Consider the following 72,089-nt stretch of genomic DNA (forward strand, 5'->3'; position numbering starts at 1 on the left):
ATCGGCTGATCACCCTGTCCCCCAGGGCCAGGGTATCTCTTCTGTGGTGGCTGCAGAGTGCTCACCTCCTCGAGGGCCGCAGGTTCGGCATACAGGACTGGGTCCTGGTGACCACGGATGCAAGCCTCCGAGGGTGGGGGGCAGTCAGTCAGGGAAGAAACTTCCAAGGGCTGTGGTCAAGTCAGGAGACTAAGGGCCATATACAACTAGAGATGTGCACCGGAAATTTTTCGGGTTTTGTGTTTTGGTTTTGGGTTCGGTTCCGTGGCCGTGTTTTGGGTACGAACGCTTTTTGGCAAAACCTCACCGAATTTTTTTTGTCGGATTCGGGTGTGTTTTGGATTCGGGTGTTTTTTTCAAAAAACCCTAAAAAACAGCTTAAATCATAGAATTTGGGGGTCATTTTGATCCCAAAGTATTATTAACCTCAATAACTATAATTACCACTCATTTTCAGTCTATTCTGAACACCTCACACCTCACAATATTATTTTTAGTCCTAAAATTTGCACCGAGGTCGCTGGATGACTAAGCTCAGCGACCCAAGTGGCCGACACAAACACCTGGCCCATCTAGGAGTGGCACTGCAGTGTCACGCAGGATGGCCCTTCCAAAAAACACTCCCCAAACAGCACATGACGCAAAGAAAAAAAGAGGCGCAATGAGGTAGCTGTGTGACTAAGCTCAGCGACCCAAGTGGCCGACACAAACACCTGGCCCATCTAGGAGTGGCACTGCAGTGTCACGCAGGATGGCCCTTCCAAAAAACACTCCCCAAACAGCACATGACGCAAAGAAAAAAAGAGGCGCAATGAGGTAGCTGTGTGAGTAAGCTAAGCGACCCTAGTGGCCGACACAAACACCTGGCCCATCTAGGAGTGGCACTGCAGTGTCAGGCCGGATGGCCCTTCCAAAAAACACTCCCAAAACAGCACATGATGCAAAGAGGTAGCTACAGCCGTGGACTACCGTACTGCGTCTGCTAGTATAGAGATGATAATGATATAAAAAATATATATATCACTACTGCAGGTATATATAAAATAATGACGGACCTGCTGGACACTGTCAGCAGACTCCTAAACTACTAGTATGAAGAAGATAGAAAAAAAAAACCCACCACAGGTAGGTATACAATTATGGACGAGCACTGACGACACAGAGGTAGCTACAGCCGTGGACTACCGTACTGCGTCTGCTAGTATAGAGATGATAATGATATAAAAAATATATATATATCACTACTGCAGGTATATATAATATAATGACGGACCTGCTGGACACTGTCAGCAGACTCCTAAACTACTAGTATGAAGAAGATAGAAAAAAAACCCCCACCACAGGTAGGTATACAATTATGGACGAGCACTGACGACACAGAGGTAGCTACAGCCGTGGACTACCATACTGCGTCTGCTAGTATAGAGATGATAATGATATAATATATATATATATATCACTACTGCAGGTATATATAATATATAGACGGACCTGCTGGACACTGTCAGCAGACTCCTAAACTACTAGTATGAAGAAGATAGAAAAAAAACCCCCACCACAGGTAGGTATACAATTATGGACGAGCACTGACGACACAGAGGTAGCTACAGCCGTGGACTACCATACTGCGTCTGCTAGTATAGAGATGATAATGATATAAAAACTATATATATATCACTACTGCAGGTATATATAATATAATGACGGACCTGCTGGACACTGTCAGCAGACTCCTAAACTACTAGTATGAAGAAGATAGAAAAAAAAACCCCACCACAGGTAGGTATACAATTATGGACGAGCACTGACGACACAGAGGTAGCTACAGCCGTGGACTACCGTACTGCGTCTGCTAGTATAGAGATGATAATGATATAAAAAAATATATATATATCACTACTGCAGGTATATATAATATAATGACGGACCTGCTGGACACTGTCAGCAGACTCTTAAACTACTAGTATAAAGAAGATAGAAAAAAAAACCCCACCACAGGTAGGTATACAATTATGGACGAGCACTGACGACACAGAGGTAGCCACAGCCGTGGACTACCGTACTGTGTCTGCTAATATAGAGATGATAAAGATGATAGAGATGAACAAAAAAAATATAACACTACTGCAGGTAAATATTTATATAATATAATGAATGACGGACCTGCTGGACACTGTCAGCAGAATGCGTTTATAGAATAAAAGAAAAAAACACCACAGGAGTGTTTAACTTTTTCAGGCAGACAATATACTGGTGGTCACTGGTCAGTCACACTGGCAGCAAAAGTGTGCACTGTACTCCTGCTATAACTGCACCCCAGTCTCCCCCACAATTCAGCTGTGTGAGCAGTGAGCACTCAGCACAGTCAGATATACATAGATATATCATGCAGCACACTGAGGCTGAGCACAGATATGGTATGGAGCGTTTTTTTCAGGCAGAGAACGGATTAAAAAAAACTAGCAAAACTCTGCACTGACTGTACTCCTCCTAACAGCTCTCCCCAATCCTCCCCACAATAAGCTAAGCAGCAATCAGATCAACTAACTACTAACAGTAACTATAAACGGAGAGGACGCCAGCCACGTCCTCTCCCTATCAATCTCAATGCACGTGTGAAAATGGCGGCGACGCGCGGCTCCTTATATAGAATCCGAGTCTCGCGATAGAATTCGAGCCTCGCGAGAATCCGACAGCGGGATGATGACGTTCGGGCGCGCTCGGGTTAGCCGAGCAAGGCGGGAAGGTTCGAACCTGCCTCGGACCCGTGTAAAAAGGCTGAAGTTCGGGGGGGGGGTTCGGATTCCGAGGAACCGAACCCGCTCATCTCTATATACAGCGCCCTGAGTCAAGCGGAGCCTCTGCTTCGAGACCAACCAGTGCTGATTCAGTCAGACAACATCACTGCAGTCGCCCATGTAAACCGCCAGGGCGGCACAAGAAGCAGGGTGGCAATGGCGAAAGCCACCAGGATTCTTCGTTGGGCGGAGAATCACGTGCAAGCACTGTCAGCAGTGTTCATTCCGGGAGTGGACAACTGGGAAGCAGACTTCCTCAGCAGACACGACCTCCACCCGTGAGAGTGGGGACTTCATCAAGAAGTCTTCACGCAGATTGCAAATCGATGAGAACTGCCTCAGGTGGACATGATGGCATCCCGCCTAAACACAAAAGCTAAAAAGGTATTGCGCCAGGTCAAGGGACCCTCAGGCGATAGCTGTGGACGCACTGGTAACACCGTGGGTGTTCCAGTCGGTCTATGTGTTTCCTCCTCTTCCTCTCATACCCAAGGTGCTGAGAATCGTAAGAAAAAGAGGAGTGAGAACAATACTCGTGGTTCCAGATTGGCCAAGAAGGACTTGGTACCCGGAACTGCAAGAAATGCTCACAGAGGACCCATGGCCTCTGCCTCTCAGACGGGACCTGTTGCAACAGGGGCCCTGTCTGTTCCAAGACTTACCGCGGCTGAGTTTGACGGCATAGCGGTTGAACGCCGGATCCTAGCAGAAAAGGGCATTCCGGATGAAGTTATTCCTACCCTGATAAAGGCTAGGAAGGACGTGACAGCAAAGCATTATCACCGTATATGGCGAAAATATGTTGCTTGGTGTGAGGCCAGGAAGGCCCCTACAGAGGAATTCCAGCTGGGTCGATTCCTGCACTTCCTACAGTCAGGGGTGACTATGGGCCTAAAATTGGGGTCCATAAAGGTCCAGATTTCGGCCCTATCCATTTTCTTTCAAAAAGAACTGGCTTCACTGCCTGAGGGTCAGACGTTCGTTAAGGGAGTGCTGCATATTCAGCCCCCTTTTGTGCCACCAGTGGCACCTTGGGATCTTAACGTGGTGTTGGATTTCCTGAAATCCCACTGGTTTGAGCCACTTAAGACCGTGGAGTTAAAGTATCTCACGTGGAAAGTGGTCATGCTGTTGGCCTTAGCTTCGGCTAGGCGTGTGTCAGAATTGGCGGCTTTGTCATGTAAAAGCCCCTATCTGGTGTTTCATATGGACAGGGCAGAATTGCGGACTCGTCCGCAATTTCTGCCAAAGGTGGTGTCATCTTTTCATTTGAACCAACCTATTGTGGTGCCTGCGGCTACTCGTGACTTGGAGGACTCCAAGTTGCTGGACGTAGTCCGGGCTTTGAAGATTTATGTATCCAGAACAGCTGGAGTCAGGAAAACTGACTCGCTGTTTATCCTGTATGCATCCATCAAGCTGGGTGCTCCGGCTTCAAAGCAAACTATTGCTCGCTGGATCTGTAACACGATTCAGCAGGCTCATTCTGCGGCTGGATTGCCGCATCCAAAATCAGTGAAAGCCCATTCCACAAGGAAGGTGGGCTCTTCTTGGGCAGCTGCCCGAGGGGTCTCGGCATTACAGAAGGTCCTTGTGTTTGCCCATTCGGTGCTGCAGAGTCATCCGCACTCTCCCGCCCATTTGGGAGCTTTGGTATAATCCCCATGGTCCTTACGGAGTCCCCAGCATCCACTAGGACGTTAGAGAAAATAAGAATTTACTCACCGGTGATTCTGTTTCTCGTAGTCCGTAGTGGATGCTGGGCGCCCGTCCCAAGTGCGGACTTTCTGCAATACGTGTATATAGTTATTGCTTAATAAAGGGTTATTGTTATGAGGCATCCGTTGAGTGCTGCTCAGTTGTTGTTCATACTGTTAACTGGGTAAGGTTATCACAAGTTGTACGGTGTGATTGGTGTGGCTGGTATGAGTCTTACCCTGGATTCCAAAATCCTTTCCTTGTAATGTCAGCTCTTCCGGGCACAGTTTCCTTTACTGAGGTCTGGAGGAGAGGCATAGAGGGAGGAGCCAGTGCACACCAGGTAGTACTAAATCTTTCTTTGGAGTGCCCAGTCTCCTGCGGAGCCCGTCTATTCCCCATGGTCCTTACCGGTGAGTAAATTCTTATTTTCCTCGTACTGTCCGTCTCCTCTGGGCACAGTTTCTCTAACTGAGGTCTGGAGGAGGGGCATAGAGGGAGGAGCCAGTGCACACCCAGATCCAAAGTCTTTCTTAAAGTGCCCATGTCTCCTGCGGAGCCCGACTATCCCCATGGTCCTCACGGAGTCCCCAGCATCCTCTCCGGACTACGAGAAAAAGATTTACCGGTAGGTTTAAAATCTTATTTTTTTCATACTTTACCATCCACAGCCACGCAAGGGGACGCGGTTCACTAATTGAGGTCATGTTACGGAAAAAAATGACACCAAAAACAGTTACAAAATCCATATCGACCTTTTCATGTGTCGACTTGTCCTGTCTTGACCATTTTCGTGAGTCGAATATTAGTTCGTCTGTGGGTGCCTCCGGCAACAGCAGGCCCGTCACCCCGTCTCCGCAACAGCAGACTGTCCCTCCTCAGCACTCAGTGGCAGGTGGAAGTTAAGGGAGTGTGACGCTGGCATCGCGGTCACACTCCCGGCAGCAGCAGTAACGCCGCCGAGCACCACAGTTTTCTTGCTCGGCAGCGTACAGGTGCGCTGGCAGTGGCGGCTGCTGCGGGCAACGGCTGCAGGTGGTCAGGCGGTGGCGGCTGTGGGTGCGTGGGCGGGAGCAATGCCCTGGACGGCGGTGCGGGCGCCCCCCTTAGCTGTGCCCGTCACGGCGCCCAGGGCACGTGCCCTGCTCGCCCTACCCAAGTTACGCCTCTGCCCAGCCCCCTAGACATACAGTGTTTTTAGGACACCGCACATCCCCAACTTAAGTTGATCAGACACATACAGTAGTATCAACAGCCACCTATCAGCATGTGGTATAATGGAAGTACAGTATATGGAAGTCCCTGATATCCAGCAGATAATAGACAAGATTTGGCACTCTTATATCATGGACTACACGACTAGCATTCTAGGTGACTCCTACAGAAGTTTATTTTCTTTCTTAAGTGTGAGCCTTGGACTTCCCATTTCAATATTCCTCCTGTGTTCTTTTGGCGTCCTCAGACCTTAGGTTAAGTAGACATTTTTGTGGCCGGTCCACTGATAGACATAACATATTGTCCTCTTTTTCAGTTTGATCTTCTTTACCTCTATGGCTTAAATAATTATATGTTACATACATTTACTGATATTTCATGTCAGATAACTCTGAAAGTGAAGGAGTTGACAATGTTGTTCATGAAGTTCTAGAAATCAGTGATTACCCAGGAAGAGAAGGTTCCGGTATGAAGGATAGATAGTGTCTAGTTAGACAGTCAATAGATAGACACCATATGTTAGACAGACATTAAATTGACAGGGTCAAAAGGTCGACACGAAAAAGGTCGACAGGGTCAAAAGGTCGACATGAAAAAGGTCGACATCATGTTTTTTGCATTTTTGTGGTTTGTGTGGATAGTTTTGTCATTTGGGACCCCCAATTGTAGAAAGGCATTCGCTCACCATACTTTGGGCATGGTGGCTCGCTGCGCTCGCCACAAGGTTTATAACCAACTCTATGCCGACATGGATAGAGAAAGTATGAAATAGTCCAAAAACATGTTACATAAAAAAAATTGTCTATTTTTTTTATGTCGACCATTTTCATGTCGACCTTTTGACAATGTCGACCTTCTGACCTGTTGACCTTTTGTACTGTCTACCTTTTTCATGTCGACCTTTTGACCCTGTCGACCTTTTGACCCTGTCGACCTAATGTCTGTCTAACATATGGTGTCTATCTATTGACTGTCTAACTAGACACTGTCTATCTATCAAACGGATACCGAAGGGAACTAGGCTTCACTGAGATAGAGACGTGATATTACAGATTTTCTAGAATCCCACCCTGAGTCACTATCTGATAAAGATCTCATAAACTTGGAAAACACTTGAGGATAAGGAAGATGAAGGAAACCACCAGTGCAGATAAAGGCATTTACAACAGTAAACAATAAGGAGATTATCAAACTTCAGGATGCATTAATTGATAGCATGATAAGACATGACTCTAATTTGGAATGTAGCTCTAAGGTTGTCCGTGACATTGAGCAAGATCTTAATGGCTACACATTGATTCTAGAGGAGATAAAGAATACGACAAAACAAAGCAAGCTTGAATATTTTATTATTAGGTCTCCTGAAAAATCTCCTGCTCCCATTGACCACACAACCGTGCATTATACAGAAGCAGCTTGAGCCAGAGCCAGTTTGTATGTGCTTACAGACGCTGATAACCAGTTGTATGAAAGCAGCACCACCATTACGGTAGCCTCAAGTGGATGAAGCAGCAGCAGATGATGTTCTACCAAATAGTTGCAGTATATAGGGCCTTTTTCAGAGTTGGCCACTAATGCATGCTAACGTCTTGCAAGCAATAATATGCTAATGCCGAAGGATGCGTCTTGTGTAAATAGATGCCTCCTGCTGGCTTCTGTGATCCGCTGCTGCATCCAGAAACGCAGCACTGGGTCCATCTGCATGAACCAGATCTGGTCTGAATCAGCCCCTTTATCTCTCTTCAAGGCTTGATAATGATACATATCCCCTAAGTCTAAGTAAGTCTAAGCCTATTTAGTTAACACTAAGCCATCTGCTATCGTGAACTGTCCGGAAAATTGTACTTGGAGGAGAGCGACATCACCCAACTTTAGCTGATGCATCCACTCCCATGATCCATGAGTAAGAATGCAGAGAGGAGCACACTGACAGAACACCGCCTCCTCAGGAATCTTGTTCCCTCCTTTTACACTCCCCATCTGCCTCTCAGATCCCTGTACTTCTCACGCAACTCATTCCCTCCTGCTATTACTAACCTTTTCACCGCATGTCTCCCCCAGCACCCCCCACTCCACACAACCCCTGTAATTCTGTAGCATCCCCAACAGCTCCGTCTCACACCCAGCGTCTTCCCCCACTCCACCGCTTCTGTATAATCTGTTTTTATTGAAGAAAGGTTGAAAAGTACATTCAAATGCACAACAAAATGGCATATGTCATAAGACAGTTATATGCTAGACACAGTAGGTAGAAAAACAAGCAATCTTGTTGAGTTTACTATGGAGCAATGGAATGTTTCAAATATAATACATAATTGAAATGTGGCAACGTCTTTTGACTATTTTCAAAACACAGAATGTAATATTAACAATATAGGGGAAAAAAGACAGGAAAGTGAAGGAAGGAGCAAGGTGTTAGAAAGAAGAAAAAGTGGGTGTTAGAAAGAAGAAAAAGTGGGTGTTAGAAAGAAGAAAAAGTGAGAGAAGAATTTAGTTTGACCAAGTCCTAGAGATTTACATGCAGGAGATGGGGAATTAGTGTTTAAAAAGATCCCTTCTCATTTATTCGCGGACATATAGTCTTTGTACGATTTTGATGATTTATATTCTATCCAAGAAAACCAAGTAGGTGTGAATTCGGATAGTCTGCCCCTTGAGGCTAGGAAAATGTTATCCATATTCATATAGTAATCGATTCTAGTGTACCAAATTTTTCGTGTGGGTGGGGTAGAAGATCTTCATAATGTAGGAATAACAGCCTTTGCTACATTAGACAAGTGGCGGAGCTAAGATGTTTTATATTGAGCCAGTGACGTAGAGGAGTGGGATAACAGCCAGAAGGTCGGGTCAGAGGGGACGGTAATGTTAAGTATATCTTGGGAAACAGAAATGATGTCGTCCCAGTATGGCTTGATTAATGAGCAGCTCCACCAGATATTTATCAGGGAGCCAACTGTATGAAGACATCTCCAACATTTATCTGTCACCTTGGGGTACATGGCATGGAGAAGAGAAGGGTGTCTGTACCATCTTAACAGAAGTTTATATTGAGTTTCTTGCACTTGTACACAGATAGAGCTGTTAAGAGCTTTGAGAATATATCCTCCCATTTCGTTTCTGAAAATTTGACCCCGAGGTCACTCCACCGCTTCTTCTATTCACTCCCATACTTTTCTCCCTATCCTCTTTGTACTTCCCCTGCCTCTCTCCACTCACCCTTAGCTTCCCTCCACCAGCAGCATACCCCGCTCACTGCCACTGCTCTATCCATCACAGTCAGCTGATACCACCATGCATCGGGTCTCACTCCCTCTTGTCCTAACCTCTGCAGCCATACACACCACATTAAACATCCTCCCACCATATCTCAACCCACCCTCTCTATCCACCCCCCTAACATTCACTTCTAGTTTATTAGTATTTCTTTGTGCACAATCCTAACCATTCATCACCACAATGTTATAATATTTGTATAATTTCATCATCATTTTTACATTAAAACTTTGCTATAGATGAGGCATGTCAAACTCATGGTTATCCAGCTGTTGTGAAACTACAAGTCCCAGCAAGCTTTACCAGCTGATCAGTGTAAGGTATGCTGTCAAAGCATGCTGGGACTTGTAATTTCACAACAGCTGGAGGGCCAAGAGTTTGACATTCCTGCTATTGGCCCTCATTCCGAGTTGTTCGCTCGCAAGCTGCTTTTAGCAGCTTTGCACACGCTAAGCCGCCGCCTACTGGGAGTGAATCTTAGCTTCTTAAAATTGCGAACGAAAGATTCGCAATATTGCGAAAAGACTTCTCTGTGCAGTTTCTGAGTAGCTCGAGACTTACTCTGCTAGTGCGATCAGTTCAGTCAGTTTCGTTCCTGGTTTGACGTCACAAACACACCCAGCGTTCGCCCAGACACTCCTCCGTTTCTCCAGCCACTCCCGCGTTTTTCCCAGAAACGGTAGCGTTTTTTCACACACACCCATAAAACGGCCAGTTTCCGCCCAGAAACACCCACTTCCTGTCAATCACATTACGATCACCAGAACGAAGAAAAAACCTTGTAATGCCGTGAGTAATATTCCTAACTGCATAGCAAATTTACTTGGCGCAGTCGCAGTGCGAACATTGCGCATGCGCAATAAGCGGAAAATCACTGCGATGCGAAGAAAATTACCGAGCAAACAACTCGGAATGACCACCATAGAGTATATAATTTGTTGAACCCCTTGCCTTTATTTCATTGTAATCCTCTATTTTATTAATTTATAATTTTATTATTTAATTACCTTTTATTTATATATAGACACTGAATCTTCACTCACTAGACTCATAATTGCACCATAAAGTTATCACACACATCATTAACGCAGCCACTAAGCCTTTATAAACCAATGTTTACGAAGCAGCTGCTAATATCACACACACAAGTGCCCCCTGATTACAACTGTGGACCGTAATAAAAAAAACTTCTTAATTAACCCCAATAAAATAATTTATCCCATCATCTTAATTAACTATTTTAAATCATTAACTCCTTCACCCTCACAATAAAACCCACTTAAAACATATTCCCTTATACTTATTAACTACCCTAAACTATACCCATCAAACCCCCCCGCCACTGCCACCAGCTGGCTCCCCACCACCACCACCACTTACCTATTGCTTATATATCTCTTTATATGGCTCGATGCCCGCACCACCTGAAGAGGAGACATGGGCAGTGCACTGCAGCAATAGGCATCATCTGAATGGTGGCCAGCCACAGTCCGCCGACCCACCTGCCAATCCACCCAAACGTCATTGGTTCCTTCAGTCTCTGACACCCAGCAAAAGAAAAACATGTTAGGCAGCCTCCCGGCAGCTCTGCACTGTTTGGCGCTCAGATTGGCACCGTTTTCAAGACTTCTGCAGTAGGGGAGCATTCACTCGCTCTGCACCACCACCACCTTCACCACTACCCCCTATTACATATGCACTCAGTATTAGACTGTGATACTATGGCAGATCACATATTTTGGTATGTACACATTATTTGGCATGGATTGATTTAATTTATGTGACACCAGTAGGCGCCCTTTCCTCCATATTGTTTCCAGATTTCAGACATTTTAGTTGTATACCTCTATGAGGTTCGTGCCTTTCATTACTTTTGCATTTAAATATATGTATTTATTACATGGATTTGGCACCAACATTGGACTTAACTGGGGGCCTGATTCCGATGTGGATGCTGTTAGCATTGCTGCTGTGTCCTTGCAAGCAGCAGCCATGCCAACATGCAATGCAGCAGGAGGTGTCTGGTGTACATAGACAGGGGTGTGGATCATAGGGTCGGCAGTAACTAGGTTGACAGTCATTAGGTCGACCACTATTGGTCAACAGTGACTAGGTCGACACCTGAAATAGGTCGACAAGTTCATTAGGTCGACATGGAAAAAGGTCGACATGAGTTTTTACATCTTTGTGGTAGTAGTTTTCTTCATAAAGTGACCGGGAACCCTAATTAGTGCACGGTATCCCCTCACATGGCTCGCTTTGCTCGCCATGCTTCGGGCAAGGTTACTATACCCAATCATAGCCCGCGTGGATCATAAACTATGAAAAAGTTCAAAAAAATGGGAAAAAATGTGGAAAACTCATGTCGACATTTTCATGTGTCGACATTTGCCACGTCGACCTATTGACACAATGCATGTCGACCAATAGTGGTCGACCTAAGTGCTGTCGACCTAAAGACCGGATCCCCATAGACAGCTGCTGCATGCATTCGAAGACGCAGCATCGGATCACTCTGTGGGACCATCGGCTGCCTGAGTCACCTTCAGGTTACGCAGACTCACCATCGCAGCTCTGTTAAAGAGGCCAGGAAATCTATGTCAGCAGACGCAGACTCAGGCCTCAGCACTCCCAAAAATGGAGGCAACATGCCCCCATTTTCAGGAACACGAGCAACACCACCTCCTCACCGCCCCAAACAGCGGCAGCCTGATGGGCACTGTGAGTGTCATTGCAGGACCCATTCTGCACATGTGCAGATCACCCACCATCGGATTAGCACGTAAACCATCGGAATTACATACTAATCTGAATCAGGCCCTGCGTCCCCGGTGACATACAGATAAACTTTCATTTATTTGCTGTAAGGACATTACAGTATATCATGTTTTGCGTTTTTCCATTAAACGGACTTGCAGGACACTATATACTCCTGTGCCAGTTATCTGTCCTCTAATGAGGAATGTATATTGCCCACGTGGGCGATACTTGGATAACCCAGAGGGACACATTGCTTTGAGCTATAAAGATAACATGCTATTGAGGTATCTGAAATGAGTTTATTGCAGGAAATTCTGACACCAATAACTTATTACTCTGTTTTGCACTTTATTTTCCTTCTTTCTGGGACATTTACCTAACGAAGAAGCATTTCCACTTACGGGTTGGTATCACGTGACCGCCGGTCAGCATACCGACGCCGGTATCCCAGCACTGAGATGCCTGGCGGGGGGAGGAAGGGTACGGCGAGCGCAACAAATCCCCTTTCGGGCTCGCCGTGCTCGCCACAGGTTCTGTTCCCGCTGTATGAGTGTCGTGGACACCCACAAGTGGGAATAGTCCATGTTAGTCGGCATGAACTGTCGGATTGTGAGGGGGTGGGATGTAGGTGCGGATATTGTGATCGGTAGTCTCCTGACCGCCGGCCACATAACTACATCCCTCCACTTACCCCTCTATATGAATATGTGGCATTTCTGGAAGATCATAGAGCAGAACCTGCTTCACGCTTCACTAAAGGTGTATAGGAGCATATTTTCACAGGCCACATTTTTAATGCTGATGTGATAAACATTTTTCACATAAATTCGTAAAGTTTAAATTAATATTTGCGAAGTTTCGCTTGCTAGGAGACAGGCTCCAATAAGAGCCAGTCCTGGCAAAAACCTGGAAGCAGTGTGATATGGTTTGGATGCCTGGTGCATACCGCCATGCAGCCGTCACTGGGGGGATGCCGGTGAGGGAGCCGGAGACTTCCTCCAAACAAATAAGGCTACTATAGGGCAATGCCATCTGAAGATGGAAAGATAGAGAATATATGGGGAGAGGCGAGAATATTCAGAGGAGAAAGAAAGAAAGATTATACAGAGAAGAGAGAGTAGAAAGAGGGAGAGATAATGGTGGTCATTCCGAGTTGATCGCAGCCAGCAACTTTTTGCTGCTGCTGCGATCAACTAGCGCACGCCTATGGGGGAGTGTATTTTAGCTTAGCAGGGCTGCGATCGCTTGTGCAGCCCTGCTAAGCTAAAAAAATTTCACACAAAACAAGACCAGCCCTATACCTACTTACCCTGTGCGATGATCCCTGCGATGCTGAAGCTGAAGCTGCCTCTGACATCAGACATCCGCCCTCCGTTGTTCTGGACATGCCTGCGTTTTCCAATCCACTCCCAAAAATGGCTGCAAACGCTGTGGAGACGCCCAGGTCCGTCTTCTTCCTGCCATCTTTTTTGCGGTCCGCTCTGCATCCGCTTTCTTAAGACGCAACGTAACCCGGTGACCCCTGTCACTGGGCAACGTCGAGCACGTGCACTGCAGCTGCCGCGCATGTGCATTCTGCACCCGTTCTCACCACAGCGATAAACCGCTGCGTGCAAATGGGTCGGAATGACCCCCAATATTCTGTGGAGAGTGAAAATGAGAATACACAGAGGGCAGATATAATGAGAATATACTGGTGAGAGAGAATATACTGAGGAGAAAGAATATGGGGAGGAGGGGGATATACAGAGAAGAATAGAGGGGAATAGATTATATACTGGGGATAAACTGAGTGGAGAAAGAATATACTGGGGGGGGAGGGGAAAGATACTAGGGGTACAGAGAGAATATGGGGAGTGGGAGAGAGAGAGAATATAGAGAGAGAGAATATATGGGGAGTGAGGAAAAGAAGAGAATACGAGGCAAGAGAGAATATAGCAAGAGAACGAATTGGGGAGACAGACAGAAGGAATAAGTGGAGACAGGGGAAATGTAGTGAAGAATGCGGGGGAGAAAAAAGCAGGAAAAATGCAGCCCTGGACACAATAACTAGAGACCCAGCAAATGACGGGTCCAAAATACTAGTACATACTGCGTGCACATGGCAGTTGCTGACTCAACAAACGACAACATAACTTGCCCAATAGACAGTAAAAATGCCCCCAAAGCACACTTTGTTTACTCATACTAGGTCTAAACGTGTTGTAGAAGAACAAGAACAAAGTACTTTCATTCACGACAAGTAAATCTATTAAATGACTGTCTCTATTAGAGCACATCACAGGTGGCCTGTAGAGTAGATCAGTGAGGATTACATCTATTTCCATTTACAATTGTTTTATCAGCTATGGAAGCAATTGAATAAGTGGTTAATAGGGGAAAACGCTTCTGTTTAGAGTCTTGTAATTTCTTATAGTGTAATAGCTGCTGTGCCTGGGTCATTTATGAGTGCCCTCCAACTGTGTACCCTTCCTGCAGTTGCAGTCACAGTGTGCATTAAGTGTAATAATAGGATTTTAATTACCTACCAGTAAATCCTTTTCTCGTAGTCCGTAGAGGATGCTGGGGTCCATATTAGTACCATGGGGTATAGACGAGTCCCTTAGGAGCCATGGGCACTTTAAGAGTTTAATAATGTGGGCTGGCTCCTCCCTCTATGCCCCTCCCACCAGACTCAGTTTAGAAACTGTGCCCGAGGAGACGGACCTACCTCGAGAGAAGGAAATACACAGATGGTGGTGAGATTCACACCAGCTCACACATAAGAAGGCAAACCAAGCTAACCAGCTTGAACTAGTCAGCAACCGCTGAACAACAGTACTTACCCAAATAACAATGCAGTACTTAACCAAGGAACAAGGTAGTACCGAACCAAGTAACAACTGAAGGAGTACGAAGCGCTGGGTGGGCGCCCAGCATCCTCTACAGACTACGAGAAAAGGATTTACTGGTAGGTAATTAAAATCCTATTTTCTCTTACGTCCTAGAGGATGCTGGGGTCCAATTTAGTACCATGGGGATGTACCAAAGCTCCCAGTACGGGAGGGAGAGCGCGGAGGCTATTGCAGAACCGATTGACCAAACTGTAGATCTTCAGAGGTCAAAGTATCGAACTTGTAGAACTTAGCAAACGTGTTCGACCCTGACCAAGTTGCTGCTCGGTAAAGCTGTGAAGCCGAGACACCCCGGGCAGGAAGAACCCACTTTACGAGTAGAGTGGGCCTTAACGGATTTAAGACACAGCAATCCTGCCGAAGAATAAGCATGCTGTATAGTAAACCTGATCCAGTGAGAAATCGTCTGCTTAGAAGCAGGCCACCCAACCTTGTTGGGATCATAAAGGACAAACAGAGCTCCGACTTTCTGTGAAGAGAAGTTCTCTTCACATAAATCTTCAAAGCCCTCACAACATCCAAAGACTTTGAAGTAATTGAGAAGTCAGTAGCCACTGGCACCACAATAGGTTAGTTGATATGAAAAGCCGACACAACCTTCAGAAGAAATTGCTGACGTGTCCTGAGCTCAGCTCTATCTTCATGAAAAATCAAGTAGGGGCTCTTTTAGGACAATGCCCCCAATTCCAACACACATCTAGTAGATGCCAATGCCAACAGTGTGACAGTTTTCCAAGTAAGAAACTTGACCTCAAACTCCTGCAAAGGCTCAAACCAATCCGATTGCAGGAACTGCAGTAACACGTTAAGGTCCGAAGGTGCCGTTGGAGGCACAAAGGGAGGTTGGATGTGCAACACCCCTTTCCAGAAAGTCTGAACCTCAGGGAGGGCAGCCGATTGTTTCAAGGCCGAAATCTGGACTTTTATGGAGCCCAGCTCCAGCTTGCAGGAAGAGGAGAAACAGTCCAAGTTGAAACTCCACCGTAGGAAACTTCTTGGATTCGCACCAAGACACATACTTTTTCCAAATCCGATGGTAATGTTTTGACGTTACTCCCTTTCTAGCCTGTATCAGGGTAGGAATAACTTTGTTCGGAATGCCCTTCCGAGCTAAGATCTGGCGTTCAACCTCCTTGCCGTCAAACGTAGCCACGGTAAGTCTTGATAAGCGAATGGCCCCTGTTGCAGAAGGTCCTCTCGAAGAGGAAGAGGCCACGGATCGTCCAGCAGTAACTCTAAAAGATCCACATACCAAGCTCTTCTTGGCCAGTCTGGAGCATTGAGGATCGCCTGAACACTTGTTCTCTTTATTAGTTTGAGAATCCTTGGGATGAGTGGAAGTGGAGGGAACACATTGTCGAAGTCGAAAATATTATAGTACACACATCACGTACAAACACCACACAGATGGCCTCCGTGCGCATACTTGTTCTGCTGTGCGTGCGCATATTCGCAAGTTGCATATGACCGCTCACGTTGTAGTGCGTATTAGCGCGTGGTATGAGTAATTACGGTAGCATATGTATTTGCATGGAAAAGCCACAAAGACACATTTCATATTTAATTCACATAGTGCACGATTTACACATAGCCTACATGCACCACACCAGCGAGTTACACTTGCTTAAAAGGTACAATAACAAAGGAATTCATCTTTACAGGATATGAGGGGACAGAATTAGGTTAGGAGGTGGTGTTTGGTATCCAGCTGTACAGTATTTTTTTTTCTTTTTCAAATATATTTATTGGGTTTTTCCCGAGAAGACAGTGGGGTAAATTTACTAAGATTCGTATTGTTACCGATTTGGAGAGAGAATCATCACGAATGACATCGAAAGTGTAAAACTGCAACTTTTTGAATTGATTACGACTAATTTACTAAGCTGTCGTAATTGTATTTTTAGTGTTGTCCGATGTCGATGTTATTCGTGTTTTTTTGATGTGTAATGCGGCCGATTTTGTTGTTTTGCGGCCGTGTTCTTAGTTTTTTTTTACGACTGCATCACATGTCTGTTACGGCAGTGTTTTTCCGTTTCCGGCCGCGTTTTTTTACTAAGTTTCGTTTTTGTCACTCGTCCGTGATTGGTTGTATTCGTGATGGAGGAGTGTCTGTGCACATTACTATAAAAACGCCCCAAACCGTCCGCACCTCGTGGGTTTAGCTAGTGGAGAGGAGAGAGGAAGGTGTATTAGGAGTTGGTGAGTTTGGAGGAGTTTTTGGTGGATTTGGAGCGGAGTTTTGCGATTGTTGAGTGCTGTACTGTGTGTGTAAGTAGTCTTGTCATACTTGTTGTGTAGTTTTTTCGAAGTTTGTCTACTTTTTTGTCATTGTTTTTTTTTTTCAAGTCTATTGTCATTGTTTGTGAGTGAGTGAGTGTGTGTGTGTTGTGTGTAGTGGTAGTGGAGGAGTGTGTTTTCTGTTTTTTTTCTCAGTGTTTTGTGTAGTTTGTGGGGATTATGTCTCAGTCAGAGGTCAGTGTGGTGGAGGAGGTTAGTGAGAGGGAGGTGGTGAGTGAGGTGGAGGAGGTTAGTGAGGTGGAGGAGGTTAGTGAGAGGGAGGAGGTGAGTGAGGTGGAGGAGGTTAGTGAGAGGGAGGAGGTTAGTGAGGAGGAGGAGGAGGGGGTGCCTGTTGTAGCGTTCTCCAGTGATAGTGATGGTGCTGTGGCTCCGCAGCCACGCACCACTACCAAGACTGGGCGCAATGTGAAGTTCAGCTATGCTGAAAACATGGCTTTGGTGTGGGAGCTGATGAGGCATCATCGCCAATTGTTTGGGCAGGATGCTGCCAAGGTGTCCTCACGTAGGAAGTCGGTCCTGTGGGGAAAAGTTATTGCTGCAGTCAATAGTGAGGGTGTGGTGAGGCGGACTGAGGACACGTGTAGAAAAAGGTTTTATGACATCAAGCGCCGTGTCAAGGCCAAGATGGCCAAGGAGGCCAAATCAGCCCGCCAAACGGGGGGTGGACACCCTTTCCGTGCCACTTTTCGTGATTGGGAGGAGCCTGTGCGGTCACTTATTCCTGCAGAAGTGGTGTCAGCGACTCATGTCCGGGATTCGGACCGTCCAAGGCAGGATGGTGAGTTGTATTTTAAATTTTTTTGGCTCTTGTTATTTTTAAAATGATAATGCTGCTAATTGTTACTGTGTTTGTAAATATGCAAACATTGTGTTGGTAATGTCGTGCAGGCCTGTGCAACCTGTAGCTGTAAATGTGTTTCAAAACTACAAGGCCCATCATGCATTGCCAGAGTTTTGCTATTAGTGAATGTGAAATCTGTTGCAGTGCATGCTGGTATGTGTAGTTATAATACATAATCATAGATTTTGCTTGTCCCTAACTGTTTTTTCAAATGGCCTTTTTTTTTTTAAACTTTTTAAATAAATTGTTGCATTTTTTATTATGGTTTTTATGTTGTTTGTGAGAAATTTTATATTAAAATTATCTGCAATATATTGTGTCGAATTAAGCTATGTTTCTGGATTATTTAGTGCAACATCATCTTAATTTAAGAATACACACCCAATTAATTAATCCAGAATAGCTTAAACATAAAATAGTTAACTTAACATTAGGTGCGAGATGTTTACATTACAATAATGTTTTTCAGATAACAATGAGTTTTAAAAGTATGGTCATAATGTTTTTTGCAATTTTTCAACAGTACGCCAGAGACGCGCCACAGACAGGCCACAGCCAACTGATGAAGCTGCAGGGAATGCAGGTAAGAAATCAGTGTAGTCACATATTCTGCAAACACATAGAACCACAAAATATTAATGTTGCTATTTTCACAGAGGTTCTTCTTCTGCAAGCCGCCCTCCTCTAAGGCGGCCATCACAGGGCTCTGTGACTTTAACTAGGAGGTCCACTAAGACGCGGCGTGTGGAGTCGGAATCTGCGCCTCCTTCTTCACCACCCAGGCGGCGCATATCGGCAGTCTTGCCCCAGCCACCACAGGCAATTTTGGCTAGTCCCCAAAGTGATGAGCCACGATCACCTCAGCTGTCTGGTGAGTTAAAACTTAGAAGAAATACATTCAAACATTTCGACACAGTACATTTACTATGATGTGAGCTCAATGTGAGATGGCATGTTTCCCGTAGCAACCAATCAGATTCCAGGTATTATCTTCTTGAAGGTGCCAAATAAATGTGAATTAAAGTCTTATTGGTTGCTATGGGCCACATCACATTTTAAATAGAACACCCACCTTACTAAATTGAGCCCACAGACGTGCACAGAAAATGAATAGCGGGTTTCTCACCGGACTTAACCCACCCCCCCCTTCCACAGCATTATAGTCTTCTCACACCTCCCCTGTCCGGGATGTAGACGGCTTACCTGATGCGCTCCTCTGGTCCGTCCAGGTGAGAAGTCTATATCCAGGACAGGGGAGGTGAGAGAACACTATAATGCTGTGGAGGGGGGGAAGTTCGGTGCGGAACCCGCCAGTCAGTCTCTGCGCACGCCTGTTATGGCACATATGTGTTTGTAAAGGAAAGATCCCTAGTTTTAAAAAAAACACATCAAATTTAAAATTAAAATAAAAAAAAATAAGTATGGAATGTTTAGGACAAGCAAAGATATTTAATTATAACTAAACAGTGCCTGTTGGCCACCCCATACAGAACCAACCTTCATGGGAGACGATGACCAGCAGGAACCAGACCAACAGGCAACCTATACACTGCAACTTACGCCCGTTGATCCTACCCAGCCAACCCAGCCGCAGGATATGCCCCAAGCCTCCTTAAGTCCACAATTGATACCAACTCCACCCCAGCAACAAATGTCCGCTGACTTTTGGTCCAGTTGGGCAACACAACAGGCCCAAAACACTGCCTGCCTGAACACACACACACAACACCTTGCCAGTCTGCCCCATCATCTTCCGCGCATTAGTCGGAACTCGGGCAGACTGATTGTTCAGGTAGGCAGAATTGCGACATCGATGGAGCAAATCAGGGCGGACAACACGCAAATGCTGGCAAATTTGACGCGCATCATCGATGAGCAACAGCGGCATCAACAAGCCCTGATACAAGTGATCCAACACAATCAGGTAGTAAATGAGACTTTGTCTAGGATTGTGGCCAGCCATACTGCCAGTAATAATCAACTGAATGCCAGTATCCATAACTTGAGCCAAAGCATCACTCTGATGTCAGCACAACATCTCAGCTCCAGCTCAGGAACGACTACCCCTAGCCAGACCCCAGTTACCTCCCCTGTTCGACGATCATCCAGAACACGGGCCAGCGACCCTGCTCAAACCTCGGCACCCAGCACACAAAAGAAAAAAAAATGAATCTGACATGACATTTGTGTAACACAATAAAAATTAAAATATTGTCTTCACCAAAAATCCTGTGTCCGTGTCAAACATTGTAAAACACGCTATGTGTGTATGGTTTAATGGGGTAATGAGTGTCAATGTTTTAATACAAAATTAAAATACAAAATTACACAACAGTATAAAGAACAAACAATACTGTGTTCTAAGACCTACCAGACGCAACACTTAGACATAGACGTGTATGTATTTTTCAACACACCTGTTTCAAAAATATAGAAAAGGTTGGCTGGGAAATAACAATGACGTCGCCTGTCACAGCCTGCAAGCTGCCAGTAGCCATAAAGTGATACACAGCCAGGAGTTTTTGCAAGCCTGAGACAGAGCGTGAGCGTGCTGTCTCAGGATATAGTCCCAGTTTGACAAGGTCATACAGACGGCAAATGTTGGATGTTTTTAGGGGAAACATCTGTATGACCCTATCATCAGACAATGCGTTTAAGTTTAAACGTCCCCTAAACAAACGTGGCTGGCGCAGCCTCCGCGGAACCTGTTCAACCTGCTGACCATGTACACTTACCTGGCCCAGATTTCTTGAAGAGTCATGGAGCACTCTCAGGTATCCCCCAGCAAACAAAAAATCTGTTGCACACACCACAGCAGCCATTTCAGAGTGAGAGATATTCAAAATGTGCCTGGGACCCTTTTATAGGGCCAAACATTCAGGTGTGAGTAATGGATAATTGACTACACATGTAAACACGCTTCTCAAAAGCAGGTCTGATTTTTTTTAGGACTTTTTTACGAAATGTATTTTTTCACGGCCGCAAATGCATTTTCACGGTAGACATTACAAATACGAATGGTTAGTAAATGACCGAGATTCATATCTAAACAGCCGCGTTTTGACCGATGGTGTATTCATTCATATTTTTAAACTTGAACTTCCAAAAAAATACGAATGCACTCATCACTGCCGTGATTTTTGCTTAGTAAATTACCGAGATGACACTTTGAAGAAAAAACGGCATCTCGGTCAAAATCGGGACCTTAGTAAATATACCCCATTGAGACAGGTATCACAAAATGTACATAGGTAAACAATACAGCAGCTCGTAAAAGAGGCAAAAGAGGAATTTTGAATCCATCAAGGTAGCATACCATAAACCGTAGCTTGTAATATATACTATTCGTATATCCCAGTAGGTATATTGATCCTCATGTAACAAACGTACATTATCTAACAAAAACCATGTTCGTCTCATATCACTCTGGTTATTTTCTAATAGGAACAATAACCATACAAATATAAAAGTAATTAACAAGAATATGAAAGAAAAGGAAGAGAAGGGGGGGTGATTATGTACATATAGCAACCATTCGATCTGGTGGTGCATGAACAATATAGTTCACCTAGTAGAGGTGGAATAAATTTTAGCACCTTAATTAGAACAACTTAGGGTAACTATACAAAGGAAAATCTTCACAAATTCGACCCATTCAGTTTCCAGAGACATAAAGTATCCGACCCTCTATCGATACACCGATATGCCCACCAATTTGTTTTGTCAAATAGTTTAAACATCCGTGTTTGGGTAGCTTCATCTAGGGTGTCAATATATGAACCCCATTTTCTGTAAAATGAAATAGCCCCTTTTTCTAGGTCAGGTAAAGCTGTTTGTCTATCCGTATATATAGTTTTCTCTGACGTCCTAGTGGATGCTGGGTACTCCATAAGGACCATGGGGAATAGACGGGCTCCGCAGGAGACTGGGCACTCTTAAAAGAAAGATTAGGTACTATATCTGGTGTGCACTGGCTCCTCCCTCTATGCCTCTCCTCCAGACCTCAGTTAGAATTTGTGCCCGGCCAGAGCTGGATGCACCCTAGGGGCTCTCCTGAGCTTCCTAAAAAAGAAAGTATTTGTTAGGTTTTTTTATTTTCAGTGAGATCTGCTGGCAACAGACTCACTGCTACGTGGGACTGAGGGGAGAGAAGCAAACCTACCTGCTTGCAGCTAGCTTGTGCTTCTAAGGCTACTGGACACCATTAGCTCCAGAGGGATCGAACACAGGGCCCGACCTCGATCGTCCGTTCCCGGAGCCGCGCCGTTGTCCCCCTCGCAGAGCCAGAAGACTGAAGAGAAAGTTGAAAACCGGCGGCTGAAGACTCCTGTCTTCATTAAGGTAGCGCACAGCACTGCAGCTGTGCGCCATTGCTCCCTTAGCACACCACACACTCCGGTCACTGATGGGTGCAGGGTGCTGGGGGGGGGGGGGGGGGCGCCCTGGGTAGCAATTACATTACCTTATTGGCAAAAAGGCACATAATACAGTCTAATAAACTGTATATGTGCAATAACCCCCGCCATTAACTATTTAAAAACGCGGGAGTATCCCGCCACTGAAGGGGCGGGGCTATCTTCCTCAGCACACCAGCGCCATTTTCTCTTCACAGCTCCGCTGGAAGGACGCTCCCCGGATTCTCCCCTGCAGTTTCCAGACTTTAAGTGTAAAAAAGAGAGGGGGGGGCACATAAATTTAGGCGCAAACTGTGTTAATAAGCAGCTATAGGGGAAAAATCACTCAGTATAGTGTACATCCCTGTATTACATAGCGCTGTGGTGTGTGCTGGCATACTCTCTCTCTGTCTCCCCAAAGGACTTTGTGGGGTCCTGTCCTCAGTCAGAGCATTCCCTGTGTGTGTGTGCGGTGTGTCGGTACGGCTGTGTCGACATGTTTGATGAGGAGGCTTACGTGGAGGCGGAGCAGGAGCCGATAAGTGTGATGTCGCCCCCTGCGGGGCCGACACCAGAGTGGATGGATATGTGGAAGGTATTAACCGACAGTGTCAACTCCTTGCATAAAAGGTTCGATAACGTAACAGCTTTGGGACAGCCGGCATCTCAGCCCGCGCCTGCCCAGGCGTCTCAGAGGCCATCAGGGGCTCAAAAACGCCGCTACTTCAGATGGCAGACACAGATGTCGACATGGAGTCTGACTCCAGTGTAGACGAGGATGAGACAAATGTACAGTCCACAAGGGCCATCCGATGCATGATTACGGCAATGAAAAATGTGTTGCACATTTCTGACATTAACCCGGTTACCACTAAAAAGGGTATTATGTTTGGGGAGAAAAAGCAGCCAGTGACTTTTCCCCCATCTGATGAGTTAAATGAATTATGTGAAGAAGCGTGGTGTTCCCCAGATAACAAATTAGTGATTTCTAAGAGGTTACTGATGGCGTACCCTTTCCCGCCAACGGACAGGTTACGTTGGGAAACATCCCCTAGGGTGGACAGAGCGCTCACACGTTTATCAAAAAAGTTAGCACTGCCATCTCCCCTCGCCGTTACCTCAAATCAGCCTTGCCAGCTGCTCCCAGAGAAAGGGAGGTAGTACTGGCGGCAATTCACAAGCTGTACCTCCAGCAGGTGATAATCAAAGTTCCCCTCCTTCAACAGGGACGGGGTTACTATTCCACAATGTTTGTGGTACCGAAACCAGACGGTTCGGTGAGACCCATTCTAAATTTGAAATCCTTGAACACTTATATAAGGAAGTTCAAGTTCAAAATGGAATCGCTCAGGGCGGTTATTGCAAGCCTGGAAGAGGGGGATTTTATGGTGTCGCTGGACATCAAGGATGCTTACCTACATGTCCCCATTTACCCACCTCACCAGGAGTACCTCAGGTTTGTGGTACAGGACTGTCATTACCAATTCCAGACATTGCCGTTTGGTCTGTCCACGGCACCGAGGGTATTTACCAAGGTAATGGCCGAAATGATGATACTCCTTTGAAAGAAGGGAGTTATAATTATCCCGTACTTGGATGATCTCCTTATAAAGGCGAGGTCCAAGGAGCAGTTGTTAGTCAGCGTAGCACTATCTCGGGAAGTGCTACAACAGCACGGCTGGATTCTGAATATCCCAAAGTCGCAGCTGATTCCTACAACGCGTCTGCTGTTCTTGGGCATGATTCTGGACACAGAACAGAAGAAGGTGTTTCTCCCGGAGGAGAAGGCCCAGGAATTATCATCTCTGGTCAGGGACCTCCTGAAACCAAAACAGGTGTCGGTGCATCACTGCACGCGAGTCCTGGGAAAGATGGTAGCTTCTTACGAAGCAATTCCCTTCGGCAGGTTCCATGCAAGGATCTTTCAGTGGGATCTGTTAGACAAGTGGTCCGGATCGCATCTTCAGATGCATCGGCTGATCACCCTGTCCCCGAGGGCCAGGGTGTCTCTGCTGTGGTGGCTGCAGAGTGCTCATCTTCTCGAGGGCCGCAGATTCGGCATACAGGACTGGGTCCTGGTGACCACGGATGCAAGCCTCCGAGGTTGGGGGGCAGTCACTCAGGGAAGAAACTTCCAAGGACAATGGTCGAGTCAGGAGACTTCCCTACACATAAATATTCTGGAACTAAGGGCCATTTACAATGCCCTGAGTCAAGCAGAACCCCTGCTTCAAAACCAACCGGTGCTGATTCAGTCAGACAACATCACGGTGGTCGCCCATGTAAACCGACGGGGCGGCACAAGAAGCAGGATGGCAATGGCAGAAGCCACAAGGACTCTTCGATGGACGGAGAATCACGTGCTAGCACTGTCAGCAGTGTTCATTCCGGGAGTGGACAATTGGGAAGCAGACTTCCTCAGCAGGCACGACCTCCACCCGGGAGAGTGGGGACTTCATCCAGAAGTCTTCAAGCTGATTGTGAATCGTTGGGAAAGGCCACAGGTGGACATGATGGCGTCCCACCTCAACAAAAAGCTAAAAAGATATTGTGCCAGGTCAAGGGACCCTGAGGCGATAGCTGTGGACGCTCTATTGACACCGTGGGTGTACCAGTCGGTTTATGTGTTCCCTCCTCTTCCTCTCATACCCAAGGTACTGAGGATAATAAGAAAGAGAGGAGTAAGAACTATACTCATAGTTCCGGACTGGCCAAGAAGAACTTGGTACCCAGAACTACAAGAAATGATCTCAGAGGACCCATGGCCTCTGCCGCTCCGACAGGACCTGTTCCAAGACTTACCGCGGCTGCGTTTGACGGCATGGCGGTTGAACACCGGATCCTAATGGAAAAGGGCATTCCTGATGAAGTCATTCCTACGCTGATAAAGGCTAGGAAGGATGTGACAGCAAAACATTATCACCGCATATGGCGAAAATATGTTGCTTGGTGTGAGGCCAGGAAGGCCCCAACAGAGGAATTTCAGCTGGGTCGATTTCTGCACTTCCTACAATCAGGAGTGACTATGGGCCTAAAATTAGGATCCATTAAAGTCCAGATTTCTCTAACGTCCTAAGTGGATGCTGGGGACTCCGTCAGGACCATGGGGTTTAGCGGCTCCGCAGGAGACAGGGCACAATAATAAAAGCTTTAGGATCAGGTGGTGTGCACTGGCTCCTCCCCCTATGACCCTCCTCCAAGCCTCAGTTAGATTTTTGTGCCCGGCCGAGAAGGGTGCAATCTAGGTGGCTCTCCTGAGCTGCTTAGAATAAAAGTTTAAGTTAGGTTTTTTATTTTCAGTGAGTCCTGCTGGCAACAGGCTCACTGCTACGAGGGACTTAGGGGAGAGAAGTAAACTCACCTGCGTGCAGGATGGATTTGCTTCTTAGGCTACTGGACACCATTAGCTCCAGAGGGAGTCGGAACACAGGTCTCACCCTGGGGTTCGTCCCGGAGCCGTGCCGCCGACCCCCCTTGCAGATGCCGAAGTTGAAGAGGTCCAGAGGTCCAGAAACAGGCAGCAGAAGACTTTCAGTCTTCATAAGGTAGCGCACAGCACTGCAGCTGTGCGCCATTGTTGTCAGCACACTTCATACCAGCGGTCACTGAGGGTGCAGGGCGCTGGGGGGGGCGCCCTGGGCAGCAATGTATTATACCTTTTTTATGGCTAAAATACATCACATATAGCCCTTGAGGCTATATGGATGTATTTAACCCCTGCCAGATCTCACAAACTCCGGGAGAAGAGCCCGCCGTTTTAGGGGGCGGGACCTATTCTCCTCAGCACACGGCGCCATTTTCCTGCTCAGCTCTGCTGTGAGGAAGGCTCCCAGGCTCTCCCCTGCACTGCACTACAGAAACAGGGTTAAAACAGAGAGGGGGGGCACTTATTTGGCGATATGATTACATATGTGAAAATGCTATAAGGGAAAACACTTGTATAAGGGGTTGTCCCTGTATAATTATAGCGTTTTTGGTGTGTGCTGGCAAACTCTCCCTCTGTCTCCCCAAAGGGCTAGTGGGGTCCTGTCCTCTATCAGAGCATTCCCTGTGTGTGTGCTGTGTGTCGGTACGTGTGTGTCGACATGTAGGAGGACGATGTTGGTGAGGAGGCGGAGCAAATTGCCTGTATTGGTGATGTCACTCTCTAGGGAGTCGACACCGGAATGGATGGCTTATTTAGGAATTACGTGATAATGTCAACACGATGCAAGGTCGGTTGACGACATGAGACGGCCGGCAAACAAATTAGTACCTGTCCAGGCGTCTCAGACACCGTCAGGGGCTTGTAAAAACGCCCATTTACCTCAGTTGGTCGACACAGACACAGACACGGACACTGACTTCAGTGTCGACGGTGAAGAAACAAACGTATTTTCCTTTAGGGCCACACGTTACATGTTAAGGGCAATGAAGGAGGTGTTACATATTTCTGATACTACAAGTACCACAAATAAGGGTATTATGTAGGGTGGGAATAATCTACTTGTAGTTTTTCCTGAATCAGATAAATTAAAGTGTGTGATGATACGTGGGTTTCCTCCGATAGAAAATTATTGGAGGTATACCCTTTCCCGCCAGAAGTGAGGGCGAGTTGGGAAACACACCTTAGGGTGGATAAGGCGCTCACACGCTTATAAAAACAAGTGGCGTTACCGTCTCCAGATACGGCCGCCCTCAAAGAGCCAGCTGATAGGAAGCTGAAAAATATCCTAAAAAGTATATACACACATACTGGTGTTATACTACGACCAGCAATCGCCTCAGCCTGGATGTGCAGCGCTGGGGGGGCTCGGTCGGATTTCCTGACTGAAAATATTGATACCCTTGACAGGAACAATATTTTATTGACTATAGAGCATTTTAAGGATGCATTTCTATATATGCGAGATGCGCAGAGGGATATTTGCATTCTGGCATCAAGAGTAGATGTGATGTCCATATCTGCCAGACGATGTTTATAGACACGACAGTGGTCAGGTGATGCAGATTCCAGACGGCACATGGAAGTATTGCCGTATAAAGGGGCGGTCCATCGGACCTGGTGGCCATGGCAACAGCTGGAAAATCCACTTTTGTTACCCCAAGTCACATCTCAGCAGAAAAGGACACAGTCTTTTCAGTCTCAGTCCTTTCGTACCCATAAAGGCAGGCGGGCAAAAGGCCAGTCATATCTGCCCAGGGTTAGAGGAAAGGGAAGAAGACTGCAGCAGGCAGCCCATTCCCAGGAACAGAAGTCCTCCACAGCTTCTGCCAAGTCCGCAGCATGACGCTGGGGCCATACAAGCGGACTCAGGTGCGGTGGGGGGTCATCTCAAGAGTTTCAGCACGCAGTGGGCTCACTCGCAAGTGGACTCCTGGATCCTACACGTAGTATCCCAGGTGTACATTGGAAATTCGAGACGTCTTCCCCTCACAAGTTCCTGAAGTCTGCTTTACCAACGTCTCCCTCCGACAGGGAGGCAGTATTGGAAAAAAATTCACAGGCTGTATTCCCAGCAGGTGATAATCAAAGTACCCCTCCTACAACAAGGGAAGGGGTATTATTCCACACTATATTGTGGTACTGAAGCCAAACGGCTCGGTGAGATCTAAAAGATTTGAACAATTACATACAAGGGTTCAAATCAAGATGGAGTCACTCAGAGCAGTGATAGCGAACCAGGACGATATGGTGTCACTGGATATCAGGGACGCTTACCTACATGTCCAAATTTTGCCCTTCTCACCAAGGGTATCTCAGGTTCGTGGTACAGAACTGTCACTATCAGTTCAGACGCTGCCGTTTGGATTGTCCACGGCACCCCGGGTCTTTACCATGGTAATGGCCGAAATGATGATTCTTCCTAAAAGAAATATGGACGCTTTCCTGATAAGGCAAGGTCCAGAGAACAGTTGGCGGTCGGAGTAGCACTATCTCAAGTAGTTCTACGACAGCACGAGTGGATTCTAAATATTCCAAAATCGCAGCTTTTTCCGACGACACGTCTAATGTTCCTAGGAATGATTCTGGACACAGTCCAGAAAAGGATGTTTTCTCCCGGAGAAGAAGACCAGGGAGTTATCCGAGCTAGTCAGGAACCTCCTAAAACCAGGAAAAGTATCAGTGCATCATTGCACAAGGGTCCTGTGAAAAATGGTGGTTTCTTACAAAGCGATCCCATTCGGTAGATTTCACGCAAGAACCTTTCAGTGGAATCTGCTGGGAAAATGGTCCGGATCGCATCTTCAGATGCATCAGCGGATAACCCTGTCTCCAAGGACAAGGGTGTTTTCTTCTGCGGTGGCTGCAGAGTGCTCATCTATGAAAGGGCCGCAGATTCGACATTCAGGACTGGGTCCTGGTGACCACGGATGCCAGCCTGAGTGACTGGGGAGCAGTCACACAAGGAAAAAATTTCCAGGGAGTGTGATCAAGTCTGGAGACTTCTCTCCACATAAATATACTGGAGCTAAGGGCAATTTACAAGGCTCTAAGCTTAGCAAGACCTCTGCTTCAAGGTCAGCCGGTATTGATCCAGTGGGACAACATCACGGCAGTCGCCCACGTAAACAGACAGGGCGGCACATGAAGCAGGAGGGAAATGGCAGAAACTGCAAGGATTCTTCGCTGGGCGAAAAATCATGTGATAACACTCTCAGCAGTGTTAATTCCGGGAGTGGAAAACTGGGAAGCAAACTTCCTCAGCAGGCATAACCTCCACCCGGGAGAGTGGGGACTTCAGCGGGAAGTCTTCCACATGATTGTAAACCGTTGGGAAAAACCAAAGGTGGACATGATGGCGTCCCGCCTGAACAAAAAACTAGACAAATATTGCGCCAGGTCAAGGGACCCTCAGGCAATAGCGGTGGATGCTCTGGTAACACTGTGGGTGTACCAGTCAGGGTATGTGTTCCCTCCTATGCATCTCATACCAAAAGTACTGAGAATCATAAGAAGGAGATGAGTAAGAACGATACTCGTGGTTCCGGATGGGTCAAGAAGGACTTGGTACCCGGAACTTCAAGAGATGCTCACGGAAGAACCGTGGCCTCTACCTTTAAGAAAGGACCTGCTCCAGCAGGGGCCTTGTCTGTTCCAAGACTTACCGCGGCTGCGTTTGACGGCATGGCAGTTGAACGCCGGATCCTGAAAGGGCATTCCAGATGAAGTCATCCCTACCCTGGTCGAAGCCAGGAAGGATGGAACCGCAAAACATTTTCACCGCATTTGGCGAAAATATGTTGCGTGGTGTGAGGCCAAGAAGGTCCCTACAGAGGAATTCCAACTGGGTCGTTTCCTACATTTCCTGAAAACAGGACTGTCTATATGGGCCTAAAATTAGGGTCCATTAAGGTTCAAATTTCGACCCTGTCAAATTTCTTCCAGAAAGAACTGGCTTCAGTGCCTGAAGTTCAGACGTTTGTAAAAGGGGTACTGCATATACAGCCTCCTTTTGTGCCCCCAGTGGCACCTTGGGATCTCAATGTTGTTTTGAGTTTCCTAAAGTCACATTGGTTTGATCCACTCACCACTGTGGAATTAAAATATTTCACATGGAAGGTGAAGATTCTATTAGCCCTGGCTTCAGCCAGGCGTGTGTCAGAATGGGCGGCTTTATCATATAAAAGCCCTTACTTAATTTTTCATTCTGACAGGGCAGAATTGAGGACTCGTCCTCAATTTCTCCTTAAGGTGTTTTCTGTTTTTCACATGAACCAACCTATTGTGGTACCTGCGGCTACTAGGGACTTGGAGGACTCCAAGTTACTTGACGTTGTCAGGGCCCTGAAAATATATGTTTCCAGGACGACTGGAGTCAGAAAATCTGACTCGCTGTTTAGCCTGTATGCACCCAACAAGATGGGTGTTCCTGCTTCTAAGCAGACGATTGCTCGCTGGATTTGTAGTACAATTCAGCTTGCACATTCTGTGGCAGGCTTGCCACAGCCAAAATCAGTAAAAGCCCATTCCACAAGGAAGTGGGCTCATCTTGGGCGGCTGCCCGAGGGGTCTCGGCTTTACAACTTTGCCGAGCTGCTACTTGGTCAGGGGCACACCCTGACTGAGGAGGACCTGGAGTTCTCTCATTCGGTGCTGCAGAGTCATCCGCACTCTCCCGCCCGTTTGGGAGCTTTGGTATAATCCCCATGGTCCTGACGGAGTCCCCAGCATCCACTTAGGACGTTAGAGAAAATAAGAATTTACTTACCGATAATTCTATTTCTCGTAGTCCGTAGTGGATGCTGGGCGCCCATCCCAAGTGCGGATTGTCTGCAATACTTGTACATAGTTATTGTTACAAAAATCGGGTTATTCTTGTTGTGAGCCATCTTTTCAGAGGCTCCTTCGTTGTTATCATACTGTTAACTGGGTTCAGATCACAGGTTGTACGGTGTGATTGGTGTGGCTGGTATGAGTCTTACCCGGGATTCAATATCCTTCCTTATTATGCACGCTCGTCCGGGCACAGTATCCTAACTGAGGCTTGGAGGAGGGTCATAGGGGGAGGAGCCAGTGCACACCACCTGATCCTAAAGCTTTTATTATTGTGCCCTGTCTCCTGCGGAGCCGCTAAACCCCATGGTCCTGACGGAGTCCCCAGCATCCACTACGGACTACGAGAAATAGAATTATCGGTAAGTAAATTCTTATTTTCGGCCCTGTCTATTTTCTTTCAAAAAGAACTGGCTTCACTGCCTGAAGTTCAGACGTTTGATAAGGGAGTGCTGCATATTCAGCCCCCTTTTGTGCCTCCAGTGGCACCTTGGGATCTCAACGTCGTGTTGGATTTCCTAAAATCACATTGGTTTGAGCCACTTAAGACCGTGGAGCTAAAATATCTCACGTGGAAAGTGGTCATGCTGTTGGCCTTGGCTTCGGCCAGGCGTGTGTCAGAATTGGCAGCTTTGTCATGTAAAAGCCCATATCTGATTTTCCATATGGACAGGGCAGAATTGAGGACTCATCCCCAATTTCTTCCTAAGGTGGTATCAGCGTTTCATTTGAACCAACCTATTGTGGTGCCTGCGGCTACTAGGGACTTGGAGGATTCCAAGTTGCTGGACGTAGTCCGGGCCCTGAAAATCTATGTTTCCAGGACGGCTAGAGTCAGAAAAACTGACTCGCTATTTATCCTGCATGCACCCAACAAGCTGGGTGCTCCTGCTTCAAAGCAGACTATTGCTCGCTGGATCTGTAGCACGATTCAGCTTGCACATTCTGCGGCTGGACTGCCGCATCCTAAATCAGTAAAAGCCCATTCCACGAGGAAGGTGGGCTCTTCTTGGGCGGCTGCCCGAGGGGTCTCGGCTTTACAACTTTGCCGAGCTGCTACTTGGTCGGGTTCAAACACTTTTGCAAAATTCTACAAGTTTGATACCCTGGCTGAGGAGTACCTTGAGTTTGCTCATTCGGTGCTGCAGAGTCATCCGCACTCTCCCGCCCATTTGGGAGCTTTGGTATAATCCCCATGGTCCTTACGGAGTACCCAGCATCCACTAGGACGTCAGAGAAAATAAGAATTTACTCACCGGTAATTCTATTTCTCGTAGTCCGTAGTGGATGCTGGGAGCCCGTCCCAAGTGCGGACTCTCTGCAATACATGTATATTGCTTAACTAAAGGGTTATTGTTATGAGCCATCTGTTGAATGAGGCTCAGTTATTGTTCATACTGTTAACTGGGTATAGTTATCACAAGTTGTACGGTGTGATTGGTGTGGCTGGTTTGAGTCTTACCCTGGATTCCAAATCCTTTCCTAGTAATGTCAGCTCTTCCGGGCACAGTTTCCCTAACTGAGGTCTGGAGGAGGGGCATAGAGGGAGGAACCAGTGCACACCAGATATAGTACCTAATCTTTCTTTTAAGAGTGCCCAGTCTCCTGCGGAGCCCGTCTATTCCCCATGGTCCTTACGGAGTACCCAGCATCCACTACGGACTACGAGAAATAGAATTACCAATGAGTAAATTCTTATTTTCAAGAGCAACGTCTTAAGTTCTAATACAGAAGGAGAAGCCTTTGTGATCCAATGTGACAGAATTATTTTCTTCACAATAGTAACTATATTGACCATTACTGGCACCATTGCCTTTGACATGCCCTCAGTGACCCATTCAGTATAGTTAGCAAAAAGCTGAGGCAATGGCAATAAAGATAATTTAAGTCCAAAAGTACTATTTATAAAACTTAAGACTTTATTCCAAAGTTTCTTTATGACGCCACATCCCCAAAACTGATGTAGAAAATCAGTAGTGGATCCCCTACATTTCAAACAATGTACATCGGAATCAGGGTGAAATTTATATTAAATATCTTGAGAGGCATAGACTTTGTGTACTGTCTTAAAATGTGCTTCCTGCAAATAGGAGAACTTTAAGTGTTTCATGGTCATGTCATAGAAGAATAAAACCTGTGCATGAAAATCAGTAATGGAAAGATCCCATTGCCATGATTTTTCCAAGCTACTCCATATTTTAGGAGATGATTTTTTAAGGAGATCTTCATATAGGGATATTGTTTTGTACGGGACAGACTTAAGAAGATCAATAAGTATTGATAACGAATCTGGGACAGATTTGGTGACAGAAGACAGGGACAGTGAATGAACATAATGCCTAATTTGAAAGTATGCAAAAGAAGAATACATCCTACCCCCCGGATCAAAGACATCCGCTGTAGAGCGTATGCCTTTGTGTCTAAGTCTGAGAAGCGTAGTTTCCGTCATACCAGGCAGAAACATCGGGTTTCCCCATAGTGCAATATGTTTAGAATAACCGGAGTGTCTCCCAAATTTTTTATCGATCGCCTGCCATACTCTGTGTCAGAAAATAACGAATTCATCAAACATTGAGGAGGTAGGTGAGTTCTAGGGGTGTGAAGCAAAGCATTTGGGGAGTACGGTGCTAATAATGCACAGTCCAAGTCATACAGGACAAAGTTACTCCGCTCATACAACCAGTCAACAATATAGCGAAAGAAAAAGGCTTGAGAATACAACTGAAAATCCGTGAGACCCAGTCCCCCCTGTTTCCGTTTGAGACACAGTTTGGCTCTCGCCACTCTGGGTTTCCCTCCCTTCCATAAAAATCTACCAATCATAGATTCAAGCCGCTTTACATCTGCTTTAGATAGCATAATTGGCAACAGCTGCATAGTATAGGAGATCTTAGGAAATATGACAGACTTAATCACTGCTACCCTGCCAAATAATGAGAGGGGCAACAAGTGCCAGGCCTCAAGTCATTTAGAAACTGCCAATATAAGCGGGGAGAAATTGACTTTATATAAAGAAGACAAGGTAATCGGTATGTGTATCCCCAAAATATTTCAAATGAGTCCGCACTATCTTAATAGGACCAAGATCCTTTATATTGGATAGGAAGGAGGGATTCCCAGATAGTGGCATTATCTCCGACTTATCTTTATTTATCCTATAGCCTGAAACATTCCAAACTTATCAATTAGGTCAAAAACAATTGGCAGAGAGTGAGAGGGGTCAGAGAGAAAAAGCAACATATCGTTGGCAAATAAAGCTACACGCAGATCTATATCTCCTATCATTATACCCTGAAATATAGGGGACTGACGCAAAGAAAGGGCCAGAGGTTCCAATGCCAGCGTGAATAGGAGTGGGGACAGTGGGTAACCCTGTCTAGTACCCCATTTAATGTTGAACGGTTGTGATAAATAACCATTGCAAGATATTTGCGTATGGGGGTCAGTATATAATGTGGATATATAACCTATAAACTCAGCAGGGAATCCAAATTTCGACATGGTGTCATAGAGATGATCCTACAACACCATGTTGAAAGCCTTCTCAGCATCCAAGGACACTATTGCTCTATCACACTTAACATCAGGTCGGGAGGAGTCGTAAATTGCCGACAATACTCGTCTAATATTTGTTATAGAAGTTCTACCCATTATGAACCCAGTTTGGTCACAATGTATAATTCCTGGGAGAATCTGCTTCAGACGACTGGCTAAAATTTTTGTGAGTAATTTATAGTCGGCGTTAAGCAGAGAAATGGGCCTATATGTCCCCGGATTGCTGAGGTCCCGACCTGGCTTTGGCAACACTTTGATTATAGCAGAATTAAAGTGTAAAGGCATCTGACCAGAGCTCAATATAACATTAAACAATGTTGTGAGTATTGGTGTAATACGTTTATCAAGGAGTTTATAATATTCAGCCGTGAGGCCATCCGGGCCAGGGGCTTTTCCCAACTTTAAGAGTTTAATTGCCTGATGGACCTCCACTTCCATAATCGGAGAGGTTAGGGATATCACCACCAAATCTGGTACCTGGGGAACAACCAAACCTTCCCAAAAGTCCTGCACAGCTGCATCAGAGGGTCTGCTATCTGTACATGCATAAAGTTTCCCATAGAAGTTTTGCATAACCTCCGCAATCTGTGCACTAGAGGTAGTTTTTTTCCATCAGGCAATTTTAAAGGATGAATCACCATGGGTGGATTTTGGTCGACATGAGTTTTTCACATTTTTTTTCTTTTTTAAATTTTTTTCATACTTAACGATCCACGTGGACTACGATTGGAACGGTAATCTGTGCCGAGCGAAGCGGTAGCGGAGCAAAGGCACCATGCCCGAAGCATGGCGAGCGAAGCGAGCCATCCGAGGGGACGCGGTGCACTAATTTGGGATCCCAGTCACTCTACGAAGAGAACAACACCAAAAAAAACCCCCAAAAACCTCATGTCGACCTTTAGACCTGTCGACCTAGCACATGTCGACCTAGAAACCCTGTCGACCTTCCATCCATGTCGACCTAGTGACTGTCGACCTATAGTGGTCGACCTAAACATTGTCGACCTAGATACTGTCGATTTGATGAACCACACCCACATAGTAGATACCTAGTACCAGCTACTTTTGCATCACAGAGACAATAACGACCCTCAGGATCAACTTAAGTTGTAAACACTTCATAGGAGATATTTCTCTTAATTAATATTGCCACTCCTCTCTTTTTTGATGTGTATGAGGCTGAGATTAATTTTTTGTTTGTTTAGATATAATAATATTTTTCTACGTTTTTGGGGAGTATTCGCGCCCCCTATGTTCCATGAACCAATTTTAAGAACAGTCATTGCAATTGAGTAAGAGTGTAATAATAGGATTTTAATACCTACCGGTAAATCCTTTTCTCTTAGTCTGTAGAGGATGCTGGGAACTCCAAAAGGACCATGGGGTATAGACGGGATCCGCAGGAGACATGGGCACACTATAAGACTTTGAATGGGTGTGAACTGGCTCCTCCCTCTATGCCCCTCCTCCAGACTCCAGTTAGAGAACTGTGCCCAGGGTGACGGACATTTCGAGGAAAGAATTTATTGTTTTAACACGGTGAGTGTCATACCAGCTCAAACCTCGAACATGCCTCAGAACGTGGCATTCAATAGAACACCAGCCGACGGCATGAAAAATATACAGCAATATGCTAACCAAAAATGTAACACAACCTGTGTGTAAACACGGCCAATAATAACATACCGCATGCCATGGCATGAATAACGTCAGCAACAGACTTAACTGAAAAGAAACACCACATGAGTGTAACCACAACCAATAGCTGCAGATCCAGTACGCACTGGGATGGGCGCCCAGCATCCTCTATGGACTAAGAGAAAAGGATTTACCGGTAGGTATTAAAATCCTATTTTCTCATACGTCCTAGAGGATGCTGGGAACTCCAAAAGGACCATGGGGTCTATACCAAAGCTCCAGACCGGGTGGGAGAGTGCGGACGACTCTGCAGCACCAATTGAGTAAACAATGAGGTCCTCCTCAGCCAGGGTATCAAACCTGTAGAACTTAGCAAATGTGTTCGACCCTGACAAAGTAGCAGCTCGGCAAAGTTGAACCGTCGAGACTCCTCGGGTCTCCGCCCAAGAAAAGCCCACCTTCCTGGTAGAATGGGCCTTCACCAACTTCGGTAACGGCAATCCAGCCGTAGAATGAGCATGCCGAATCGTATCCCAGAACCAGCGTGCAATAGTCCGCTTAGAAGCAGGGGCCCCAATTTAGTTGGGAGCATACAGGACAAATAGAGCCTCTGTGTCCCCAATCTGAGCCGTTCTGGCAACATAAATATTCAAAACTCTGACTACATCGAGAGACTTCGAATCAGCCAAGGCTTCAGTAGGCATAGGTATACAATTGGATGGTTCCTGTGAAACGCAGAAACCACTTCTGGCAGAAATTGTTGCCGAATTCTCAATTCCGCTCTATCCACCTGGAAGATTAAATTGGGGCTCTTGTGAGACAAAGCCGCCAATTTCGACCCCCGCCTTGCAGACGCCAGGGCCAATAGCATGATCACTTTCCAAGTGAGAAATTTTAACTCAACCTTTCGTAAAGGTTCCAACCAGTGTGACATAAGAAACTGCAACACCACGCTAAGGACCCTTGGTGCCACTGGGAGCACAAATGGAGGTTGTACGTGCAGCACTCCTTTCACGAAGGTCTGAATTTCTTGAAGGGTGGCCAATTCCTATTGATAGAAAATTGATAATGCCGAAATCTGCACTTTAATGGAGCCTAACTTTAGGCCCGCATCCACACCTGCTTGCAAAAAATTGAGAAAAACGACCCAGCTGAAATTCTTCCGTAGGAGCCTTCTTGGATTCACACCAAGACACATACTTCCTTAAAGCTTCGCTGTTACTCCTTTTCTAGCCTGAAGCAATGTGGGAATGACTTTACCGGAAATACCCTTTCGGGCTAGGATATGGCGTTCAACCGCCATGCCGTCAAACGCAGCCGCATCATGTCTTGATACACGCCCGGTCCTTGCTGTAACAGGTCCTCTCGTAGAGGAAGAGGCCAGGAATCTTTCAAGAGCAAGTCTTGAAGAACTGGATACCAAGCCCTCCATGGCTAGACTGGAACAATGAGGATCGCCCGAACCTTTGTTCTTCTTATGGTTATCACCTTCGGAAAGAGTGAAAGTGGAGGGAACACATAGACCGATTGAAACACCCACGGTGTCACAAGGGCGTCCCCAGCTATTGCTTGAGTGTCCCTTGACCTGGAAGAATATCCTTGAAGTTTCTTGCTGAGGCGAGACACCATCATGTCTAATTGAGGAATTCCCCAAAGACTTGTCACTTCTGTGAAAACTTCTCAATGAAGACACCACTCTCCTGGATGGAGATCGTGTCTGCTGAGGAAGTCTATTTGTCCGTTGACTAATACCCGTTCCGCTAATAAAGCGTTTACATGCCTTTCCACCCAGTGGAAAACTTTTTTGGCTCCTGCCATTGACGCTTTTCTCCTCAGTCCGCCCTAGTGGCTTACTTACGCCACCGCTGTTAAGTCGTTCGACAAAATTAAGATGGGCAGATCGCAAAGAAGATGTTCTGTTGTAAATAGCCCTTAATTCCAGAATGCTTATTGCAGACAAGCTTCCCGGCTTGACCTTTTCCCCTGGAACTTCTTCCCCTGGAAAAACTGCTCCCCAGTCTCGGAGACTCATATCCATGGACACCAGGATCTAATCTTGGATTCCGAACCTTCATCCCTCTAGAAGGTGAGAACTGTGAAGCCACCACAGGAGAGAAATCCTGGAAAATAGGATTATTTTCTGGTGCATGTGCAGGTGAGACCCGGACCACATGTCCAACTGGTCCCGCAAACCACTCTGGTATTTGACCTACTCACCGAATGGCCTCGTAGGCTGCAACTTCTTCATCAACGGAACGTATTGATGGGTTTCCACTGTTACATATCTGATCCGACTCTGGATCCTCAAATTTCTTTCCACAGGAAAAAAAAAATTCTCATCAGGTCAGCATCTACTCTTATTCCCAACTCCTACATCTGCGTCGTTGGGATCAACAGCGATCTCCTGTGTTGAAGAACTGTCAGAGAGAAACAAAGATTAGTACCTCTTGTTTCTTGACCTTGCCGTAGTCAGGAGAGCGTCCCATTACAGAATAATAATGGCTCTTACTATTGAAGAAAACCCATCTTACTGCCATCACTCCGGTGAAATGACAATGACAATCCTGAATAGCAAACCCAGGTACGCTTAATACGTATGAAACCGCATTTAAAACCAGTTTCTTCTTTTACAGGCTGGAGATCCCTGCCCTGAGAGATTTCATCTTGTAGTTCAACTTCTTAAGTAGAAATCTTTTGGGGATTATTCCGACCGAGCTGTCTGGCTCAGAAGCACGAAAAAGCTTGAATAACAGCTTTTTCCTTTTTTCCTTTTTTTGTGTGTGACAGAGACAGCAGGACAATGTCCTGATCCTGAACCAACCCTTGTATGGCGTTGCATACTACCTCCCAGTCCAGAGGAGAATCAGTAAGATCTATTTTAAAAATCAGTGAGGGGAAACATCTGGAAAACTCAAGTAAGTCCCCCTTTTGACCTTATTCTTAACTCAATGTGTCAAGTCCATTCCAGGACTGACTGAAGAGTATTAGATGAGTTCCCACCGGTGTGGGCTCCAGTAAGATAGACCCAGCGACCTACGGTGGATGTGGTAGAAACAGAGGACGATATCTGCTTCTGCGAACCTGAAAAGGCTGCAGACCTCTTACCTTTTCACCTTCCTCTACCTGCAAAGAAGGGGAAAACAAACGGTATCCAACCGGTCAAAATGACTGCATCCCACAAACAATGCGTCATCAACCGTTGTGAGGGAACACAGCTCAAAACGGTAGACTTACCAGTGGTATCTGCCCAAACCAGGTTACACCCTCATAGGGAAGATACTCCAGTATTTCTCGGAGTCAGGGCATACCTCTTGTAGTCTCGCGGCAGCATGCTGCAATGTTCTAGATAAGACCCAACGTAAGGAATATTCCATCTTTCCCCAGGGTAATTAAATCGGATAACAAGGTAACCGACCATTTGTAAACACAAGCACTCCCCCATGGGTATGTAATGCAATTATCATCAAAACACATAATTAAAATATCACTTAGCTTCCTGTACACGATCCTTTGTGACAGGGCCCCGTGTAGACAAGGGTTGACTTTCACATTGGTCTTCACATACACTTATATTACACTTATTAGTTACAACACTAATGCACAGGCTATATCAACATTAATAATTTCATTATTGGAATTATTTATCCTCATTTCATTAGATAAGATATGAATGTAACAGCTTATGGAACTGATGACTAAATGGCTGAAATTGTCATCATTTTCCTGCTTCACAAATCATGAGTGTAATCTATATTAGATGCAGAATTGGGACTGTGTAGTTGTACAATAATGAGCGCCTAGGGCTAATTGAAGGCAACTGCTATATTCCTGATGTTTTTCGTCAGGAATTACATTAATATATGAGTTTCATACGCGGAGTTAACATGGACGGTAATTGATACACATTGAAATACAAAGCGGCTTCTCACAATGTAGGACTGAAGACACGGGCCGCCCTTTAATTTAATTTATTTTGTTATCAGCAGTAAATATGATATTTACAAATATCATTCATTATATTCTCCCTATATTTAGTTTTCTCATCCTAGTTTTCTCATCCTTTTTCTTTTCTTTATTTACTTGTATACCAACATGTTTGCTCATTGTCAGTATCTATCTGGTGCAATTATTTGGTTTCCGCAATATTCTGTTCCTGTGCTTTGTTTGATTTATTGGTTGAAGAGATTAAGTATTTGACTATAAGCATCAGGCATTTTCTCTCTCTTATTGTGATTTTTATGTATAATCTTTATTATATATATTTTTTTCTCTTCCTATTTTGAATGAATAGCGATATGCTTTTTTCTGATTAGAGGTAATTATGTACTGAGTTCATCGATTGATCCCCGTGAAGACTGCAGACAACACAGGCTTAATATTGGAGCAATTAGACACCTGACTCGTGCAGCCCTGTGTTTCTGTGTTTTCACGATCTTCTGATAGAACTTACTAACATATGTTAAAGCGCATACCAGCGCAGCTGCTACACGGCTATTATGTTTATTAGCAATGCGAGCTGCTAGCCAGCCGGATTTGATTCTGTTGAAATGGATAAATATATTGAGCATACTGACTGATCTCCGTGAAAGCTGCAGATAACACAGGCTTAATACTGGAACATTCAGACACCTGATCCGTGCAGCTCATGTGCTTTTGTGTTTTTACGATCCTTTGATATTAATTTAGCAACACATGTTTAGGCGCATACCAATGCAGCTATCACACGGCTATCATGTTTAATAGTAATTCAAACTGCTAGCCAGTCGGCTTTACTTAGATGGAAATTACTAAATATACTTGAGAATGACTGATTCCCCCGTGAATAGAGGACATTGTTCCTTGTGTCCGCCTCCGGGGGGAGTGGTTAACGGTTTATAAGGAAGTTGGACTGACATCAATCAGAAGCTGTTCTCCCCTTTGTGAACAAGCCACAGGCGAAACGTACGTTGAAGGAAGGAGCGTTGTGGGCACCCTGCCAGTGCGCACGGCGGGCTGCCCCCTGGTACAGGTCGTATCAGACAAATAATATCCTTGTGAAGCCCCCAGTTAAAGGCATCATACTGGTCTGATGTCACAACGAATAGCACACCACTACCTGCACGGTCTGTGCATGATATGTGAAATACTGTCTATCGTGACAACTGTTGCTATGGGTGATAGACCATTATAGGGTGTATATATGTGCTTCACAAATAGAGTATGCTAAACTTTATTATGTCACTACAATTTTTATGAATGACTCTAATGTTAAAACATAATAGTACAAATCCTGAAGTATTAACTTAGGAGATAGATGTGCTATAATTGATTAACAACATCCTCTTTGACTGGGTATACATTTTGGATCAACTCTGGGCATTCTTCTATGTTCAGGATCATGGTATAAAAAATCAAGTACTGAGCACTGTTGCCGGGGGCAATAGACCACCTGGTTTATATATATTTAAACATTGTGCTCTACAGCCAGGGTATATACCATAGAAATAAGTGTTATTTTTTTGAGGATTGATGACTTTTATTGTCTGTATAGCAGTCAGAGCATAGGAGTATGAGATACAAAGGCTAATGGAACATTAAAGCCAGCAAGATTTAATTGAAATAACAGTGGTTTAAAAAGCAACAACTTTGATGAACCATTCATCTATGCATATAAGAAATATATTCTGAGTAACACCTATGATAGGTGTTGAGAGAACATCATCCTCTCTGTGACAAACAGTATATGTTGATCTTTACTGGAGATAATATGCATTAGATGATAATAGATGAAATTCACAGTGCCTTCTGTATTTTCAACACCACAATAGCAAAGAGTCAGTAACCCCCGAACCGGCTGCACTGATCTTAGTATTATCAGCCAGTATCTGAGGCGAATGAGACACAGTGGATATTGACTGGCCTAATCTATATTTCCATTGACTAGCATCAGTAATGGTCTCACAACACGCATATAATGCTGTAGCACATGCGTGGTAGCAGAATCACAAAGTTTTCCATATAGTCTTGCCTTTCACACACTCTGTACTCTTTTCAACACCAGAGCAGGTTAAGTGTCAGTAGCTCTCTCATTGGCTGCACTGACCTTATGGTCACCAACCAAAAGTAGAAGTGAATGAGACACTGCTGTTGATGCTCTGGCACTGTCTATGACTCTAGAGACTGGCACAAGTAAGGGTCTCTCACCTACGTATATAATGCAATAGCACATACGAGGCAGCAGAACCAAGAAACATGCCTTAAGGTCTTGACTAATTTTCTGCTGGTGTCATTCATAAATTTACTCTCCAATAATTGAGAGGGCTAAGGCCCGTTGGAGTTTATAGAGTACCTGTATCTTTTATTTTGTTACATGTTGTATTGTATGTAAAGTGTTTATATTTCGCCTTTTTAGATAAAGAGAGTATAGTCTCCAAACTATTTTAATTGTTGATCTATAATAAAAGTTACCGGTAAGTCTTAATAGATTGTTTTTCTATTCCTATCTTTCCCCCTTTTTTTCTTTCCCTATTATTGATCCAATGGTGTAGCACATGCATTCGAACACCAATAGAGTGCCCCATTATAGGAGAGTTCTTGTTTACCTTCCTTGGTAAAGTTCTGTACAAAAACCCAATATAATATATCATGTTTAGTACCATGGGCACAGTAGCTTATTTACTTAATCTCTGATAAATTGTGAGACTGGTATGCAGACTGGTTAGCACAGTAGTAAAGGTGTTGGGTTTGCTCTTTCAAATTAAGACTGTCATTGGTTTGAATACCATGTAAGCATGTATTTATTTTACAAGTCTGCATTGTGGTTTGTGGCTCTATAATATGAATGCATATGTCTTTTAACAACAATAGTCAAGTCTTCCAATGGACTTGTTAGTGAAACCCAATAGTTAGCTTTATTTTCTCTTTGTTTACTGAAATAATGAATGCATATGTCTTATAACTTTAGTAGTAAAGTTGTTAGGCGCCGGGGTCCGCGATGTCCTCGCGGCCCGGTGCCTAGCAACTAGGGACGCCGTGCGTGCGTAGCCGCCGGCTCCCTAGCAATGCAGGGTCGCCGAGCGGCTGAGCCGACTTGACCCTAGCAACGGGGACGCCATGGGCGGGTCGCGTTCCCCGTTGCAGGGTCAAATTACAACTTACACACTGGTCTTATGGGCATGCAGCAGGGCAGCTGCACAGCATTTAGGGCAATTAGACTGAGAACTTCTGATTGGAGGACTCTTTGTTAAATGCTTTCTCAGTGCTTCACACAGACGCCGGTAATAGCTTCCTGCATGCTGCTTGGGTTTGCTGAACGTCTGTTCCAGTCCTGCTGTGTCCGGTCATTCCTGTCCTCAGAAGTCCTGTATCTTGGAGTTGTCATCTCATCCCAAGAAGTCATTTTGGTCCCCTGTTGTCCTCAACGATCACCAGAGAATATCGAGTGGTGTTCGTGAGTTGCGGCTCTGCCGTGTGTTGCGGCCCAGCCGCTTTATCTTTATATTCTGTTTCGGAGCATTTGCGGAGGGTTCCGCTTCCACAAGTCCTCTCCGGAACTCGGCGGTGCCGGGTAGGAGAGTGGACAAGTGGATATTTTGGTTGTCCTTTTCCCTGGCGGTTTTTCCACACATATTCTAGTTTTAAGTTAGCTTGTAGCCCCTGGCCTGGTTGTTTAGTCAGAGGGCCCCTTGTTATCACCCTGTCTCGGATTTCCCTTTGTCTCCCATTAAGACCTGAGGGGGCATCGGAGTTGGGCAGACATAATCCGCCCTTCAAACGCGGCTGCCATGGGCTCAAGCAACCATAGTCTCGCAGGGGATTTCTGACAGCACGGGCGAGACAACGGAGTTAGGGCGCCAGGGGCTATTTTCCATTCCCGCTCCCTTCCCCAGCATTACGTTCCAGTGCTCCAGTCCTTGCAATAAGATCTCCTCAGACCAGAGTGCTGGAATCATAACATCATTACCGGCCTTACCAAAAACTAAAATTAAACAGGGTTTAATTTTTTCTCATTCAGTTTTTGTTAAAGTTTTTTGGCCTCATGAATCCGACAGGTTTAGGGCCAAATCCTGGCCAGCTCTTAGTCAATCAGATTCAAGAACTTACTCAGATGGTTCAGGATCTTTCTCTTCGGGTGAGGTCGCAGGAAGATCTTTTGCGAGCCTCCCCAAAGGTAGTCCCTGAACCAAAGATGCTTTTGCCCGACCGTTTTTCTGGTGATAGAAAATAATTTTTTAATTTTAAAGAATCCTGTAAACTTTATTTTCGTTTAAGACCTACTTCCTCTGGTACTGAATCTCAGCGGGTTGGGATTATTATTTCTTTACTCCAGGGGGATCCTCAGACCTGGGCATTTGGTTTAAGAGCGGAGGATCCTGCGTTGTTGTCAGTAGACACTTTCTTTAAGTCTTTAGGGCTCTTGTATGATGACCCAGATAGAGAGGCGTCCGCTGAAAGTCAGCTGCGCGCTCTCAAACAAGGTAGAAATCCTGCAGAGGTTTATTGTACCGAGTTTCGCCGTTGGTCGAACGACTGTGGCTGGAATGACCCAGCCCTGCGCAGTCAGTTTCGCCTCGGTTTATCAGAGTTCATTAAAGACAGTCTCCTCCAGTACCCCGATCCTGAAACTCTCGATAAACTCATGGAGCTTTCTATTAAGATTGATCGTCGTCTCAGAGAGCGGAGGGCTGAAAAAGGAACATCTGTAAGGTCTAGTCCTTGTGTTTATTCCATTCCAGAGGACGTCGTGGAGCCCATGCAGATGGGTCTCTCCCGGCTGTCTCCTGCGGAAAAAACCAGAAGGCAAAATTCCGGTCTTTGTTTGTACTGTGGTGGTAAGGGACATTTTGCTCGTAATTGTCCAAACAAGTCGGGAAACGCTTTGACCAGGTGAATTGTGAGGTGGTTCACCTAGGTTTGCAGCTTATCTCCTCGAATAACTCTCTTTTAGTCCCTGTTAAGGTTTCCTGTGGCAGCCTCAGTTCTTTGGTGTCGGCTTTTGTTGACAGTGGAGCTGCAGGAAACTTTATGGATTTAACTTGGGCTAAGGCCTTAGGCATTCCACAGTTACCATTGGATAGGTGTATCACCATGCACGGCTTAGATGGGAGTTCGCTTTCCAATGGGGTAATTACTCACCGTACACCTCCCGTAGTACTTACAGTAGGAGCCTTACATTCCGAAAATATTGAATTCTACCTAACACATTGCCCAGCAGTTCTTGTTGTTCTGGGTCACCCTTGGCTGGCCTTTCATAATCCCACCATTGATTGGCGGTCCGGGGAGATTTCCCAATGGGGTACATTTTGTGCTAAGGAATGTATTTCGTATCCAGTCAGAGTAGCAGCTATCATTCCAGAGCTCATTCCTGTGGAATACCAGGAGTTTGCCGATGTATTCTTCAAAGGCAATGTAGACATCCTGCCTCCCAATCAGCCTTATGATTGTGCTATTGACCTAGTTCCAGGTGCCGCATTGCCAAAGGGGAGATTATATGCATTGTCCGGGCCAGAAACTTCGGCCATGAATGATTATGTTCAGGAGAGCTTAGAGAAAGGATTTATTAGACCATCAAAATCTCCTTTAAGTGCAGGTTTTTTCTTTGTGGAGAAAAAGGATGGCTCGCTTAGACCATGCATTGATTTTAGAGCCCTGAATAAGATCTCAGTAAAAAACACCTATCCTTTGCCGTTAATTTCTGTACTTTTTGATCAGTTACGTTCTGTTGTGATTTTTTCTAAAATTGACCTTAGAGGAGCTTACAACCTCATCCGAATTAAATCTGGAGATGAGTGGAAGACGGCTTTCAGCACTCAGTCGGGTCACTACGAATACCTGGTGATGCCGTTCGGCCTGTCTAATGCTCCAGCAGTTTTTCAAGACCTCATTAACGATGTGCTCCGTGACTTCCTAGGGAAATTTGTGGTCGTTTATTTAGATGACATCTTGATTTATTCTGAATCGATGGAACAACATGTTACCCAGGTGCGTCTGGTTCTTCAAAAGTTACGTGAGAATCATTTATATGCCAAGCTGGAGAAGTGTGATTTTCACTTCATGGAAGTATCTTTTCTAGGGTACATAATTTCCCCTCAGGGATTTTCCATGGAACCAAAGAAGCTCCAGGCCATCCTTAATTGGGCGCAACCCACCAATTTAAAAGCAATTCAGCGCTTTTTAGGGTTTGCGAATTATTGTAGGAGGTTCATTCATTCTTTTTCTGACCTGGTTGCTCCCATAGTAGCTCTGACAAAGAAAGGAGCGGATCCTACCAACTGGTCGCATGAAGCTGAGTTGTCCTTCCGGGCCTTGAAACAAGCCTTTGTCTCGGCTCCAGTCCTCAGACATCCTAATCCGGAATTGCCCTTTGTTGTGGAGGTCGATGCCTCAGAGGTTGGAGTGGGGGCTGTCCTTTCTCAAAAGGATCCGGAGTCTCTGGAGTTACATCCTTGTGCCTTTATGTCCAGGAAATTCTCCTCCGCTGAATCCAACTATGACGTTGGTAATCGGGAGTTACTGGCGGTAAAGTGGGCTTTCGAGGAGTGGAGGCAATGGCTGGAGGGAGAAAAACATACTATTTCGGTTTTGACTGACCATAAGAACCTGCAATACATTGAATCAGCTAAACGGCTTAATGCCCGGCAGGCACGTTGGGCATTATTTTTTACTCGTTTCAAATTTATAATCACTTTCAGGCCTGGTTCCAAGAATACTAAAGCTGATGCCCTGTCACGTTGCTTTCTTCCGGTTCACAATAGCAATCCTGTTGTTACCCCCATACTTCCATCTTCGGTCATCCGGGCAGGCCTCACACAGGATTTATTTACCCAGTTAAACCAGCTTCAACACCAAGCTCCTAGATTTACTCCTGCTGGTCGTCTTTACGTCCCTGAATTTTTGAGAGCCACTGTGTTAACTGAATTTCATGACAACAAAGTTTCAGGGCATCCGGGAATCACTAAGACATTGGAGTTAGTCTCTCGCTCAGTATGGTGGCCTGGTCTTTCTAAAGACGTTAAGGAATTTGTTTATTCATGTCAGGTTTGTGTACAGCATAAGGTTCCCCGTTCCTTGCCCATCGGGCAACTTATACCCTTGACTGTTCCTCTCAGGCCATGGTCTCATATTTCCATGGATTTTGTGGTTGACCTTCCCCTTTCAGCCGGATTCCGAGTCATATGGGTGGTAGTGGACCGTTTTAATAAAATGGCTCATTTTATTGCTCTTCCTCGATTGCCTTCTGCTCAAGGGTTGGCAGTTTTGTTCCTCCGCCATGTGTTCAGGCTTCATGGGTTGCCCACTGATATTGTTTCTGATCGGGGTCCACAATTCATCGCACAATTCTGGAAGTGTTTTTGTGCCTCATTAAAGATGAAACTGTCGTTAACATCCGGTTACCACCCACAATCCAACGGGCAAACCGAACGAGTCAACCAGTCATTAAAACAATATTTGCGCTTGTATTCAGCCAAACTCCAGAATGATTGGTCCGAGTTTCTCCCTTTGGCTGAATTTGCTTACAATAATTCTTGTCATTCCTCCACTAAAGAGTCTCCATTCTTTTCAGTTTTTGGTTTTCACCCCAGAGCCAATTCTTTTTTTCATCATTCTCCAGTTTCCTCGCTAACCTTAACCTCCCATCTCAGAGCAATTTGGAAAAAAGTGCACCTTGCTCTCAGAAAAGCGGCTTTCCGAGAGAAGAAATTTTCTGACAGGCTCCGACGTCCTTGCACTTTTAAGGTGGGAGATAAGGTGTGGTTGTCGACTCGCAACATCAGGCTTCGACAATCCTCGGCTAGACTGGGACCCAAATTTATTGGACCGTTTTTTTATTATTAAGAAGGTCAACCCAGTTGCCTTTCGGCTACGTTTACCAAGATCCCTTAAGATTGGAAATACTTTTCATTGTTCCCTGTTGAAACAATACGTTTCTTCCAGTAAATTTCCTCGGAGGATCTCTCAGGGTAGATCTCCAGTGGATGTACAGGGACAACAGGAATTCTTGGTAGAGAAAGTTCTTGACTCCAAATTGTCCCGGGGTCGGCTTTATTTTTTAGTTCACTGGAAAGGCTATGGTCCGGAGGAAAGGTCTTGGGTCCTGGATAAGGATCTTCATGCCCCTAGGCTCAAGAGGGCATTTTTTCGAGAATTCACTCAGAAACCTGGCTTTAGGGGTTCCTTGACCCCTCCTCAAGGGGGGGTACTGTTAGGCGCCGGGGTCCGCGATGTCCTCGCGGCCCGGCGCCTAGCAACTAGGGACGCCGTGCGTGCGTAGCCGCCGGCTCCCTAGCAACGCAGGGACGCCGAGCAGCTGAGCTGCCTGGACCCTAGCAACGGGGACGCCATGGGCGGATCGCGTTCCCCGTTGCAGGGTCAAATTATAACTTACACACTGGTCTTATGGGCATGCAGCAGGGTAGCTGCACAGCATTTAGGGCAATTAGACTGGGAACTTCTGATTGGAGGACTCTTTGTTAAATGCTTTCGCAGTGCTTCACACAGACGCCGGTAATAGATTCCTGCATACTGCTTAGGTTTGCTGAACGTCTTTTCCAGTCCTGCTGTGTCCGGTCATTCCTGTCCTCAGAAGTCCTGTATCTTGGAGTTGTCATCTCATCCCAAGAAGTCGTTTTGGTCCCCTGTTGTCCTCAACGATCACCAGAGAATATCGAGTGGTGTTCGTGAGTTGCGGCTCTGCCGTGTGTTGCGGCCCAGCCGCTTTATCTTTATATTCTGTTTCGGAGCATTTGCGGAGGGTTCCGCTTCCACAAGTCCTCTCCGGAACTCGGCGGTGCCGGGTAGGAGAGTGGACAAGTGGATATTTTGGTTGTCCTTTTCCCTGGCGGTTTTTCCGCACATATTCTAGTTTTAAGTTAGCTTGTAGCCCCTGGCCTGGTTGTTTAGTCAGAGGGCCCCTTGTTATCACCCTGTCTCGGATTTCCCTTTGTCTCCCATTAAGACCTGAGGGGGCATCGGAGTTGGGCAGACATAATCCGCCCTTCAAACGCGGCTGCCATGTGCTCAAGCAACCATAGTCTCGCAGGGGATTTCTGATAGCACGGGCGAGACAACGGAGTTAGGGCGCAAGGGGCTATTTTCCATTCCCGCTACCTTCCCCAGCATTACGTTCCAGTGCTCCAGTCCTTGCAATAAGATCTCCTCAGACCAGAGTGCTGTAATCATAACAAAAGTATTCTAATGACTTGCTTATGACATCCCATAGAATATATCATGTTTAGTAACTTGAACACTGTAGCAGATTTACTTAAATTTCTGATAAATTGTGAGGCTTGTATGCAGACTGTTTGGCACAGTTTGTAAGGTGTTGGGTTTGCACTATCAAATTAAGAGTGCCATTGGTTTGAATCCCATGTAAGCATGTTTTTATTTTACTAGTGTGGTTTGTGGCTCTATACAATGTAATGCATATGTATTTTAACAACAATAGTCAAGTCTTCCAATGTATTTGTTAGTGAAACCCAATAGATAGCTTTATTTTATCTTTGTTTATTCAAATATTGAATGCATATGTCTTATATCTTTAGTAGTAAAGTATTTTAATGACTTGCTTATGACACCCCATATAATATATCATGTTTAGTACCATGGACACGGTAGCTTATTTACTTAATCTCTGATAAATTGCGAGACTGGTATGCAGACTGGTTAGCACAGTAGTAAAAGTGTTGGGTTTGCACTGTCAAATTAAGACTGTCATTGGTTTGAATACCATGTAAGCATGTATTCATTTTACTAGTCTGCATTGTGGTTTGTGGCTCTATAATATGAATGCATATGTCTTTTAACAACAATAGTCAAGTCTTCCAATGGACTTGTTAGTGAAACCCAATAGTTAGCTTTATTTTCTCTTTGTTTACTCAAATATTGAATGCATATGTCTTATAACTTTAATAGTAAAGTGTTCTAATGACTTGCTTATGACACCACATAGAATATATCATGTTTAGTACCTTGGACACTGTAGCTGATTTACTTAAATTTCTGATGAATTGTGAGGCTTGTATGCAGACTGTTTGGCACAGTTGGTTAGGTGTTGGGTTTGCACTATCAAATTTAAACTGCCATTGGTTTGAATCCCATGTATGCATGTTTTTATTTTACTAGTGTGGTTTGTGGCTCTATACAATGTAATGCATATGTATTTTAACAACAATAGTCAAGTCTTCCAATGTATTTGTTAGTGAAACCCAATAGATAGCTTTATTTTATCTTTGTTTATTCAAATATTGAATGCATATGTCTTATAACTTTAGTAGTACAGTATTTTAATGACTTGCTTATGACACCTCATATAATATATCATGTTTAGTACCATGAACACTGTATATCTTATTTACTTAATCTCTGATAAATTGTGAGACTGGTATGCAGACTGGTTAGCACAGTTAGTAAGGTGTTAGGTTTGCATTATCAAATTAAGACTGTCATTGGTTTAAATCCCATGTAAGCATGCTTATATTTTACTAGTCTGCATTGTGGTTTGTGGCTCTATAATATGAATGCATATGTCTTTTAACAACAATAATCAAGTCTTCCAATGGAGTGTTAGTGAAGACCTATAGATAGCTTTATTTTCTCTTTGTTTACTCAAATATTGAATGAATATGTCTTATAACGTTAATAGTAAAGTGTTATAATGACTTGCTTATGACACCACATAGAATATATAATGTTTAGTACCTTGGACACTGTAGCTTATTTACTTAAATCTCTGATAAATTGCATCTCTGGTATGTATAGACTGGTTTGTACAGTTGGTAAGGTGTTGGGTTTGCACTATCAAATTAAGACTGTCATTGGTTTGAATACCATGTAAGCATGTATTCATTTTACTAGTCTGCATTGTGGTTTGTGGCTCTATAATATGAATGCATATGTCTTTTAACAACAATAGTCAAGCCTTCCAATGGACTTGTTAGTGAAACCCAATAGATAGCTTTATTTTATCTTTGTTTATTCAAATATTGAATGCATATGTCTTATAACTTTAGTAGTACAGTATTGTAATGACTTGCTTATGACACCCCATATAATATATTATGTTTAGTACCATGAACACTGTATCTTATTTACATAATCTCTGATAAATTATGAGACTGGTATGCAGACTGGTTAGCACAGTTAGTAAGGTGTTAATTTGATAATGCAAACCTAAGACCGTCATTGGTTTAAATCCCATGTAAGCATGCTTATATTTTACTAGTCTGCATTGTGGTTTGTGACTCTATAATATGAATGCATATGTCTTTTAACAACATAGTCAAGTCTTCCAATGGAGTGTTAGTGAAGACCTATAGATAGCTTTATTTTCTCTATGTTTACTCAAATATTGAATGAATATGTCTTATAACGTTAATAGTAAAGTGTTATAATGATTTGCTTATGACACCACATAGAATATATAATGTTTAGTACCTTGGACACTGTAGCTTATTTACTTAAATCTCTGATAAATTTGCATATCTGGTATGTATAGACTGGTTTGTACAGTTGGTAAGGTGTTGGGTTTGCACTATCAAATTAAGACTGTCATTGGTTTGAGTCCCATGTAAGCATGTTTCTATTTTACTAGTCTGCTTTGTGGTTTGTGGCTCTGTAATATGAATGCATATGTCTTTTAACAACAATAGTCAAGTCTTCCAATGGAGTCTTAGTGAAACCCATTAGATAGCTTTATTTTCTCTTTGTTTACTCAAATATTGAATGCATATGTCTTATAACTTTAGTAGTAAAGTATTCTAATGACTTGCTTATGACATCCCATAGAATATATCATGTTTAGTAACTTGGACACTGTAGCTGATTTACTTAAATTTCTGGTTAATTGTGCAGCTTGTATGCAGACTGTTTGGCACAGTTGGTAAGGTGTTGGGTTTGCCCTATCAGATTAAGACTGCCATTGGATTGAGTCCCATATAAGCATGTTTTTATTTTACTAGTGTGGTTTGTGGCTCTATACAATGTAATGCATATGTATTTTAACAACAATAGTCAAGTATTCCAATGTATTTGTTAGTGAAACCCAAGAGATAGCTTTATTTTATCTTTGTTTATTCAAATATTGAATGCATATGTCTTATAACTTTAGTAGTAAAGTATTCTAATGACTTGCTTATGACACCCCATAGAATAAATGATGTTTAGCACCTTGGACACTACAGCTTATTTACTTAAATCTCTGATAAATTGCACGACTGGTATGAGTAGACTGGTTAGCACAGTGGGTAAGGTGTTGGGTTTGCACTATAAAATTAAGACTTTTATTGGTTCGAATACCATGTAAGCAAGTATTTATTTTACAAGTCTGCATTGTGGTTTGTGGCTCTATAATATGAATGCATATGTCTTTTAACAACAATAGTCAAGTCTTCCAATGGAGTCTTAGTGAAACCCAATAGATAGCTTTATTTTCTCTTTGTTTACTCAAATATTGAATGCATATGTCTTATAACTTTAGTAGTAAAGTGTTCTAATGACTTGCTTATGACACCCCATAGAATATATCATGTTTAGTACCATGGACACTGTAGCTTATTTACTTAATCTCTGATAAATTGTGAGACTGGAATGCAGACTGGTTAACACAGTAGTTAAGGTGTTGGGTTTGCACTATCAAGTTAAGACTGTCATTGGTTTGTATCCCATGTAAGCATGTATTTAATTATTTTACAAGTCTGCATTGTGGTTTGTGGCTCTATAATATGAATGCATATGTCTTTTAACAACAATAGTCAAGTCTTCCAATGGACTTGTTAGTGAAACCCGATAGATAGCTTTATTTTATCTGTTTATTCAAATATTGAATGCATATGTCTTATAACTTTAGTAGTAAAGTATTCTAATGACTTGCTTATGACACCCCATAGAATATATGATGTTTAGCACCTTGGACAATGTAGCTTATTTACTTAAATCTCTGATGAATTTCAAGAGTGGTATGAATAGACTGGTTAGCACAGTGGGTAAGGTGTTGTGTTTGCACTATCAAATTAAGACTGTCATTGGTTTGTATCCCATGTAAGCATGTATTTAATTATTTTACAAGTCTGCATTGTGGTTTTTGGCTCTATAATATGAATGCATATGTCTTTTAACAATAGTCAAGTCTTCCAATGGAGTCTTTGTGAAAACCAATAGATAGCTTTATTTTCTCTTTGTTTACTGAAATATTGAATGCATATGTCTTATAACTTTAGTAGTAAAGTATTCTAATGACTTGCTTATGACACCCCATAGAATATATCATGTTTAGCACCTTGGACACTGTAGCTGATTTACTTAAATGTCTGATTAATTGTGCAGCTTGTATGCATACTGTTTGACACAGTTGGTAAGGTGTTGGGTTTGCCCTACCAAATTAAGACTGCCATTGGATTGAATCCCATGTAAACATGTTTTTATTTTACTAGTGTGGTTTGTGGTTCTATACAATGTAATGCATAAGTATTTTAACAACAATAGTCAAGTCTTCCAATGTATTTGTTAGTGAAACCCAAGAGATAGCTTTATTTTATCTTTGTTTATTCAAATATTGAATGCATATGTCTTATAACTTTAGTAGTAAAGTATTCTAATGACTTGTTTATGACACCCCATAGAATATATGATGTTTAGCACATTGGACACTGTAGCTTATTTGCTTAAATCTCTGATAAATAGCGCAACTGGTATGAATAGACTGGTTAACACAGTGGGTAAGGTGTTGTGTTTGCACTATCAAATTAGGACTGTCATTGGTTCGAATACCATGTAAGCATGTATTTATTTTACAAGTCTGCATTGTGGTTTGTGGCTCTATAATATGAATGCATATCTCTTTTAACAACAATAGTCAAGACTTCCAATGGAGTCTTAGTGAAACCCAATAGATAGCTTTATTTTCTCTTTGTTTACTGAAATATTGAATGCATATGTCTTATAACTTTAGTAGTAAAGTATTCTAATGACTTGCTTATGACACCCCATAGAATATATCATGTTTAGTACCATGGAAACTGTAGCTTATTTACTTAATCTCTGATAAATTGTGGGACTAGAATGCAGACTGGTTAACACAGTAGTTAAGGTGTTGGGTTTGCACTATCAAATTAAGACTGTCATTGGTTTGAATCCCATGTAAGCATGTTTCTATTTAACTGTCTGCATTGTGGTTTGTGGCTCTGTAATATGAATGCATATGTCTTTTAACAACAATAGTCAAGTCTTCCAATGGAGTCTTAGTTAAACCCAATAGATAGCTTTATTTTCTCTTTGTTCACTGAAATATTTAATACCTATGTCTTATAAATACATGCTTACATGGTATTCAAACCAATGACAGTCTTAATTTGATAGTGCAAAGCCAACACCTTACCTACTGTGCTAACCAGTCTATTCATACCAGTCACGCAATTTATCAGAGTTTAAGTAAATAAGCTACAGTGTCCAAGGTGCTAAACATAATTTATTCTATGTGGTGTCATAAGCAAGTCATTAAAACACTTTACTATTAAAGTTATAAGACATATGCATTCAATATTTGAGTAAACAGAGAAAATAAAGCTATCTATTGGGTTTCACTAACAAGTCCATTGGAAGACTTGACTATTGTTGTTAAAAGACATATGCATTCATATTATAGAGCCACAAACCACAAAGCAGACTTGTAAAATAAATACATGCTTACATGGTATTCGAATCGATGACAGTCTTAATTTGATAATGCAAACCCAACACCTTACCCACTGTGATAACCAGTCTATTCATACCATTTAGGCAAATTATCAGAGATTTAAGTAAATAAGCTATAGTGTCCAAGGTACTAAACATGATATATTCTTTGTGGTGTCATAAGCAAGTCATTAGAACACTTTACTATTAAAGTTATAAGACATGTGCATTCAATATTTGAGTAAACAAAGAGAAAATAAAGCTATCTATTGGGTTTCACTAACAAGTCCATTGGAAGACTTGACTATTGTTGTTAAAAGACATATGCATTCATATTATAGAGCCACAAACCACAATGCAGACTTATAAATAATTAAATACGTGCTTACATGGAATTCAAAACCAATGACAGTCTTAATTTGATAGTGAAAAACCCAACACCTTACCCACTGTGTTAACCAGTCTGCATTCCAGTCTCACAATATATCAGAGATTAGGTAAATAAGCTACAGTGTCCATGGTACTAAACATGATATATTCTATGGGGTGTCATAAGCAAGTCATTAGAATACTTTACTACTAAAGTTATAAGACATATGCATTCAATATTTCAGTAAACAAAGAGAAAATAAAGCAATCTATTGGGTTTCACTAAGACTCCATTGGAAGACTTGACTATTGTTGTTAAAAGACATATGCATTCATATTACAGAGCCACAAACCACAATGCAGATAATTAAAATAGAAACATGCTTACATGGGATTCAAACCAATGACAGACTTAAGTTGACAGTGCAAACCCAACACCTTACCAACTGTATTAACCAGTCTATACATACCAGAGACGCAATTTATCAGAGATTTAAGTAAATAAGCTACAGTGTCCAAGGTACTAAACATGATATATTCTATGTGGTGGCATAAGCAAGTCATTAGAACACTTTACTATTAAAGTTATAAGACATGTGCATTCAATATTTGAGTAAACAAAGAGAAAATAAAGCTATCTATTGGGTTTCACAAACAAGTCCATTGGAAGACTTGACTATTGTTGTTAAAAGACATATGCATTCATATTATAGAGCCACAAACCACAATGCAGACTTGTAAAATAATTAAATACATGCTTACATGGAATTCAAAACCAATGACAGTTTTAATTTGATAGTGCAAACCCAACACCTTACCCACAGTGTTAAACAGTCTGCATTCCAGTCTCACAATTTATCAGAGATTAAGTAAATAAGCTACAGTGTCCATGGTACTAAACATGATATATTCTATGGGGTGTCATAAGCAAGTCATTAGAATACTTTACTACTAAAGTTATAAGACATATGCATTCAATATTTCAGTAAACAAAGAGAAAATAAAGCAATCTATTGGGTTTCACTAAGACTCCATTGGAAGACTTGACTATTGTTGTTAAAAGACATATGCATTCATATTACAGAGCCACAAACCACAATGCAGACTATTAAATAAGAAACATGCTTACGCGGGATTCAAACCAATGACAGTCTTAAGTTGACAGTGTAAACCCAACACCTTACCAACTGTATTAACCAGTCTATACATACCAGAGATGCAATTTATCAGAGATTTAAGTAAAAAAGCTACAGTGTCCAAGGTACTAAACATGATATATTCTATGTGGTGTCATAAGCAAGTCATTAGAACACTTTACTATTAAAGTTATAAGACATATGCATTCAATATTTGAGTAAACAAAGAGAAAATAAAGCTATCTATTGGGTTTAACTTACAAGTCCATTGGAAATCTTGACTATTGTTGTTAAAAGACATATGCATTCATATTATAGAGCCACAATCCACACTTGTAAAATAAACACATGCTTACATGGTATTCGAGCCAATGACAGTCTTAATTTGATAGTGCAAACCCAACAAATTAACTACTGTGCTAACCAGTCTATTCATACTAGTCCCGCAATTTATCAGAGGTTTAAGTAAATAAGCTACAGTGTCCAAGATGCTAAACATAATTTATTCTATGTGGTGTCATAAGCAAGTCATTAGAACACTTTACTATTAAAGTTATAAGACATATGCATTCAATATTTGAGTAAACAAAGAGAAAATAAAGCTATCTATTGGGTTTCACTAACAAGTCCATTGGAAGACTTGACTACTGTTGTTAAAAGACATATGCATTCATATTATAGAGCCACAAATCACAATGCAGACTTGTAAAATAAATACATGCTTACATGGTATTCGAAACAATGACAGTCTTAATTTGATAGTGCAAACCCAACACCTTACCCACTGTGCTTACAAGTCTATTCATATCATTTATGCAATTTATCAGAGATTTAAGTAAATAAGATATAGTGTCCAAGGTACCAAACATGGTATATTCTATGTGGTGTCATAAGCAAGTCATTAGAACACTTTACTATTAAAGTTATAAGACATGTGCATTCAATATTTGAGTAAACAAAGAGAAAATAAAGCTATCTATTGGGTTTCACTAACAAGTCCATTGGAAGACTTGACTATTGTTGTTAAAAGACATATGCATTCATATTATAGAGCCACAAACCACAATGCAGACTTGTAAAAAAAACACATGATTACACGGTATTCGAACCAATGACAGTCTTAATTTGATAGTGCAAACCATACGCTATACCTACTGTGCTAACCAGTCTATTCATACCAGTCACGCAATTTATCATAGGTTTAAGTAAATAAGCTACAGTGTCCAAGGTGCTAAACATCATATATTCTATGTGGTGTCATAAGCAAGTCATTAGAACACTTTACTATTAAAGTTATAAGACATATGCATTCAATATTTGAGTAAACAAAGAGAAAATAAAGCTATCTATTGGGTTTCACTAACAAGTCCATTGGAAGACTTGACTATTGTTGTTAAAAGACATATGCATTCATATTATAGAGCCACAAACCACAAAGCAGACTTGTAAAATAAATACATGCTTATATGGTATTCGATCCAATGACAGTCTTAATTTGATAATGCAAACCCAACACCTTACCCACTGTGATAACCAGTCTATTCATACCATTTAAACAAATTATCAGAGATTTAAGTAAATAAGCTACAGTGTCCAAGGTACTAAACATGATATATTCTATGTGGTGTCATAAGCAAGTCATTAGAACACTTTACTATTAAAGTTATAAGACATGTGCATTCAATATTTGAGTAAACAAAGAGAAAATAAAGCTATCTATTGGGTTTCACAAACAAGTCCATTGGAAGACTTGACTATTGTTGTTAAAAGACATATGCATTCATATTATAGAGCCACAAACCACAATGCAGACTTGTAAAATAATTAAATACATGCTTACATGGAATTCAAAACCAATGACAGTTTTAATTTGATAGTGCAAACCCAACACCTTACCCACAGTGTTAAACAGTCTGCATTCCAGTCTCACAATTTATCAGAGATTAAGTAAATAAGCTACAGTGTCCATGGTACTAAACATGATATATTCTATGGGGTGTCATAAGCAAGTCATTAGAATACTTTACTACTAAAGTTATAAGACATATGCATTCAATATTTCAGTAAACAAAGAGAAAATAAAGCAATCTATTGGGTTTCACTAAGACTCCATTGGAAGACTTGACTATTGTTGTTAAAAGACATATGCATTCATATTACAGAGCCACAAACCACAATGCAGACTATTAAATAAGAAACATGCTTACGCGGGATTCAAACCAATGACAGTCTTAAGTTGACAGTGTAAACCCAACACCTTACCAACTGTATTAACCAGTCTATACATACCAGAGATGCAATTTATCAGAGATTTAAGTAAAAAAGCTACAGTGTCCAAGGTACTAAACATGATATATTCTATGTGGTGTCATAAGCAAGTCATTAGAACACTTTACTATTAAAGTTATAAGACATATGCATTCAATATTTGAGTAAACAAAGAGAAAATAAAGCTATCTATTGGGTTTAACTTACAAGTCCATTGGAAATCTTGACTATTGTTGTTAAAAAACATATGCATTCATATTATAGAGCCACAATCCACACTTGCAAAATAAACACATGCTTACATGGTATTCGAATCAATGACAGTCTTAATTTGATAGTGCAAACCCAACAAATTAACTACTGTGCTAACCAGTCTATTCATACTAGTCCTGCAATTTATCAGAGGTTTAAGTAAATAAGCTACAGTGTCCAAGATGCTAAACATAATTTATTCTATGTGGTGTCATAAGCAAGTCATTAGAACACTTTACTATTAAAGTTATAAGACATATGCATTCAATATTTGAGTAAACAAAGAGAAAATAAAGCTATCTATTGGGTTTCACTAACAAGTCCATTGGAAGACTTGACTACTGTTGTTAAAAGACATATGCATTCATATTATAGAGCCACAAACCACAATGCAGACTTGTAAAATAAATACATGCTTACATGGTATTCGAACCGATGACAATCTTAATTTGATCATGCAAACCCAACACCTTACCCACTGTGATAACCAGTCTATTCATACCATTTAGGCAAATTATCAGAGATTTAAGTAAATAAGCTATAGTGTCCAAGGTACTAAACATGATATATTCTTTGTGGTGTCATAAGCAAGTCATTAGAACACTTTACTATTAAAGTTATAAGACACGTGCATTCAATATTTGAGTAAACAAAGAGAAAATAAAGCTATCTATTGGGTTTCACTAACAAGTCCATTGGAAGACTTGACTATTGTTGTTAAAAGACATATGCATTCATATTATAGAGCCACAAACCACAATGCAGACTTGTAAAATAATTAAATTCATGCTTACATGGTATTCGAACCGATGAGAGTCTTAATTTGATAATGCAAACCCAACACCTTACCCACTGTGATAACCAGTCTATTCATACCATTTAGGCAAATTATCAGAGATTTAAGTAAATAAGCTATAGTGTCCAAGGTACTAAACATGATATATTCTTTGTGGTGTCATAAGCAAGTCATTAGAACACTTTACTATTAAAGTTATAAGACACGTGCATTCAATATTTGAGTAAACAAAGAGAAAATAAAGCTATCTATTGGTTTCACTAACAAGTCCATTAGAAGACTTGACTATTGTTGTTAAAAGACATATGCATTCATATTGTAGAGCCACAAACCACAATGCAGACTTGTAAAATAATCACATGATTACATGGTATTAAAACCAATGACAGTCTTAATTTGATAGTGCAAACCATACGCTATACCCACTGTGCTAACCAGTCTATTCATACCAATCATGCAATTTATCAGAGGTTTAAGTAAATAAGCTATAGTGTCCAAGGTACTAAACATAATATATTCTTTGTGGTGTCATAAGCAAGTCATTAGAACACTTTACTATTAAAGTTATAAGACATGTGCATTGAATATTTGAGTAAACAAAGAGAAAATAAAGCTATCTATTGGGCTTCACTAACAAGTCCATTGGAAGACTTGACTATTGTTGTTAAAAGACATATGCATTCATATTATAGAGCCACAAACCACAATGCAGACTTGTAAAATAATTAAATACATGCTTACATGGTATCCGAACCAATGACAGTCTTAATTTGATAATGCAAACCCAACACCTTACCCACTGTGATAACCAGTCTATTCATACCATTTAGGCAAATTATCAGAGATTTAAGTAAATAAGCTATAGTGTCCAAGGTACTAAACATGATATATTCTTTGTGGTGTCATAAGCAAGTCATTAGAACACTTTACTATTAAAGTTATAAGACATGTGCATTGAATATTTGAGTAAACAAAGAGAAAATAAAGCTATCTATTGGGTTTCACTAAGACTCCATTGGAAGACTTGACTATTGTTGTTAAAAGACATATGCATTCAAATTACAGAGCCACAAACCACAATGCAGACTATTAAAATAGAAACATGCTTTCAAACCAATGACAGTCTTAAGTTAACAGTGCAAACCCAACACCTTACCAACTGTACTAACCAGTCTATACATACCAGAGATGCGATTTATCAGAGATTTAAGTAAATAAGCTACAGTGTCCAAGGTACTAAACATGATATATTCTATGTGGTGTCATAAGCAAGTCATTAGAACACATTACTATTAAAGTTATAAGACATATGCATTCATTATTTGAGTAAACAAAGAGAAAATAAAGCTATCTATTGGGTTTCACTAACAAGTCCATTGGAAGACTTGACTACTGTTGTTAAAAGACATATGCATTCATATTATAGAGCCACAAACCACAATGCAGACTTGTAAAATAAATACATGCTTACATGGTATTCGAACCGATGACAGCCTTAATTTGATAATGCAAACCCAACACCTTACCCACTGTGATAACCAGTCTATTCATACCATTTAGGCAAATTATCAGAGATTTAAGTAAATAAGCTATAGTGTCCAAGGTACTAAACATGATATATTCTTTGTGGTGTCATAAGCAAGTCATTAGAACACTTTACTATTAAAGTTATAAGACATGTGCATTGAATATTTGAGTAAACAAAGAGAAAATAAAGCTATCTATTGGGTTTCACTAAGACTCCATTGGAAGACTTGACTATTGTTGTTAAAAGACATATGCATTCAAATTACAGAACCACAAACCACAATGCAGACTATTAAAATAGAAACATGCTTTCAAACCAATGACAGTCTTAAGTTAACAGTGCAAACCCAACACCTTACCAACTGTACTAACCAGTCTATACATACCAGAGATGCAATTTATCAGAGATTTAAGTAAATAAGCTACAGTGTCCAAGGTACTAAACATGATATATTCTATGTGGTGTCATAAGCAAGTCATTAGAACACATTACTATTAAAGTTATAAGACATATGCATTCATTATTTGAGTAAACAAAGAGAAAATAAAGCTATCTATTGGGTTTCACTTACAAGTCCATTGGAAGACTTGACTATTGTTGTTAAAAGACATATGCATTCATATTATAGAGCCACAATCCACACTTGTAAAATATAAACATGCTTACATGGGATTCAAACCAATGGCAGTCTTAATTTGATAGCGCAAACCCAACACCTTACCAACTGTACTAACCAGTCTATACATAACAGCGATGCAATTTATCAGAGATTTAAGTAAATAAGCTACAGCGTCCAAGGTACGAAACATGACATATTCTATGGGGTGTCATAAGCATGTCATTAGAACACTTTACTATTAAAGTTATAAGACATATGCATTCAATATTTGAGTAAACAAAGAGAAAATAAAGCTATCTATTTGGGTTTCACTTACAAGTCCATTGGAAGACTTGACTATTGTTGTTAAAAGACATATGCATTCATAGTATAGAGCCACAAACCACAAAGCAGACTTGTAAAAAAAATACATGCTTACATGGTATTCGAACCGATGACAGTCTTAATTTGATCATGCAAACCCAACACCTTACCCACTGTGATAACCAGTCTATTCATACCATTTAGGCAAATTATCAGAGATTTAAGTAAATAAGCTATAGTGTCCAAGGTACTAAACATGATATATTCTTTGTGGTGTCATAAGCAAGTCATTAGAACACTTTACTATTAAAGTTATAAGACACGTGCATTCAATATTTGAGTAAACAAAGAGAAAATAAAGCTATCTATTTGGTTTCACTAACAAGTCCATTGGAAGACTTGACTATTGTTGTTAAAAGACATATGCATTCATATTATAGAGCCACAAACCACAATGCAGACTTGTAAAATAATTAAATACATGCTTACATGGTATTCGAACCGATGAGAGTCTTAATTTGATAATGCAAACCCAACACCTTACCCACTGTGATAACCAGTCTATTCATACCGTTTAGGCAAATTATCAGAGATTTAAGTAAATAAGCTATAGTGTCCAAGGTACTAAACATGATATATTCTTTGTGGTGTCATAAGCAAGTCATTAGAACACTTTACTATTAAAGTTATAAGACACGTGCATTCAATATTTGAGTAAACAAAGAGAAAATTAAGCTATCTATTGGTTTCACTAACAAGTCCATTGGAAGACTTGACTATTGTTGTTAAAAGACATATGCATTCATATTGTAGAGCCACAAACCACAATGCAGACTTGTAAAATAATCACATGATTACATGGTATTCGAACCAATGACAGTCTTAATTTGATAGTGCAAACCATACGCTATACCTACTGTGCTAACCAGTCTATTCATACCAATCATGCAATTTATCAGAGGTTTAAGTAAATAAGCTATAGTGTCCAAGGTACTAAACATGATATATTCTTTGTGGTGTCATAAGCAAGTCATTAGAACACTTTACTATTAAAGTTATAAGACATGTGCATTGAATATTTGAGTAAACAAAGAGAAAATAAAGCTATCTATTGGGTTTCACTAAGACTCCATTGGAAGACTTGACTATTGTTGTTAAAAGACATATGCATTCAAATTACAGAACCACAAACCACAATGCAGACTATTAAAATAGAAAAATGCTTTCAAACCAATGACAGTCTTAAGTTAACAGTGCAAACCCAACACCTTACCAACTGTACTAACCAGTCTATACATACCAGAGATGCAATTTATCAGAGATTTAAGTAAATAAGCTACAGTGTCCAAGGTACTAAACATGATATATTCTATGTGGTGTCATAAGCAAGTCATTAGAACACATTACTATTAAAGTTATAAGACATATGCATTCATTATTTGAGTAAACAAAGAGAAAATAAAGCTATCTATTGGGTTTCACTTACAAGTCCATTGGAAGACTTGACTATTGTTGTTAAAAGACATATGCATTCATATTATAGAGCCACAATCCACACTTGTAAAACAAACACATGCTTACATAGTATCCGAACCGATGACAGTCTTAATTTGATAATGCAAACCCAACACCTTACCCACTGTGATAACCAGTCTATTCATACCATTTAGGCAAATTATCAGAGATTTAAGTAAATAAGCTATAGTGTCCAAGGTACTAAACATGATATATTCTTTGTGGTGTCATAAGCAAGTCATTAGAACACTTTACTATTAAAGTTGTAAGACACGTGCATTCAATATTTGAGTAAACAAAGAGAAAATAAAGCTATCTATTGGGTTTCACTAACAAGTCCATTGGAAGACTTAACTATTGTTGTTAAAAGACATATGCATTCATATTGTAGAGCCACAAACCACAATGCAGACTTGTAAAATAATCACATGATTACATGGTATTAGAACCAATGATAGTCTTAATTTGATAATGCAAACCCAACACCTTACCCACTGTGCTAACCAGTCTATTCATACCATTTTATGCAATTTATCAGAGATTTAAGTAAATAAGCTGTAGTGTCCAAGGTACTAAACATGATATATTCTATGTGGTGTCATAAGCAAGTCATTAGAACAATTTACTATTAAAGTTATAAGACATGTGCATTCAATATTTTACTAAACAAAGAGAAAATAAAGCTATCTATTGGGTTTCACTAACAAGTCCATTGGAAGACTTGACTATTGTTGTTAAAAGACATATGCATTCATATTATAGAGCCACAAACCACAATGCAGACTTGTAAAATAAATACATGCTTACATGGGATTCAAACCAATGACAGTCTTAATTTGAAAGTACAAACCCAACACCTTAACTACTGTGCTAACCAGTCTGCATACCAGTCTTGCAATTTATCAGAGATTAAGTAAATAAGCTACAGTGTTTATGGTACTAAACATGATATATTATATAGGGTGTCATAAGCAAGCCATTAAAATACTTTACTACTAAAGTTATGAGACATATGCATTCAATATTTGAATAAACAAAGATAAAATAAAGCTATCTATTGGGTTTCACTAACAAATACATTGGAAGACTTGACTATTGTTGTTAAAATACATATGCATTACATTGTATAGAGCCACAAACCACACTTGTAAAATATAAACATGCTTACATGGGATTCAAACCAATGGCAGTCTTAATTTGATAGTGCAAACCCAACACCTTACCAACTGTACTAACCAGTCTATACATAACAGCGATGCAATTTATCAGAGATTTAAGTAAATAAGCTACAGCGTCCAAGGTACGAAACATGACATATTCTATGGGGTGTCATAAGCATGTCATTAGAACACTTTACTATTAAAGTTATAAGACATATGCATTCAATATTTGAGTAAACAAAGAGAAAATAAAGCTATCTATTTGGGTTTCACTTACAAGTCCATTGGAAGACTTGACTATTGTTGTTAAAAGACATATGCATTCATAGTATAGAGCCACAAACCACAAAGCAGACTTGTAAAAAAAATACATGCTTACATGGTATTCGAACCGATGACAATCTTAATTTGATCATGCAAACCCAACACCTTACCCACTGTGATAACCAGTCTATTCATACCATTTAGGCAAATTATCAGAGATTTAAGTAAATAAGCTATAGTGTCCAAGGTACTAAACATGATATATTCTTTGTGGTGTCATAAGCAAGTCATTAGAACACTTTACTATTAAAGTTATAAGACACGTGCATTCAATATTTGAGTAAACAAAGAGAAAATAAAGCTATCTATTGGGTTTCACTAACAAGTCCATTGGAAGACTTGACTATTGTTGTTAAAAGACATATGCATTCATATTATAGAGCCACAAACCACAATGCAGACTTGTAAAATAATTAAATTCATGCTTACATAGTATTCGAACCGATGAGAGTCTTAATTTGATAATGCAAACCCAACACCTTACCCACTGTGATAACCAGTCTATTCATACCATTTAGGCAAATTATCAGAGATTTAAGTAAATAAGCTATAGTGTCCAAGGTACTAAACATGATATATTCTTTGTGGTGTCATAAGCAAGTCATTAGAACACTTTACTATTAAAGTTATAAGACACGTGCATTCAATATTTGAGTAAACAAAGAGAAAATAAAGCTATCTATTGGTTTCACTAACAAGTCCATTAGAAGACTTGACTATTGTTGTTAAAAGACATATGCATTCATATTGTAGAGCCACAAACCACAATGCAGACTTGTAAAATAATCACATGATTACATGGTATTCAAACCAATGACAGTCTTAATTTGATAGTGCAAACCATACGCTATACCCACTGTGCTAACCAGTCTATTCATACCAATCATGCAATTTATCAGAGGTTTAAGTAAATAAGCTATAGTGTCCAAGGTACTAAACATAATATATTCTTTGTGGTGTCATAAGCAAGTCATTAGAACACTTTACTATTAAAGTTATAAGACATGTGCATTGAATATTTGAGTAAACAAAGAGAAAATAAAGCTATCTATTGGGCTTCACTAACAAGTCCATTGGAAGACTTGACTATTGTTGTTAAAAGACATATGCATTCATATTATAGAGCCACAAACCACAATGCAGACTTGTAAAATAATTAAATACATGCTTACATGGTATCCGAACCAATGACAGTCTTAATTTGATAATGCAAACCCAACACCTTACCCACTGTGATAACCAGTCTATTCATACCATTTAGGCAAATTATCAGAGATTTAAGTAAATAAGCTATAGTGTCCAAGGTACTAAACATGATATATTCTTTGTGGTGTCATAAGCAAGTCATTAGAACACTTTACTATTAAAGTTATAAGACATGTGCATTGAATATTTGAGTAAACAAAGAGAAAATAAAGCTATCTATTGGGTTTCACTAAGACTCCATTGGAAGACTTGACTATTGTTGTTAAAAGACATATGCATTCAAATTACAGAGCCACAAACCACAATGCAGACTATTAAAATAGAAACATGCTTTCAAACCAATGACAGTCTTAAGTTAACAGTGCAAACCCAACACCTTACCAACTGTACTAACCAGTCTATACATAACAGAGATGCGATTTATCAGAGATTTAAGTAAATAAGCTACAGTGTCCAAGGTACTAAACATGATATATTCTATGTGGTGTCATAAGCAAGTCATTAGAACACATTACTATTAAAGTTATAAGACATATGCATTCATTATTTGAGTAAACAAAGAGAAAATAAAGCTATCTATTGGGTTTCACTTACAAGTCCATTGGAAGACTTGACTATTGTTGCTAAAAGACATATGCATTCATATTATAGAGCCACAATCCACACTTGTAAAATAAACACATGCTTACATGGTATTCGAACCAGTGACAGTCTTAATTTGATAGTGCAAACCCAACACCTTACCTACTGTGCTAACCAGTCTATTCATACCAGTCACACAATTTATCAGAGGTTTAAGTAAATAAGCTACAGTGTCCAAGGTGCTAAACATCATATATTCTATGTGGTGTCATAAGCAAGTCATTAGAACACTTTACTATTAAAGTTATAAGACATATGCATTCAATATTTGAGTAAACAAAGAGAAAATAAAGCTATCTATTGGGTTTCACTAACAAGTCCATTGGAAGACTTGACTATTGTTGTTAAAAGACATATGCATTCATATTATAGAGCCACAAACCACAAAGCAGACTTGTAAAATAAATACATGCTTACATGGTATTCGAACCGATGACAGTCTTAATTTGATAATGCAAACCCAACACCTTACTCACTGTGATAACCAGTCTATTCATACCATTTAGGCAAATTATCAGAGATTTAAGTAAATAAGCTATAGTGTCCAAGGTACTAAACATGATATATTCTTTGTGGTGTCATAAGCAAGTCATTAGAACACTTTACTATTAAAGTTATAAGACATGTGCATTCAATATTTGAGTAAACAAAGAGAAAATAAAGCTATCTATTGGGTTTCACTAACAAGTCCATTGGAAGACTTGACTATTGTTGTTAAAAGACATATGCATTCATATTATAGAGCCACAAACCACAATGCAGACTTATAAATAATTAAATACGTGCTTACATGGAATTCAAAACCAATGACAGTCTTAATTTGATAGTGAAAAACCCAACACCTTACCCACTGTGTTAACCAGTCTGCATTCCAGTCTCACAATATATCAGAGATTAGGTAAATAAGCTACAGTGTCCATGGTACTAAACATGATATATTCTATGGGGTGTCATAAGCAAGTCATTAGAATACTTTACTACTAAAGTTATAAGACATATGCATTCAATATTTCAGTAAACAAAGAGAAAATAAAGCAATCTATTGGGTTTCACTAAGACTCCATTGGAAGACTTGACTATTGTTGTTAAAAGACATATGCATTCATATTACAGAGCCACAAACCACAATGCAGATAATTAAAATAGAAACATGCTTACATGGGATTCAAACCAATGACAGTCTTAAGTTGACAGTGCAAACCCAACACCTTACCAACTGTATTAACCAGTCTATACATACCAGAGATGCAATTTATCAGAGATTTAAGTAAATAAGCTACAGTGTCCAAGGTACTAAACATGATATATTCTATGTGGTGGCATAAGCAAGTCATTAGAACACTTTACTATTAAAGTTATAAGACATATGCATTCAATAGTTGAGTAAACAAAGAGAAAATAAAGCTATCTATTGGGTTTAACTTACAAGTCCATTGGAAATCTTGACTATTGTTGTTAAAAGACATATGCATTCATATTATAGAGCCACAATCCACACTTCTAAAATAAACACATGCTTACATGGTATTCGAGCCAATGACAGTCTTAATTTGATAGTGCAAACCCAACAAATTAACTACTGTGCTAACCAGTCTATTCATACTAGTCCCGCAATTTATCAGAGGTTTAAGTAAATAAGCTACAGTGTCCAAGATGCTAAACATAATTTATTCTATGTGGTGTCATAAGCAAGTCATTAGAACACTTTACTATTAAAGTTATAAGACATATGCATTCAATATTTGAGTAAACAAAGAGAAAATAAAGCTATCTATTGGGTTTCACTAACAAGTCCATTGGAAGACTTGACTACTGTTGTTAAAAGACATATGCATTCATATTATAGAGCCACAAATCACAATGCAGACTTGTAAAATAAATACATGCTTACATGGTATTCGAAACAATGACAGTCTTAATTTGATAGTGCAAACCCAACACCTTACCCACTGTGCTTACAAGTCTATTCATATCATTTATGCAATTTATCAGAGATTTAAGTAAATAAGCTATAGTGTCCAAGGTACTAAACATGGTATATTCTATGTGGTGTCATAAGCAAGTCATTAGAACACTTTACTATTAAAGTTATAAGACATGTGCATTCAATATTTGAGTAAACAAAGAGAAACTAAAGCTATCTATTGGGTTTCACTAACAAGTCCATTGGAAGACTTGACTATTGTTGTTAAAAGACATATGCATTCATATTATAGAGCCACAAACCACAATGCAGACTTGTAAAAAAAACACAAGATTACACGGTATTCGAACCAATGACAGTCTTAATTTGATAGTGCAAACCATACGCTATACCTACTGTGCTAACCAGTCTATTCATACCAGTCACGCAATTTATCAGAGGTTTAAGTAAATAAGCTACAGTGTCCAAGGTGCTAAACATCATATATTCTATGTGGTGTCATAAGCAAGTCATTAGAACACTTTACTATTAAAGTTATAAGACATATGCATTCAATATTTGAGTAAACAAAGAGAAAATAAAGCTATCTATTGGGTTTCACTAACAAGTCCATTGGAAGGCTTGACTATTGTTGTTAAAAGACATATGCATTCATATTATAGAGCCACAAACCACAAAGCAGACTTGTAAAATAAATACATGCTTATATGGTATTCGAACCAATGACAGTCTTAATTTGATAATGCAAACCCAACACCTTACCCACTGTGATAACCAGTCTATTCATACCATTTAAGCAAATTATCAGATATTTAAGTAAATAAGCTACAGTGTCCAAGGTACTAAACATGATATATTCTATGTGGTGTCATAAGCAAGTCATTAGAACACTTTACTATTAAAGTTATAAGACATGTGCATTCAATATTTGAGTAAACAAAGAGAAAATAAAGCTATCTATTGGGTTTCACAAACAAGTCCATTGGAAGACTTGACTATTGTTGTTAAAAGACATATGCATTCATATTATAGAGCCACAAACCACAATGCAGACTTGTAAAATAATTAAATACATGCTTACATGGAATTCAAAACCAATGACAGTTTTAATTTGATAGTGCAAACCCAACACCTTACCCACAGTGTTAAACAGTCTGCATTCCAGTCTCACAATTTATCAGAGATTAAGTAAATAAGCTACAGTGTCCATGGTACTAAACATGATATATTCTATGGGGTGTCATAAGCAAGTCATTAGAATACTTTACTACTAAAGTTATAAGACATATGCATTCAATATTTCAGTAAACAAAGAGAAAATAAAGCAATCTATTGGGTTTCACTAAGACTCCATTGGAAGACTTGACTATTGTTGTTAAAAGACATATGCATTCATATTACAGAGCCACAAACCACAATGCAGACTATTAAATAAGAAACATGCTTACGCGGGATTCAAACCAATGACAGTCTTAAGTTGACAGTGCAAACCCAACACCTTACCAACTGTATTAACCAGTCTATACATACCATAGATGCAATTTATCAGAGATTTAAGTAAAAAAGCTACAGTGTCCAAGGTACTAAACATGATATATTCTATGTGGTGTCATAAGCAAGTCATTAGAACACTTTACTATTAAAGTTATAAGACATATGCATTCAATATTTGAGTAAACAAAGAGAAAATAAAGCTATCTATTGGGTTTAACTTACAAGTCCATTGGAAATCTTGACTATTGTTGTTAAAAGACATATGCATTCATATTATAGAGCCACAATCCACACTTGTAAAATAAACACATGCTTACATGGTATTCGAATCAATGACAGTCTTAATTTGATAGTGCAAACCCAACAAATTAACTACTGTGATAACCAGTCTATTCATACTAGTCCCGCAAATTATCAGAGGTTTACGTAAATAAGCTACAGTGTCCAAGATGCTAAACATAATTTATTCTATGTGGTGTCATAAGCAAGTCATTAGAACACTTTACTATTACAGTTATAAGACATGTGCATTCAATATTTGAGTAAACAAAGAGAAAATAAAGCTATCTATTGGGTTTCACTAACAAGTCCATTGGAAGACTTGACTATTTTTGTTAAAAGACATATGCATTCATATTATAGAGCCACAAACCACAATGCAGACTTGTAAAATAAATACATAATTACACGGTATTCGAACCAATGACAGTCTTAATTTGATAGTGCAAACCATACGCTATACCTACTGTGCTAAACAGTCTATTCATACCATTCACGCAATTTAGCAGAGGTTTAAGTAAATAAGCTACAGTGTCCAAGGTGCTAAACATCATATATTCTATGTGGTGTCATAAGCAAGTCATTAGAACACTTTATTATTAAAGTTATAAGACATATGCATTCAATATTTGAGTAAACAAAGAGAAAATTAAGCTATCTATTGGGTTTCACTAACAAGTCCATTGGAAGACTTGACTATTGTTGTTAAAAGACATATGCATTCATATTATAGAGCCACAAACCACAAAGCAGACTTGTAAAATAAATACATGCTTTTATGATATTCGAACCGATGACAGTCTTAATTTGATAATGCAAACCCAACATCTTACCCACTGTGATAACCAGTCAATTCATACCATTTAGGCAAATTATCAGAGATTTAAGTAAATAAGCTATAGTGTCCAAGGTACTAAACATGATATATTCTTTGTCGTGTCATAAGCAAGTCATTAGAACACTTTACTATTAAAGTTATAAGACACGTGCATTCAATATTTGAGTAAACAAAGAGAAAATAAAGCTATCTATTGGGTTTCACTAACAAGTCCATTGGAAGACTTGACTATTGTTGTTAAAAGACATATGCATTCATATTGTAGAGCCACAAACCACAATGCAGACTTGTTAAATAAACACATTATTACATGGTATTCGAACCAATGACAGTCTTAATTTGATAGTGCAAACCATACGATATACCTACTGTGCTAACCAGTCTATTCATACCAATCACGCAATTTATCAGAGGTTTAAGTAAATAAGCTACAGTGTCCAAGGTGCTAAACATCATATATTCTATGTGGTGTCATAAGCAAGTCATTAGAACACTTTACTATTAAAGTTACAAGACATATGCATTCAATATTTGAGTAAACAAAGAGAAAATAAAGCTATCTATTGGGTTTCACTAACAAGTCCATTGGAAGACTTGACTATTGTTGTTAAAAGACATATGCATTCATATTATAGAGCCACAAACCACAATGCAGACTTGTAAAATAAAAACATGCTTATATGGTATTCGAACCAATGATAGTCTTAATTTGATAATGCAAACCCAACACCTTACCCACTGTGCTAACCAGTCTATTCATACCATTTTATGCAATTTATCAGAGATTTAAGTAAATAAGCTATAGTGTCCAAGGTACTAAACATGATATATTCTATGTGGTGTCATAAGCAAGTCATTAGAACAATTTACTATTAAAGTTATAAGACATGTGCATTCAATATTTTACTAAACAAAGAGAAAATAAAGCTATCTATTGGGTTTCACTAACAAGTCCATTGGAAGACTTGACTATTGTTGTTAAAAGACATATGCATTCATATTATAGAGCCACAAACCACAATGCAGACTTGTAAAATAAATACATGCTTACATGGGATTCAAACCAATGACAGTCTTAATTTGAAAGTACAAACCCAACACCTTAACTACTGTGCTAACCAGTCTGCATACCAGTCTTGCAATTTATCATAGATTAAGTAAATAAGCTAC

Source organism: Pseudophryne corroboree, chromosome 6 (genome assembly GCF_028390025.1).
Source record: "Pseudophryne corroboree isolate aPseCor3 chromosome 6, aPseCor3.hap2, whole genome shotgun sequence".
NCBI classification, from domain to species: domain Eukaryota; kingdom Metazoa; phylum Chordata; class Amphibia; order Anura; family Myobatrachidae; genus Pseudophryne; species Pseudophryne corroboree.